This window comes from Pseudophryne corroboree, chromosome 8 (assembly GCF_028390025.1).
Source record: "Pseudophryne corroboree isolate aPseCor3 chromosome 8, aPseCor3.hap2, whole genome shotgun sequence".
NCBI classification, from domain to species: Eukaryota; Metazoa; Chordata; class Amphibia; order Anura; family Myobatrachidae; genus Pseudophryne; species Pseudophryne corroboree.
Window position 1 is genome coordinate 294,503,945 of NC_086451.1, and position 72,089 is coordinate 294,576,033.

Consider the following 72,089-nt stretch of genomic DNA (forward strand, 5'->3'; position numbering starts at 1 on the left):
AGAGCATGCGCCTTCCACCATTTGCACGCCCCCTGCAAGTGCTGGAAGGAGCACCCGCAGTCCAGTTCCTGATAGTCAGATTGAAGATGTCAGTGTTGAAGTACACCAGGATGAGGAGGATATGGGTGTTGCTGGCGCTGGGGAGGAAATTGACCAGGAGGATTCTGATGGTGAGGTGGTTTGTTTAAGTCAGGCACCCGGGGAGACACCTGTTGTCCGTGGGAGGAATATGGCCATTGACATGCCTGGTGAAAATACAAAAAAAATCAGCTCTTCAGTGTGGAAGTATTTCAACAGAAATGCGGACAACATTTGTCAAGCCGTGTGTTGCCTTTGTCAAGCTGTAATAAGTAGGGGTAAGGACGTTAACCACCTCGGAACATCCTCCCTTATACGTCACCTGCAGCGCATTCATCATAAGTCAGTGACAAGTTCAAAATCTTTGGGCGACAGCGGAAGCAGTCCACTGACCAGTAAATCCCTTCCTCTTGTAACCAAGCTCACGCAAACCACCCCACCAACTCCCTCAGTGTCAATTTCCTCCTTCCCCAGGAATGCCAATAGTCCTGCAGGCCATGTCACTGGCAATTCTGACGAGTCCTCTCCTGCCTGGGATTCCTCCGATGCATCCTTGCGTGTAACGCCTACTGCTGCTGGCGCTGCTGTTGTTGCTGCTGGGAGTCGATGGTCATCCCAGAGGGGAAGTCGTAAGACCACTTTTACTACTTCCACCAAGCAATTGACTGTCCAACAGTCCTTTGCGAGGAAGATGAAATATCACAGCAGTCATCCTGCTGCAAAGCGGATAACTGAGGCCTTGGCATCCTGGGCGGTGAGAAACGTGGTTCCGGTATCCATCATTACTGCAGAGGCAACTAGAGACTTGTTGGAGGTACTGTGTCCCCGGTACCAAATACCATCTAGGTTCCATTTCTCTAGGCAGGCGATACCGAAAATGTACACAGACCTCAGAAAAAGACTCACCAGTGTCCTAAAAAATGCAGTTGTACCCAATGTCCACTTAACCACGGACATGTGGACAAGTGGAGCAGGGCAGACTCAGGACTATATGACTGTGACAGCCCACTGGGTAGATGTATGGACTCCCGCCGCAAGAACAGCAGCGGCGGCACCAGTAGCAGCATCTCACAAACGCCAACTCTTTCCTAGGCAGGCTACGCTTTGTATCACCGCTTTCCAGAATACGCACACAGCTAAAAACCTCTTACGGCAACTGAGGAAGATCATCGCAGAATGGCTTACCCCAATTGGACTCTCCTGTGGATTTGTGGCATCGGACAACGCCAGCAATATTGTGTGTGCATTAAATATGGGCAAATTCCAGCACGTCCCATGTTTTGCACATACCTTGAATTTGGTGGTGCAGAATTATTTAAAAAACGAGAGGGGCGTGCAAGAGATGCTGTCGGTGGCCAGAAGAATTGCGGGACACTTTCGGCGTACAGGCACCACGTACAGAAGACTGGAGCAACACCAAAAACGCCTGAACCTGCCCTGCCATCATCTGAAGCAAGAAGTGGTAACGAGGTGGAATTCAACCCTCTATATGCTTCAGAGGTTGGAGGAGCAGCAAAAGGCCATTCAAGCCTATACAACTGAGCACGATATAGGAGGTGAAATGCACCTGTCTCAAGCGCAGTGGAAAATGATTTCAACGTTGTGCAAGGTTCTGCAACCTTTTGAACTTGCCACACGTGAAGTCAGTTCAGACACTGCCAGCCTGAGTCAGGTCATTCCCCTCATCAGGCTTTTGCAGAAGAAGCTGGAGACATTGAAGGAGGAGCTAACACAGAGCGATTCCGCTAGGCATGTGGGACTTGTGGATGGAGCCCTTAATTCGCTTAACAAGGATTCACGGGTGGTCAATCTGTTGAAATCAGAGCACTACATTTTGGCCACCGTGCTCGATCCTAGATTTAAAACCTACCTTGGATCTCTCTTTCTGGCAGACACAAGTCTGCAGGGGTTCAAAGAACTGCTGGTGAGAAAATTGTCAAGTCAAGCGGAACGCGACCTGTCAACATCTCCTCCTTCACATTCTCCCGCAACTGGGGGTGCGAGGAAAAGGCTCAGAATTCCGAGCCCACCCGCGGGCGGTGATGCAGGGCAGTCTGGAGCGACTGCTGATGCTGACATCTGGTCCGGACTGAAGGACCTGCCAACGATTACGGACATGTCGTCTACTGTCACTGCATATGATTCTCTACCCATTGAAAGAATGGTGGAGGATTATATGAGTGACCGCATCCAAGTAGGCACGTCAGACAGTCCGTACGTATACTGGCAGGAAAAAGAGGCAATTTGGAGGCCCTTGCACAAACTGGCTTTATTCTACCTAAGTTGCCCTCCCACAAGTGTGTACTCCGAAAGAGTGTTTAGTGCCGCCGCTCACCTTGTCAGCAATCGGCGTACGAGGTTACTTCCAGAAAATGTGGAGAAGATGATGTTCATTAAAATGAATTATAATCAATTCCTCCATGGAGACATTCACCAGCAGCAATTGCCTCCACAAAGTACTCAGGGAGCTGTGATGGTGGATTCCAGTGGGGACGAATTGATAATCTGTGAGGAGGGGGATGTACACGGTGATGAATCGGAGGATGATGATGAGGTGGACATCTTGCCTCTGTAGAGCCAGTTTGTGCAAGGAGAGATTAATTGCTTCTTTTTTGGTGGGGGTCCAAACCAACCCGTCATTTCAGTCACAGTCGTGTGGCAGACCCTGTCACTGAAATGATGGGTTGGTTAAAGTGTGCATGTCCTGTTTATACAACATAAGGGTGGGTGGGAGGGCCCAAGGACAATTCCATCTTGCACCTCTTTTTTCTTTCATTTTTCTTTGCGTCATGTGCTGTTTGGGGAGTGTTTTTTTGGAAGGGCCATCCTGCCTGACACTGCAGTGCCACTCCTAGATGGGCCAGGTGTTTGTGTCGGCCACTTGGGTCGCTGAGCTTAGTCACACAGCTACCTCATTGCGCCTCTTTTTTTCTTTGCGTCATGTGCTGTTTGGGGAGTGTTTTTTTGAAGGGCCATCCTGCGTGACACTGCAGTGCCACTCCTAGATGGGCCAGGTGTTTGTGTCGGCCACTAGGGTCGCTTAGCTTACTCACACAGCTACCTCATTGCGCCTCTTTTTTTTCTTCTTTGCGTCATGTGCTGTTTGGGGAGTATTTTTTGGAAGGGCCATCCTGCCTGACACTGCAGTGCCACTCCTAGATGGGCCAGGTGTTTGTGTCGGCCACTTGGGTCGCTGAGCTTAGTCACACAGCTACCTCATTGCGCCTCTTTTTTTCTTTGCGTCATGTGCTGTTTGGGGAGTGTTTTTTGGAAGGGCCATCCTGCGTGACACTGCAGTGCCACTCCTAGATGGGCCAGGTGTTTGTGTCGGCCACTAGGGTCGCTTAGCTTACTCACACAGCTACCTCATTGCGCCTCTTTTTTTTCTTCTTTGCGTCATGTGCTGTTTGAGGAGTATTTTTTGGAAGGGCCATCCTGCCTGACACTGCAGTGCCACTCCTAGATGGGCCAGGTGTTTGTGTCGGCCACTTGGGTCGCAGAGCTTAGTCACACAGCTACCTCATTGCGCCTCTTTTTTTTTCTTCTTTGCGTCATGTGCTGTTTGGGGAGTATTTTTTGGAAGGGCCATCCTGCCTGACACTGCAGTGCCACTCCTAGATGGGCCAGGTGTTTGTGTCGGCCACTTGGGTCGCTGAGCTTAGTCACACAGCTACCTCATTGCGCCTCTTTTTTTTTCTTCTTTGCGTCATGTGCTGTTTGGGGAGTGTTTTTTGGAAGGGCCATCCTGCGTGACACTGCAGTGCCACTCCTAGATGGGCCAGGTGTTTGTGTCGGCCACTAGGGTCACTTATCTTAGTCACACAGCTACCTCATTGCGCCTCTTTTTTTTTTTCTTTGCGTCATGTGCTGTTTGGGGAGTATTTTTTGGAAGGGCCATCCGGCCTGACACTGCAGTGCCACTCCTAGATGGGCCAGGTGTTTGTGTCGGCCACTAGGGTCGCTTAGCTTACTCACACAGCTACCTCATTGCGCCTCTTTTTTTCTTTGCGTCATGTGCTGTTTGGGGAGTGTTTTTTGGAAGGGCCATCCTGCGTGACACTGCAGTGACACTCCTAGATGGGCCAGGTGTTTGTATCGGCCACTTGGGTCGCTGAGCTTAGTCACACAGCTACCTCATTGCGCCTCTTTTTTTCTTTGCGTCATGTGCTGTTTGGGGAGTGTTTTTTGGAAGGGCCATCCTGCGTGACACTGCAGTGCCACTCCTAGATGGGCCAGGTGTTTGTGTCGGCCACTTGGGTCGCTGAGCTTAGTCATCCAGCGACCTCGGTGCAAATTTTAGGACTAAAAATAATATTGTGAGGTGTGATGTGTTCAGAATAGACTGAAAATGAGTGTAAATTATGGTTATTGAGGTTAATAATACTTTGGGATCAAAATGACCCCCAAATTCTATGATTTAAGCTGTTGTTTAGGGTTTTTTGAAAAAAACACCCGAATCCAAAACACACCCGAATCCGACAAAAAAAATTCGGTGAGGTTTTGCCAAAACACGTTCGAACCCAAAACACGGCCACGGAACCGAACCCAAAACCAAAACACAAAACCCGAAAAATTTCCGGTGCACATCTCTAGTATTTATACATTTAATTGTCTTTTATTTTAAATCACACATTTCTTAGCAGTCATACCCAGGATTAGAACCTATGATCTGTTACACTAACAGCAGACACTTTACTGATGGAGTTATTTGCTCCTGTGGAGGAAGCATGAGAATTCTAACTATATGAAGTTATGTGTAATTGTCAGAGAAGTAGCTTCATATAGTTAGAATTCTCATATTTCCTATTCAGGAGCAAACAGTTTCATCAGTAAGGTGTCTGCTTCCAGTGTAATAAGTTGTGGTTTCTAATCCTGGGTGTGACCCTTGTAAAATGTGTATATTCAGTATAATAAAGAGGGTGTGATTTGTAAGGTGCAGGGACCAGTGAGGAAGTCGGACACTGAAAAGACAGCGACAGATATCAATTAACTTAATTTAATGGTGTCACAGAATGGGAGGAGAGGTTCCCCCCTTCAGAGCAGGAGCCCAGCGGCAGATGACTCCGTTGCCTCCCAGAGTTCTGCCTCTGGTCCCACCGTCTTCTCCTAGTCTGTACTGTATGTGGATTATTGTAGCCCCCTCATCTTAGTCTTTATGTATATTATTGTGTCTTGGCTTTCTCTATAATTTGTAGTCTGGTCCCTAGGTGTTCACTGCTCTCATTGTTTGTTCCTTAAAGCAGTTTAGCTCAGGCGTGGATTGGGATGGAAAAGCAGCCTGGGAAATGTATGGAAGCAGCCCTAAAAGGGGTGGGGTCTTTTGAGGGGGTGGGGTCTGTCGAAGGGGGCAGGATACTCACTCCTCACGGGCCTGATTCTGAGTTGGACACAGTTGCGGCCTTCCTTGACACTTTTTTTTATCTGTGACTTTATGGTAATGCTGTTACACAGCCCATCCCCGGTGTACATCTGTGCATGTGAATATGAAAGGGATGAGACGCACACTGTCAGTGTCTACAGACGCTACAATCATGCTTTGTATGTCATCTGTTGCACCAATGCCACTCTCACCAGCCCTATGCTATGTGCAGGTCATCCGTCTCAGTATGGCCTTCAATGTGACAATTTGGCATCTCTGTACGCAGCCACTTTCAGCAACACATCCATGTTACAGCAATAACACGCCCATACTGCATTTTGGAATGACACAGGAAAGGATGAGGCTGGAGTGATATAGGTGAGTGAAGGTGGACAGAGACGCGGTGAGCCAATAGCCGACCGACCTCTAACTACTGGGGAGGGATGGCGGCCCCACAAACACAAGTGTACTGAGCCCTAAGATTTCTGTTGCCGGCTCTTGGGGATATTACTAAAAATAATAATTTACCATCAATGTCTAACCATGACTTAATTTGTTGACGGCTTCCATAATGGAGCTGCACTGTTCATGCAGAAAGATGCGGGGGTGATTCAGACCTGATCATAGATAGCACATCTCTCTGGGGAATGTGCGGGGGGATGTCCGCATGTCGGGCCCTACCCCACCTTCCCCAGCACAGGTGCAAAAGCATCGCACGGCCACGTTCTGAGTCGCAAACGCTGCATGTGACATAATGCAGCCGCCGCGCCCGCCCCAGCAATGGTCTGGACACGCCTGCGTTGTCTGGGCCGCGCCCCCAATGGCGTTATAACGCCATTGGCACGCGCCTTCCCACCCCGCCTCTGCCTGTCAATCAGGCAGAGGCGATCGCACCAGTGAGATGCTTTTGCATCTCACTGGGTGCGCGTGCGCACTATACATAGGGCATCAGGCTATGATCGCTGACGCAATCGGGCCTGAATTAGGCCCACAGTCATCTAGTTGCAAGTTTATCAGGAACTGCACTTATCTCTTATTCTGAAAAACAAGGCCATATCTGCACTGCCACTGTACAGACAGTGCGGATGTCACTCACCCCGCACTTATGGTAAAGGGTAGCCGGCTTCAGGATGGTCTCAGCTGAAACAGGCTGTAGAGCACTCTGTAATAGGTCTCAGCTCTGTAATTGGTCTCAGCTGAAACAGGCTGTAGAGCACTCTGTAATAGGCAAGCCTGCCTGCGTTGAAGTGGTCCGCTTTGTTGCTGTGCTGCGCTGTGCTGTCCTGTCCAGGGCGATACGGCTGGTTCGCCTCCCCTTCCCCTGCCGGAACCACACGGTGAACTGCTGCTCCCAGCTAGCGATGCCAGGAAAAGGGAGGCTGAGAGTAGAGGGGAGAATGGCTCCTCTCCCCCCACACATCATTCAGCACATAACTAATAGGCTAGGGGGAGGAGACGCCAGAGAGGAGAGTGGAGAGCGGCCCCTCCTCCCACTCCAGCCGGGACTTGAATAATGTACAGACTGTGCTGGCCCTGGAGGACTATGCGGCGGCGGGCGTAGGGCTGGTGGCGGCATACGATGAGTCAGTGTGACTCATTGTAATGCTGACGTTTATGGGCCCCTTCAGTGCGGTGGGCTGTGGGCCCATTTTCAATAGGGAGCCTGGAACTGCAGCTCAATGTGCCCCATTGTTAATCTGGCCCTGTGAATAGGCCCAATAGGCCCCTTACTTTGTCATTCAATGTGTTCTCAATCTAGTAGCTGGCGTACTTCTCCAAGCAAGGCCGGTGCTACCCGATCAGCAAAGGGATGCAAAGTAGGGAGGCACCAGGCTCTAGAAGCCCTCTACCTGCTCTGCAACCCTGCTGATCCCTTGCTGCTGTCGTCTGCTGCGCCTGTAACACTGTATGACAGGCAATGGTGCTGGCAGATTGAAGCATCCCACCCCCTGTGACAGCATCAGTGTTCAGGACCTGAATAGGGGGTGGGGTTACACGTGAATGAGGGACGGAGGTAGACAGGACTGAGGGGGTGGAGCTACACGGGACCAGAGCTGTGTGTCCGAGGGAGAGGATGAGCTGCTACAAATCTGGCCAGACAGACTTTGGGTCGTTATCGCGTGGCCAAACTGAAAAATTCCAGCGACTTATGTGATCGCTAGCTGTACGCAATTTGATTGACAGGAACCCGGCATTTGGGGGTGGTAAATGCCCGTTTTCTGGGAGTGTCAGGAAAAACGCAGGCATGGCCAAGCATTTCCAGGGATGGTGTGTGACATCAGCTCCGGCCCCAATCAGCCTGATTCTATCGCACTGTAGGATTAGGTCCTGGGCTACGCAAAGACTGCACAGATTGGAAAAATCATTAGATGGTGAGTGAGTTGCAAATGTATTTGCAGCTGACTAGCGATCGCCAAGATTTTTGCAAGCCGATCGCAGACTTGAACGGGACGGGTTTTCACTCTGTCTGGGCAGCAGCTATCTCATTGCAGACCTCTAAAAATTCACAGAGGAGCAATCGGGTCTGAATAACCCCCTTTGTTAGGTAAGTGAAGGGAAAGTGGACTAAAGAGAAATGGAATTTACTAAAAACATTCCTAACTAGTTATACCCGTAAGTTCATTCCCATGGGCAGGCAGCAAACAAAGGAGTAATAATTGCAAACCAATGTGGCTTAACAAAAATATAAAGGAACTAATGGCCAGAAAGAGCCGAGCATTCAAAAAGTATAAATCGGATGGGAAGGCAGAGGCAGTCCAGTACTATAAAGACTGTAACAAAATATGCAAAATAGGAATCAGAGCGTCTAAAATAGAAACGGAAAAACTAATAACAAAGGAAAGTAAATGAAACTCCCAAAAGTTTTTTTTAAATACATCAACAGCATAAGATTAAAGAAAGAGCGTATAGGCCCTTTAAAAGGCAATATGGGTGTCATAATCAAAGACGATAAGTACACAGCGGAAAAATTAAACAGGTTTTTCTCATCTGACGCATAACCTCAGCAATAATAATTTCATACTGCTTAATGCTTATTTAAGTGAGGAAGTAGTCTATGACCGATTAAAAAAAAAAATTAATTCCCAACGGAATTCACCCAGGTGTTCTCATGGAGCTACATTCGGAATTAACAAGACCCCTATATTTGATTTTCAATTACTCACTTACATCAGGCATGGTCCCCAAAGACTCGCATATAGCGGAAGTAGTGCCAATATATAAAAAGGGAAGTAAATCTGAACCGGGTAATTATAGACCAGTAAGTTTTCCATCTATAGTGGGGATGGTACTGGAAGGTATTTTAAGGGATAGAATATACAGTAGGAGAGTTCCTTGAAGCCAATAAGGTTATTAATAGGAACCAACATGGATTTGTGAAGGATAGATCATGTCAAACTAACGTAATAGGCTTCTATGAAACAGTTAGTGCAGACCTAGATCAGGGTAAAGAGGTGGATGTAATCTTTTTAATAATAATAATAATAATTTTATTTATATAGCGCTCTTTCTCCAACAGGACTCAAGGCGCTTTACAGACATCAAAAACAATACACATAATACAGAAGATTTAAGTAATACAGCAATAGATAAGCCACACAGACATAAAAGAAAACCTTAAGCACACAGAAAGCATAATGCAGGATTGGTGTAGGCATTTTGGGTAATAACTTCCAAGGGTTGTGTATTCCACCCTCACAAGGTACCAAGTGCGGCAGCCATCTTGGGCGCTCAGCGTAGGATTACCGAAGGTGGAATAGTCCACCCCTAGAAGAGATGACACAAAATGGGGGTGATTTCAGAGTCCTACAGTTTAGAGTAGGGTTCCAACAAAACCACAAGGTCCATGTATTTTGCATCCCATCCACAAGTGTACCATATGGGGCAGCCATGTTGGGTGCACTTTGAAGGTTACACTGTGGTAGGTGAGCCATACAAGGGCCAAGTTCATATATGGGAAAACTGATGCTTATGTAGTAGTATGATGTACCCTGCATGTAGGGCACAATGGCAAGGTGTGCAATCAGTGGAAGTAAACATTACAGGAAAAACACATGGTGGGGTGAAGCGAGCAATGAAAAAAAAAACACAATAGCAGGTAATTAGTGGCAGAAGTAAAATTGGGATAACATTATTTTGATCAGATCTTAGTACGGGTGGGTAGGAGAATGTGGGTGGCATACTCAGAAGCAATGGGGATGTCCCTGCTGAGCCTGGTCCTGGTGCTCCTCCCCCACAGTTCCCTGTTCATCTTGATGGTTAGGCCCAGGGGCAGACTTGAAGTTCTCAGCCAGAGAGGTGGTAAGCCTGGTCTTGGTGTTCTCATGTTAGAGGCGAGGAGAGGCCACATAAAGTTCCAGAGTTTTGTGGTTGTAATGCAGTCCTTCTGTTATTTTGTTTGTTTGCCTTCTGTTTTCCTTCGGTTTAAAACAGGTATAACACTGCTATTGATTTTAGCTGCCACTTGATAACTAGCCACTTCATATACTAGGCACTGCAGCGTCCTAATAGGCCTGGCGTCCTATGCTATACTGACTAAATAACTCTACAAACACATGTCCTTTCTGATTACAACCCCCTCCCCCACACAGCAACCCTCCACCAAAAGGTGTTAATCAACTACCAAATGTGAGGTCAGTAAACCCCAGTCAATCACTATAAGTTTTTGCAGACTACAGATATTAATCCACTTAAAACAATTTTCAAAACATGCAATGTAATGTGCAATGGTCTGCAGTAATTACCAAATATATCTTTAGAAAGAAAGAAACAATGGGCTGCACTCTGCAGTAATTACCAAATATATCTTTAGCAAGAAAGAAACAATGGGCTGCACTCTGCAGTAATTACCTGTTGACGAAAAGGAGAGACAGGAGTCAATTTTGAATATCAGTTGAAGATGTAACTAATAACATACAGGTATAACACTGCTATTGATTTTAGCTGCCACTTGATAACTAGCCACTTCATGTACTAGGCACTGCAGCGTTCTAATAGGCCAGGCGTCCTATGCTATACTGACTAAATAACTCTACAAACACATGTCCTTTCTGATTACAACCCCCTCCCCCACACAGCAACCCTCCACCAAAAGGTGTTAATCAACTACCAAATGTGAAGTCAGTAAACCCCAGTCAATCACTATAAGTTTTTGCAGACTACAGATATTAATCCACTTAAAACAATTTTCAAAACATGCAATGTAATGTGCAATGGTCTGCAGTAATTACCAAATATATCTTTAGCAAGAAAGAAACAATGGGCTGCACTCTGCAGTAATTACCAAATATATCTTTAGCAAGAAAGAAATAATGGGCTGCACTCTGCAGTAATTACCAAATATATCTTTAGCAAGAAAGAAACAATGGGCTGCACTCTGCAGTAATTACCTGTTGACGAAAAGGAGAGACAGGAGTCAATTTTGAATATCAGTTGAAGATGTAACTAATAACATACAGGTATAACACTGCTATTGATTTTAGCTGCCACTCGATAACTAGCCACTTCATATACTAGGCACTGCAGCGTCCTAATAGGCCAGGCGTCCTATGCTATATTTTAGACTTTGCTAAAACTTTTGATACTGTACCTCACATGAGACTTATCTATAAATTAAGAGAACTTGGGCTAGGTAACAAAATATGCACTTGGGTTAGCAATTGGTTGGACAAAAGGAAGCAGTGTGTGGTGGTAAATGGAACGTTTTCGAATTGGACTGAAGTACTAAGTGGGGTGTCACAAGGGTCTGTACTTGGACCCCTATTGTTCATAAATGATCTAACAGTAGGTCTAGAGAGCACAGTGTCAATTTTTGCAGACAACACCAAAATGTGTAAGGTTATAAATTCGGAAGGGGGATGCTGAGTCACTTATTTAAACTGGAAACATGAGCAGCAAAATGGAGAATGAGATTCAACATAGACAAATGTAAGGTAATGCACTTTTGTAGCAAGAACAGAAACGACCTACATACTAAATGGGGAAAAACTTGGGGATTCTGTAGTGGAAAAAGATTTAGGTGTTCACATAGATATCATACTTAGCAGTAGTACCCAAAGTAGGTATGCAGCAAAAAAGGCAAACAAGGTATTAGCATGCATAAAGTGGGGAATTGATGCAAGGGATGAGAGTGTTATACTCCCATTATATAAATCACTAGTGAGACCATATCTCGAATACTGTGCACAACTATGGGCACCATACTACAAAAAGGATATCCTGGAACTAGAAAAGGTTCAGAGTCGGGTGACCAAACTGATTAAGGGTATAGAGACGCTAGAATACGAGGAAAGGCTTGCTAGGCTAGACATGTTTACATTGGAAAAGAGGAGAAAAGTGGGGACATGATTAACATTTACAAATATATAAGGGGTCAATACACAGAGCTAGCGGGGTATTTGTTTTTGGTAAGATAATCACAACAGAACGTGGACACCTGCTGAGGAGATGAGATTTCGCACACTGAAACGGAAAGGTGTATTCACAGTAAGGACAATACAGTACATACCGGTATCTGGAATTCCCTGCCTCAGAGAGTAGTAATGGCAGACTTGGTCACTACTTTTCAGAATGGGCTACATAAATTCCTAATGGATAAGGACATACAGGGTTATGGAGGGTAAATCATGCACTATAGTAATAAAATTAAACAAAACAAAAAACAAATACATTTTTTTTTTAAAATAGGAGGAAGTGACATATAGGCTAAACATTCACCAAAATTATTCTTAAAAATATCACAGTGTAGGAGATCACTAACAAATTGTCTTTTTTCAACCTCAGCAACTATGTATGTTACTTTTCATGCAAACTTTTCATGCTTATTTGAATTTTGGAGGTCATTCCGAGTTGTTCGCTCGCAAGGCGATTTTAGCAGAGTTGCTCACGCTAAGCCACCGCCTACTGGGAGTGAATCTTAGCATCTTAAAATTGCGAACGATGTATTCGCAATATTGCGATTACACACCTCGTAGCAGTTTCTGAGTAGCTTCAGACTTACTCGGCATCTGCGATCAGTTCAGTGCTTGTCGTTCCTGGTTTGACGTCACAAACACTCCCAGCGTTCGCCCAGACACTCCTCCGTTTCTCCGGCCACTCCTGCGTTTTTTCCGGAAACGGTAGCGTTTTTTCCCACAAGCCCATAAAACGACCTGTTTCCGCCCAGTAACACCCATTTCCTGTCAATCACATTACGATCGCCAGACCGATGAAAAAGCCGTGAGTAAAATTACTAAGTGCATAGCAAATTTACTTGGCGCAGTCGCAGTGCGGACATTGCGCATGCGCATTAAGCGGAAAATCGCTGCGATGCGAAGATTTTTACCGAGCGAACAACTCGGAATGAGGGCCTTTGCTAGGTAACCTGCAACTTTACTTATAATTAGTTGTTCCTAGCCACTACTAAAGTAGGAAATCACTGTGTACTACTGGGGGATATACTGGTTTGTTGATGTTCACACCTAGGGGGTCATTCCGAGTTGATCGCTCGCTAGCAGTTTTTAGCAGCCGTGCAAATGCATTGTCGCCGCCCACTGGGGAGTGTATTTTCGCTTTGCAGAAGTGCGAACGCTTGTTTAGCAGAGCACCTGCAAAACCTTTTTGTGCAAAACAAGAGTAGCCCTGTAGTTACTCTTCGTGTGCGTTGATTCTAACGACAGAGGGATGGCTTTTGACGTCACACACCCGCCCAGCGAACGCCCAGCCACGCCTACGTTTTTTCTGCCACGCCTGCGTTTCTCTAAGCACTCCCTGAAAACGGTCAGTTGACACCCAGAAACGCCCACTTTCTGTCAATCTCCTTGCGGCCGGCTGTGCGATTGGAATCGTCGCTAGAACCAGTGCAGAACCACAATGGACTTTGTACCCGTACGATGCGCATGCGCATTGCGGAGCATACGCATGCGCAGATTAGCCATTTTTTTCACTGATCACTACGCAGCGAACAACGGCAGCTAGCGATCAAATCGGAATGACCCCCCCTAGTGCAATCCTTTTATTGTGGGTGGGGTTTCAGAGGGTGGGTGCTGTTGGCAATCAAGCCTGTATCCATGTGTGCATTTATATTTAATCAGTACATATTTGGCTGCAAGTCTCTGGCTGCAAAACATCTTAGCTGCTAAGTATGTTAGTGCAAACAATGAGGATATGAAATTTTGGAGATATAGTGAGATAAACAGGAGAGAAACAGAAGGACAGCAGACTATCTTTCTCACCTCCACAAAAAAACTTACAAACAAAAATAAACATACTACAGTGAGTTACCTAATCCACTACCACCTACCCCTGCAGCCTGGACACTGAACTACCTGTCTGATTAAGTAACAGCCCTACTGCTCTCACATTCCTCATTTATACAATCTACAACCACTGTGTAACCATCTCAGCCTTTCCATTCCTTCCATTATTTCTTGTTCATTCGATATTACACCCACACCATTCTATTCCTCAGAACAACACTACTGGACTGGAATTATGGCTCCTCGATACTGTCCCATACCCATCCTCGCTGCCAGATCTCACCCCCAATTTCCAAATCACCCACATGCACTCAGAACCCAGCCAACCTCCCCTGTCCCATCCCTTCCTTTCTCCTGTGCTCTCTGGAATGCTAGATCAATCTGTAACAAGCTGCCAACTATCCACGACCTCTTCATCTCCCACACTTTTAAACTTCTCGCCATCACTGAAACCTGGCTCTCCTCCTCTGACATCACCTCCCCTACTGCCCTCTCCTACGGAGGACTCTCCTTCACGTACACGGTCAGACCTGATGATCGACATGGTGGAGGCGTGGGTTTCCTTTTCTCCCCTTACCTCACCTTTCGTGTCATCCAAATTGAGCCCTTCCTCACCTTCTCCACCTTTGAGGTCCACACTATCCACCTCTTCTACCCCATTCACCTCCTTGTGACAGTGATATACCGCCCACCTGGTCACTGTTCACCTTTCCTTGACAACTTTGCTGCCTGGCTTTAACATCCCTATTGACATCACTAATGCTGCTTCCACTAATCTTCTTGCCCTTTCCACCTCCTTTGGACTTCTCAATGGACCTCCACCCCTACTCACAATCTCGGCCACTCCCTCGACCTTGTCTTCACCCACCAAAGTGATCTTTCTGAGTTCTCAAACTCTTCTTTCCCTCTCTCTGACCACCATCTGCTTTCTTTCACCCTCTCATCCTCCTCTCTCCTCTCCACGCCCAAACCCAAAATCATCAGACGCTATCTCGGGTCTCTCGACCCCACTTTCATGTCCTCCCTCGAGACTTTCCTCATTCCTCTTTCCGCCATGACCTGTCCCAACCAGGCAGCCTCCTTCTGTAACTCTTCCCTAACCGCTCCTCTCGACTCTGTGACCCCCTCTCCTCTGTCCCCCTCCACCACTCCAGACCCCAACCCTGGCACACCAAACTTACACGCTTCTTCCAAAAATGCTCACGCTCCACTGAATGCTCCTGCAGGAAATCTCACTCTCTGCCGGACTTCCTCCATTTCAAGTTTATTCTCTCCTCCTACAGCTCTGCTCTTTCCCTCTCCAAGCAATCCTTTTTCCAAGTACTCATCTCTTCTCAGTCATCCTGTCCACGCCGTCTCTTTGAAACTTTCAACACTCTCCTTCGCCACCCTCCACCTCCCCTCCTCCCTCACTGCCACTGACTTTGCCTCCTTCTTCATCTCCAAAATTGAGGATATCTGACATGACATCTCTCCCCTCACCCCTCTGCTGCCCCCCTGCCTCCTCTCCATCTATCCCACCCTGTCCTCCTTCCATCCCACTTCAGACAAGGAAGTCCACCCCCTCATCTTATCCTTCCCCCTCCACCTGCCCCCTGGACCCCCTTCCCTCCCGTCTTTTCCGCTTCTTCTCCCCCACTGCCTACTCCCACCTTGCTCACCTCTTTAACCTATCGCTCTCTACCAGCATCTTCCCCTCACCATTCAAACATGCTCTGGTTTCACCTATTCTCAAAAAACCCAACCTCGACCTTTCATCACCCACTAACTACTGCCCCATCTCTCTTCTCCCTTTCGCCTCCAAACTACTTGAACGACTGGTCTACAGCCATCTCACAAGCTACCTCTCTGACAACTCCATCCTCAATCCACTACAATCTGGCTTTCACCCACTCCACTCCACTGAGACTGCCCTGGTGAAAGTCACCAATGACCTGCTTTCGGCCAAATCCAGGGGCCACTTCTCTCTGCTCATCCTTCTGGACCTCTCCGCTGCCTTTGACACTGTGGCTCATCCTCTCCTCCACACACGCCAAAACGATGGCCTCTCTAGCACTGTCCTTGATTGGTTTTCTTCTTACCTGACTAACCGCTCCTTCTCTGTGTCTGCCTCCGGCACAACCTCACACCCTTCCATCCTTCCTGTTGGTGTCCCTCAGGGTTCTGTCCTTGGCCCATTCTGTTCTCCCTGTATAATTCTTCCCTGGGTGCGCTCATTAACTCCTTTGGCCTTCAATACCACCTCTATGCTGATGACACACAACTCTACCTCTCCTCTCCTGATCTGTCCCCATCTGTCCTCTCTCAGATTTCCATCTGCCTCTCCGCAATCTCCTCCTGGATGTCTGGGCGCTCTCTGAAGCTCAATATAGACAAAACTGAACTCATCATCTTTCCCCAATCCAGAGCAACACCCCCTACCAATATCTCTATCACTGTTGACAACACCACCATCTCCCCCGTTCCCCAACTCCGCTGCTTGGGCGTCACTCTTGACTCCCTCTTCTTTGCACCCCACATCCAAGCTCTGGCACAATTCTGTCAGTTCCAGCTACGCAACATTGCTCGCATCAGGCCATTCCTCTCCCAGAGTGCAACTTAACTTATCATCCACTCATTGCTCATCTCACGACTCGACTACTGCAATGTGCTCCTCACTGGCCTCGCTTGTTATCCTCCAATCTGTCCTGAACTCCGCAGTTAGGCTTTTCTTCCTCTCCTACCACTCCACATCTGCCACTCCCCTTCGACAAAATCTACACTGGCTCCCATTCCCCTACAGAATCCTCTTCAAACTCCTCCCCCTCACATACAAGGCCATCTCTGATTCCACTGGTCCCTACATCTCCAACCTCCTCTCCCTTTATACTTCCTCCCGCCCCCTACCAATGACCATCGCCACTCCACCGCCCTGGTCACTGCTTCCCATGCTCGAGTTCAAGACTACAGTATGCTTGTGCTGCACCCCTTCAGTGGAACGCACTCCCCCGCTCCATTAGCCTCTCCCCAACCTTGCAAAGCTTCAAACGGGCACTAAAAACCCACCCATTCATCAAAGCATACCCTCCAGATGCATAACCTAGTCCTAAGGCCGCTCCTCCATCCCCATGCCTCATGCCTTGAACATCTCAGCTTTGCTTAAATACTGCCATCAGGCTACCTTCCGCTTGCTTGCACCTCATGTCATCTGTCTGTTAACCCTTCCCACTAGATTGTTAGCTCTTCAGAGCAGGGACCTCTTTCCTCTTGTTATCTAAGCCCTCTTCTCGACACATTTTACTCGCAGCTCCCCCCTACTTAGCAACCATCTTTTCCCGGTTTTTCTCCTGCTGGTAAAGGCTCATCTCCATCTATGGCCACCAGCCCCTAGTAGTACGATGATTACTCACTCACTACTTACATCTTAGCTGTATTATGTCTTGAGAATTGTGGTGCTCCTTGTTACCTGTACTCTATTTCTGTTATATATTTACTTTAAGTTTTGTCTCCCTGTACTGTCCTTTGTACGGTGCTGCGAAACACTTGTGGCGCCTTGCACATTTATTGGCAAGCTGCTCAATCAGATTGTGATGTCACTCAGGTGCTAAAAGGGAGGGGTAATTCTGTGTAAGAAAAAAACATTTTGTTATCCCTAATGCACACTGAGTGAAAAATAATACTACATAATAATCAGATAATACGGAGATCTTAGTTGTGTATATCTGCAGATATAGGGTTAAGCCCCCAGGCTGATCAGCAAGGCATCTCCGTCACTGGGAGTCCCTAATACTAGGTATGAGTCCGGGGTGCAGGATCCCATCACGTCGGCACAGGTCGGCTACCCCAGGTCAGCACACAGGTGAAAATGAATAAGGGTTAATAAGAAGCACATAAGTGCTATGTAGGTGAAGTGTGATTAAAATAATACAAACATATATACATAGTGATAGGGAAAATCATAAGTGTTAATAAAGTGTTAGGGTGTGCTGACCTGAAGCCGCCCAGCCATACCGACATATGGGCCACTGCACCCCACACCCACCCCATAAATAATTACACATGTCTGGGTAAGGCCACATGATAATGGCTCCTAAGCCCTCTTCTCGACACATTTCACTAGCAGCTCTCCCCTACTCAGCGACCATCTTTACCACTTTTTCTCCTGCTGGTAAAGGACATCTCCATCTATGGCCACCAGCCCCTAGTAGTACGATGATCACTCCCTCCCTACTTACATCTTAGCTGGATTATGTCTTGAGAATTGTGGTGCTCCTGTTACCTGTACTGTATTTCTGTTATTTATTTACTTTAATGCTAAGTTTTGTCTCCCTGTACTGTCCTTTGTATGGTGCTGCGAAACACTTGTGGCGCCTTATAAATAAAATGTAATAATAATAATAATAATAATTATACCCCTTTCAGACTAGCCAAAATTTCCCGGGTTATTGCACAGGAACGCACATCAACCCGGGATTTTGCATAGTCTGAAAGGGTCCTGAAGGAATTTCCCGGGTTGAGCGTTCCGGCATTTCATCACAAGTCGTGACCTGGGTTGAAGCCGGAATCGACCCGGGAGGTGTGCAGTATGAACGGGTAAGCCGGGTCAAGGCGACCCAGCACCCATTCTCTACATAGGAGGACATGTTCATCTCCAAGCGCTGCATCCTGTGGCAACAGCGGTGACGTCACTAACCTGGTAATGTGCTGGCTCAGGCCGCACATCTGAAAGGGGTCTCAAGCCGGTTGATCCCGGGAAGCACCCGTGTACAAATTCCTGGGTGCAACCTGGCTGTGTCAGTCTGAAAGGGGTGTGTGAGAGAGAAAGTTTGTGTGTGGGCATTATGTATAAGGGGCACTACTACTGTGGGCAATATGTGTATAATCACACTACTACTGTGGGATTATATGTATACGCAGCACAACTACTATGTGTATTATATGTACAAGTGGCACTACTGTGGGCATTGTGTATAAGAAGTGCTACTACTGTGGGCATTATGTATATAAGCGGCATTACTACTGTGAGCATTACTATGGCATTACTACTGTGAGCATTATGTGTATAAGTGGCAATTCTGTGGGAATTATGTATAAGGGGTGCTACTACTGTGAGCATTATGTCTATAAGTGGCACTACTACTGTGAGCATTATGTCTATAAGTGGCACTACTACTCGGACATTATGTGTATAAGCGGCATGACTATTATGGGTATTATATGTATAAGTGGCACTACTGTGGGCATTGTGTATAAGGGATGCTACTACTGTGTGCATTATGTGTATAAGCGGCATATTACTGTGAGCATTATGTGTATAAGTGGCACTACTACTGGGTTTGTAATGTTGCAATGTAATGTGAATAAGATTGAGCTACTGTGTGGCGTAATTATAAATGGGCAGACAATTATGGACACACCCCTTCCATGTGAGACCACACTCCTTTTTTGCATACGCCAAAGGTGCAAGCTGTCCCTTTGTAAAATATGGGAGGTCGCACATTTATAGTTTGCAGGTGGCTCCAAACTTCCTAGCACAGGCCCTGACTCCCAGAGACAGAAAATCTTAACAAACTAAATAGATTATCATTTAAGTACTGATATACTTGTAGTACTGTTATATATTAATTCAAGTGTTAAGTTCTTCACTCCCAAAAATAAACAATGTAAAATGAATAATAAACCGATGTCTAGAAATAATTTGTGAACCAATAAAAGATGCAATACACTAAAATGTAAACATAGAATCTCATAGGCAGTATAATTTTAAAAGAAAAATTATATATTTAAAATGTATTTAAAAAAGTAAAATATATTAAATAACAGCAAAAGATGAGCAAAATAAACTAGGACACTATTATTGGGCATTCAATTAACAACTGCTGCCGGGAGGTGTCTCTCTAGAAGCATCAGGACAGGGCCCCTTCAATATGTTGCTATGGGGCCCACAAAGTTCTTGCTATGCCCCTGTTCATATGACTGATCTGTGCACTAGAAGTACAGAGTGTCAATTATAATTAGAATACTGGATTAGGAATCGCTATCTTTGGTATAATGTCTGGTATAGGTAGCATTGGATGTGACAGCAGCGGTATTTAAATCACACTGACATCACAGTCCCCATACTAGCTCCTAGAATACTTTATATACTGATGCTGGGATCCTGACAGCTGACAATGCCGAAAGTCGGAATCCCGGCTAACCGGGGCTATTCCCACTTGTGGGTGTCCACGACATCCGTAGAGTGGGAATAGAACTTGTGGCGAGCGCAGCGAGCTACATAGCCCACAGCGTAGCGATCGCAGTGAGCTACCGAGCCCACAGCGTGGCGAGCGCATTGAGACTGCAAGGGAACTCTCTCGCCCCGCTGCCGGCATATTGACGATCAGGATGCCGTTGTCGGTATACTGACGGACAGCATCCTGATCGTTGGTGAATCCTACTGATCCCAAAAATTTATTTATCCATCTACAGAACAATGTAAGCTAGACAACAAGAGACTTACTGTACGTGCCTTATTCTTGTGCTGTGTAACCCTGTTGGAGAATGTTTTCTAGCTACAAGTTTACTGTACTGTACTGTACAGAACACTGTGTGTGTTCTTTCTACTCAGCATGCTATAGGGATACAGTATGTAAACGGCATGGCAAGTGAAGGAATATTATTTATCATTCTTGTACACCCCAGGCAGTAGTGTCTGAAAGAGAACTGTTCAGTACTGTTGTTGGGAATACTGCATTTTTATATACTGTTGTTTTTACTATTATTTAAGGCACATATAAAAATAATGTATATTAATATATTTTAAATTCACTGTATCTAATATATAGTAAGGAAATAAATAATGATTCTCTAACACCTTGGGCCTGGGTCATATGCAGGTTCAAATATGGCCACATCCAGGGCCGAAACTAGGATTTCTGTCACCCGGGGCAAGGTAGTCATTTGACACCCCCCCCCACCCCCCCGCAAAAAATAAATAAAATTATTTTACAATAAATAAATAAAAATAATAAAATAAAAAATAAATAAATAAATAAATGAATAAAAATATTATATATATATATATATATATATATATATCTCTTTCAGAACTTTTTAACCTGAAAAACTGCCTTTTCTAACATAAATTTCATATCCAGGAAAAAGTGTCCCCATTTTACACATTGCGGCAGGAAAAAGTGTCCCCATTTTACACATTGCGGCAGGAAAAAGTGTCCCCATTTTACACATTGCGGCAGGCACGTGTCCCCATTTTACACAGTAAGCTGGCAAGTGTCCCCATTTTACACAGTACGCTGGCAAGTGTCCCCATTTTACACATTGCGGCAGGCACAGGTCCCCATTTTACACAGTACGCAGGCACAGGTCCCCATTTTACACAGTACGCTGGCAAGTGTCCCCATTTTACACAGTACGCTGGCACAGGTCCCCATTTTACACAGTACGCTGGCACAGGTCCCCATTTTACACAGTATGCTGGCACAGGTCCCCATTTTACACAGTACGCTGGCACAGGTCCCCATTTTACACATTACGCTGGCACAGGTCCCCATTTTACACAGTACGCAGGCACAGGTCCCCATTTTACACAGTACGCTGGCACAGGTCCCCATTTTACACAGTACGCTGGCACAGGTCCCCATTTTACACAGTACGCAGGCACAGGTCCCCATTTTACACAGTACGCAGGCACAGGTCCCCATTTTACACAGTACGCTGGCACAGGTCCCCATTTTACACAGTACGCTGGCACAGGTCCCCATTTTACACAGTACGCTGGCACAGGTCCCCATTTTACACAGTACGCTGGCACAGGTCCCCATTTTACACAGTACGCAGGCACAGGTCCCCATTTTACACAGTACGCTGGCAAGTGTCCCCATTTTACACAGTACGCTGGCACAGGTCCCCATTTTACACAGTACGCTGGCACAGGTCCCCATTTTACACAGTACGCTGGCACAGGTCCCCATTTTACACAGTACGCTGGCACAGGTCCCCATTTTACACATTACGCTGGCACAGGTCCCCATTTTACACAGTACGCAGGCACAGGACCCCATTTTACACAGTACGCTGGCACAGGTCCCCATTTTACACAGTACGCTGGCACAGGTCCCCATTTTACACAGTACGCTGGCACAGGTCCCCATTTTACACAGTACGCTGGCACAGGTCCCCATTTTACACAGTACGCTGGCACAGGTCCCCATTTTACACATTACGCTGGCACAGGTCCCCATTTTACACAGTACGCAGGCACAGGTCCCCATTTTACACAGTACGCTGGCACAGGTCCCCATTTTACACAGTACGCTGGCACAGGTCCCCATTTTACACAGTACGCTGGCACAGGTCCCCATTTTACACAGTATGCTGGCACAGGTCCCCATTTTACACAGTACGCTGGCACAGGTCCCCATTTTACACAGTACGCTGGCACAGGTCCCCATTTTACACAGTACGCTGGCACAGGTCCCCATTTTACACAGTACGCAGGCACAGGTCCCCATTTTAAACATTACGGCAGGTGGTGGGGAGAGGGAGGGAGAGAGAGAGAGAGAGAGAGAGGAAGCTCTTCAGCCGCCTCTCCCTCCTCGTCTGCGCGGCTCCGGGCTCCCCCTTCAGTTCTCCCTCCTCCGGCGGGGTTTCGTTGAATGACGCGTTTGCGCTGTGACGTCACGACGCAATCGCGTCATTCCGCGAAACCCCGCCCCCCGAGCTGGGCACTCGGGAGAAGGGGGTTTAAAAGTGCCGCGGCGGTGTTTGGGGGTCTCGGCGCCCCCTCCAATCCGGCGCCCAGGTCGCCTGCCCCCCTGCCCCCCCCTAGTTTCGGCCCTGCCACATCTATCAATGGTTGATTGTGAACTTCTGAACAATTCTGATCCATACGTATCTAAGTACTTTCTCTGCTATGGCTGAATGGGCATAACTGTGTGATAATGCTGTGTTTGCACATAAGAGAAACATTCCATGGGCGTGTTATGGGCATGTAGTCAGAGTTACTACCAGTGGTGGCTCCTATCCTTTTTCATGAGGGGGGCTGCCCAAGATGATTGTCAGTGCAGCCTGTGCTGCAGTCCATTAGGGGGCTGTCTGTACTGCAGTGTTGCAGCGCCTGTCAGATCCATTACATGCGCACCGGCAGACCGGTGCCTGTGCACAAGCTTGAGCTTCTAGGGACTGCATCATCTGCAGTTGGGTAAAGTAGACGGAAATGCAGGGGAGTGCCTTCTCATTGGAAGGTCCAGGCTATCAGTCACAGGGGAAGAAAACACTTCCATGTTATCTGTATCCTTAGTTATAAATAATTATTGCCCTCATTTCAGATGTATTGTGATTCCTCACTTTCTGTTTGGACAGATATTTGTGGCAGTTTTACAGTGATATTACAGTGCTTTGAGGCAGTTATATCATACTCTTGTAGTTTGGTCACAACCCCCACAAAAACACAGTAAAACAGATGGACATCGATGGTGGTTTACAAAACCCGATCAATACCGCTGAATAGTAAATTCATTAGTTTGCGGTTTCAATTTGACAGCAATTGGCATCAGCAATCAGTTTAGAACATTTACCCCTATGAAGCTCAACTTGTGAGATATAACCCTACCTGGTGGTGGCTAAACCTAAATCCCAGCCCCCTCCGCCTAAACCTAACCCTCCCTCAACCGCAGCCTAAACCTAACCCCCCCCCCTCTCCGCAGCCTAACCCTAAACCTCCTCCCTCAGCAAAACTGCAACTGAAGCTGAGACTATAAATTGCTAACCTTTAGGAAATTGCAGCATTACACCTACTGTAGATGGTATGGTGCCTATGTAATAATAATTGTGGCACTTCCACAATTATTAGCAATCTGTATCATAATGGATATTTTAATTGTGAATGAAAATATCCCCCCACTATGTACAGGGACAGCAGTAATAATAACCGCAGTCCCTGTAAGTTACTACCCGGGAATGTTGGAGTTGTGAAAGACTCCTCCAGGGAATCTGACACTGTCCGTATGCACAGTGTCAGATTACAGTGCCGGCTGCAGGCTGCGGGAGAGGGATTGCATAGATCCGTCTTCTGCAAGAATGCCTCCTTAGGCATAAAGTAGAGATGAGCGGGTTCAGTTCCCTGAGTACCGAACCCCCACAAACACCCCATCCCGAGCCCGGATCCAAGCCCGGCTCGGGACTTCCCGCCACACTCGGAAACCAGAACGAGGCAAAACGTCATCATCCCGCTGTTGGAATCTCACGGGTTTTGGATCCCATATAAACAGCCGCACGTCGCTGCCATTTTCACTCCGGACTTGGAGAGTGAGGGGTGTGGGTGGTGGCGTCGGGTGGGGTTAGTGTGTGCTCTGTAGGGGTGCTGCTGCAGTCACTGTGGTGTACCTGTGCTGTGTTAGGGGTGCTGTCCTGGCTGTCACTGGTGTTTCATGTGCTGCAGCTGTACATGGGTGTTGCGATTCTGGCTGTCACTGTGTTGTACAGGGTGTAAGGGCACTGTCTTCCTGTATGCTGGAAAATATAGGGGTGTTGATGGCCCTGTATGATGTAAAAATTCAGGGGTGCAGTTGTCAAAAATTAAAACCACACTGCTTCTGTATGCTTTAAAATATAGGGGTGCTGCTGGCCCTGTATGTTGTAAAAATTCAGAGGTGCAGTTGTTAAAAATTAAAAGCACACTGCGCCTGTATGCTGTAAAATATTGGGGTGCTGCTGGCACTGCATGTTGTAAAATGTCAGGGGTGTATTTAAAAATTAAAAGCACACTGCTGTATGCTGTCAAATATAGGGGTGCTGCTGGCCCTGTATGTTGTAAAAATTTAGAGGTGCAGTTGTTAAAAATTAAAAGCACACTGCTCCTGTATGCTTTAAAATATAGGGGTGCTGCTGGCCCTGTATGTTGTAAAAATTCAGGGGTGCAGTTGTTAAAAATTAAAAGCACACTGTTCCTGTATGCTTTAAAATATAGGGGTGCTGCTGTTCAAATAACATTACACTGGTCCAGTGCTGCACTGAGTACTGGTAAGAAATTCCCAGCCGGTACGCAGTACCACCGGGCCGCCACCTTGCAGACACCGGAGAGAGGAGATTGCAGCATTCGCCTCTCCTCTCCTGCCTAGCCAGTGAGTTCGGACTCCTCCTGCATCGGTGTCCTGTATCTTAGATCTGGCGCCGGTTTGTGAGCCAATCAGGAGTCGTCGCCGCAAACTCTGATTGGCTCACGGACCGGCACCAGATCTAAGATACAGGATGCCGATGCTGACGCAGGAGGAGAGGAGGCCAGACTGAGCGGGCAGGAGGGGAGCAGGAGAGGAGCAGGAGAGGTGCGTGCTGCACTCTCCTCTCCCCGACAGTTACACTGCACAGCCGGCCCCAGACAGCAGCAGCAACAATGGTGATTTGCACTGCTAGGGGCATATCTGGCACTGTAGTGGCATGTGTATTTGGAAACATGGGGGCATATCTGGCACTGTGGTGGCATGTGTATTTGGCACTGTGGGGGCATGTGTATTTGGCAATGTGGGGGCATATCTGGCACTGTGGGGGCATGTGTATTTGGCACTGTGGGGGCATATCTGGCAATGTGAAGGCATGTGTATTTGGCAATGTGGAGGCATATCCGACACTGTGGGGGCATATCTGGCACTGTGGTGGCATGTGTATTTGTCACTGTGGGGGCATATTTGTCACTGTGGGGGCATATGTATTTGGCCCTGTGGGGGCATATCTGGCACCGTGGGGGCATATCTGGCACTGTGGGGGCATATCTGGTATGATGGGGGCTTATCTGGCACCGTGGGGGCTTATCTGGTACCATGGCAGCATATCTGGCACCGTGTGGGCATAGGTGTATCTGGCACCAGGAGAGCATATGTGTATCTAGCACTGTGGGGGTATATGTGTATCTGGCACCGTGAGGGCATATGTGTACCTGGCACCGTGGGGGCATATGTGTATCTGGCTCTATTGGGGCATATGTGTATCTGGCACTGCACTATTGGGGTCATGTGTATCATGCCCCCATTTTCATTGGCCACGCCCCATGTGGCATGTGGCCACACACATTTTTTGGCACGCGCACATAGTACCACTAAGAATTTTTTCTCTACTTGCACCACTGCACTGGCCCTGTATTTTGTAAAAATTCAGGGGTGCAGTTGTTAAAAATTAAAAGCACACTGTTCATGTATGCTTTAAAATATAGGGGTGCTGCTGTTTAAATAACATTACGCCGGGGCGGCACTGAGTACTGGTAAGAAATTCCCAGCCGGTATGCAGTACCGCCGGGCCGCCACCTTGCAGACACTGGGTGTCGGAGAGAGGAGAGCGCAGCATTCACCTCTCCTGCCTGGCCAGTGAGTTCGGACTCCGGTGACCGGTGGTCTCTCCTTCTCCTGCGTCAGTGTCCTGTATCTTAGATCTGGCGCCGGTTCGTGAGCCAATCAGGAGCCGTCGCCACAAACTCTGATTGGCTCACGGACCGGCGCCAGATCTAAGATACAGGACACCAATGCTGACGTAGGAGCAGAGGAGACCAGACTGAGTGGGCAGGAGGGGAGCAGGAGAGGCACGTGCTGCGCTCCACTCTCCCCAACAGTTACACTGCACAGCCGGCCCCATACAGCAGCAGCAACAATGGTGAGTTGCACTGCTGGGGGCATATCTGGCACTGTGGGGGCATGTGTATTTGGCAATGTGGGGGCATGTGTATTTGGCACTGTGGGGGCATGTGTATTTGGCAATGTGGGGGCATATCTGGCACTTTTGGGGCATATATGGCACTGTGGGGCATGTGTATTTGGCACTGTGGGGGCATATCTGGCACTGTGAAGGCTTGTGTATTTGGCAATGTGGAGTCCTATCTGGAACTGTGGGGGCATATCTGGCACTATAGGGGCATGTGTATTTGGCAATGTGGTGGCATATCTGGCACTGTCGGGGCATGTGTATTTGGCACTGTGGGGTCATATCTGGCACCGTGTAGGCATATCTGGCACCGTGGGGGCATATCTAGTATCATGGGGGCTTATTTGGCACCATGGGGGCTTATCTGGCACTGTGGTGGCATATCTGGCACCATAGATGCATAGGTGTTTCTGGCACCAGGAGGGCATATGTGTATCTGGTGCCATGAGGGCATATGCGTATCTGGCACCATGGGGGCATATGTGTATCTGGCACTGCACTATTGGGTTCATGTGTATCACACCCCCATTTTCATTGGCCACATCCCATGTGGCCACACCCATTTTTGGTGCGCGCACATAGTACCACTAAGAATTTTTTCTCTACTTGCACCACTGCACTGGTCCTGTATGTTGTAAAAATTCAGGGGTGCAGTTGTCAAAAATTAAAAGCACACTGCTCCTGTATGCTTTAAAATATAGGGGTGCTGCTGGCCCTGTATGTTGTAAAAATTCAGAGGTGCAGTTGATAAAAATTAAAAGCACACTGCTCCTGTATGCTGTAAAATATTGGGGTGCTGCTGTCCCTGCATGTTGTAAAAATTCAGGGGTGCAGTTAAAAATTAAAAGCACACTGCTGTATGCTTTAAAATATAGGGGAGTTGCTGTTCAAATAACATTACACTGGACCTGTATGTTGTAAAAATTCAGAGGTGCAGTTGTTAAAAATTAAAAGCACACTGCTGTATGCTGTAAAAGATAGGGGTGCTGCTGGCCCTGTATGTTGTAAAAATTCAGAGGTGCAGTTGTTAAACATTAAAAGAACACTGCTCTGTATGCTGTAAAATATAGGGGTGTTGCTGTTCAAATAATATTACATTGGCCCTGTATGTTGTAAAAATTCAGAGGTGCAGTTGTTAAAAATGAAAAGCACACTGCTCCTTTATGCTATAAAATATTGGGGTACTGCTGGCCCTGCATGTTGTAAAAATTCAGGGGTGCAGTTAACAATTAAAAGCACACTGCTGTATGCTGTAAAATATGGGGGTGTTGCTGTTCAAATAACATTACACTGGATCTGTATGTTGTAAAAATTCAGAGGTGCAGTTGTTAAAAATTAAAAGCACACTGCTGTATGCTGTAAAAGATAGGGGTGCTGTTGGCCCTGAATGTTGTAAAAATTCAGAGGTGCAGTTGTTAAACATTAAAAGAACACTACTCTGTATGCTGTAAAATATAGAGGTGTTGCTGTTCAAATAATATTACATTGGCCCTGTATGTTGTAAAAATTCAGAGGTGCAGTTATTAAAAATTAAAAGCACACTGCTCCTGTATGCTATAAAATATTGGGGTGCTGCTGGCCCTGCATGTAGTAAAAATTCATATGGGGTGCAGTTAAAAATTAAAAGCACACTGCTGTATGCTGTAAAATATAGGGGTGTTGCTGTTCAAATAACATTACACTGGCCCTGTATGTTGTAAAAATTCAGGGTTGCAGTTAAAAATTAAAAGCACACTGCTGTATGCTGTAAAGTATACAGGGGTGCTGTGAAAATAAAGGGGCAATGTTCTGTTTGCTGTAATAAGAAAGGGGCGCTGTCCTGTGAAATGGAAAACAACAATTTGGAGGAAAAAATAGTGGAAGATCAGGAACCACTTCCATTTCCTAGTACTAGTGCTGAAGCTGCTGCTGGCACCAGTTATGACATTGATGATGCAATTCCATCAACGTCGTCTGCTAAGGCCGATGCCCAATGTCATAGAGGGCATGTAAAATCCAGAAAAACAAAGAAATTATCTGATGAGAAACGTAAACTTGGCAATACAGTATGCCATTCATGACACAAAGTGGCAAGGAAAAGCTAAGGCCTTGGCCTATGTTCATGACTGGTGGCTTAGCTTCTCATGAGGATGGAATCCCTCCTCCCTCTTGAAAAACTAAAAAAATTGAACTTGTTAAAGCACAGAAAAATACAACTGTGCGTTCAGAGATATCACAAATCCCCAAGGAGAGTCCAAGTGTGTCCGCGGTTGCGATGTCTAGGCCTGACCTTCCCAAGACTGTATGAAAAGAGGCGGCTCCTACCACCATTTGCAAGTGCTGGGAAGAGCACTGCCAGTCCAGTTGCTGATATTGAGATTGAGGATGTCACTGTAGATGTACACCAGGATGAGGAGGATATAGGTGTAGTTGGTGCTGAGGAGGAAGTTAACAATGAGAATTCTGAGGGTGATGTGGTTTGTTTGAATAACCCACCAGTGGAGACCGTTTTTGTCCGTGGGATGAGAAAGCCCATTGTCATGCCTGGGCAAAATACCAAACAAGCCACCTCTTCGCTGTGGAATTATTTCTCCACATATCCGGACAACAGGTGTCAAGCCGTGTGTTGCCTTTGTCAATCCGTAATAAGTAGGGGTAAGGACGTTAACCACCTAGGAACATCCTCCCTTATATGTCACCTGCAGTGCATTCATCAGAAGTCATTGTCAAGTTCAGAAACTTTGGGTAAGGGCGTAAGCAGTCCACTGACACCTAAATCCCTTCTTCCTCTTGTACCCAAGCTCCTGCAAGCCCCACCACCAAATCCCTCAACGTCAATTTCCTCATCAGTCAGGAACGCCAGTAGTCCCCTGCAGGTCATGTCACTGGCATGACTGACGAGTTCTCTCCTAACCGGGATTCCTCCGGAGGACCCTTGAGACTGTCCTGCTGCTGCCGCTGCTGTTGTTGCTGCTGGGAGTCGATCGTCATCCCAGAGGGGAAGTCGGAAGACCACTTGTACTACTTCAATTAAGCGATTGACTGTCTAACCGTCCTTTGCGAGGAAGATGAAATATGACAGCAGTCACCCTGTTGCAAAGCGGATTACTGAGGCCATAACAATTATGCTGGTGTTAGACGTGCGTCCGGTATCCGCCATTACTGCAGTGGGATTTAGACAGTTGATGGACGTACAGTGTCCCCGGTACCAAATCCCGTCTAGATTCCACTTCAATAGAAAAGCGATTCCCGGACTGTACAGGGACATTAAGAAAAGTGTCCTCAGTGTCCTAAAAAATGCGTTTGTACCCAGTGTCAACTAAACCATCGACATCTGGACAAGTGGAGGAGGGTAAACTAAGGACTACATGACTGTGACAGCCCACTGGGTAGATGTATTGCCTCCCGCAGCAACAACAGCAGCGGCACCAGTAGCAGCATCTCACAAACACCAACTCGTTCCTAAGCAGGCTATGCTGTGTATCACGGATTTCCGTAAGAGGCACACTGCTGAAAACCTCTTACGGAAATGGCTTACGCCACTCAGACTCTCCTGGGGATTTGTGATATCGGACAATGCCACCAATATTGTGCACGCATTACATCTGGACAAATTTCAGCACGTCCCATGTATTGCACATACAACTAATTTGGTGGTGCAGAATTTTTTTTAAAATGACAGGAGCGTGCAAGAGATGCTGTCTGTGGCCCGAAAAATTGCGGCCCACTTTCGACGTCCATCTACTGCGTGCCAAAGACTGAAGTGCCAGCAAACACTTCTGAACCTGCCCTGCCATCACCTGAAGCAAGAGGTGGTAACGAGGTGGAATTCAACACTCTATATGCTTCATAGGATAGAGGAACAGCAAAAGACCATTCAAGCCTATACATCCACCTATGATATAGGCAAAGGAGGGGGATGCACTTGACTCAAGCTCAGTGAAGAATGATTTCTGTGTTGTACAAGGTTCTCCAACCCTTGCCACACGTGAAGTCAGTTCAGACACTGCCAGCTTGAGTCAGGTCATTCCCCTCATCAGGCTTTTGCAGAAGCAGCTGGAGAAATTGAAAGAGGAGCTAAGACAGAGCGATTCCGCTAAGTATGTGGGACTTGTGGATGGAGCCCTTCATTCGCTTTGCCGGGATTCAAGGGTGGTCAATCAGAGCACTACATTTTGACCACCGTGCTCGATCCTAGGTTTAAAGCCTCTCTTTCCAGCAGACACAAGTCTGCAGAGGTGCAGAGACCTGCTGGTGAGAAAATTGTCAACTCAAGCGGAACGTGACCTGTCAACAGCTCCTCCTTCATATTCTCCCACAACTGGGGCTGCAAGGAAAAGGATAACATTTCCTAGCCCTCCCGCTGGCAGTGATGCAGGGCAGTCAGGAGCAAGTGTTGACATCTGGTCCGGACTGAAGGACCTGTCAATGATTACTGACATGTCTACTGTCACTGCATATGATGCTGTCACCATTGAAAGAATGGTGGAGGATTATATCGGTGACAGCATCCAAGTAGGCATGTCAGACAGTCCGTATGTATACTGGCAGGATAAAGAGGCAATTTGGAGGCCCTTGCACAAACTAGCTTTTTTACCTAAGTTGCACCCCCTCCAGTGTGTACTCCGAAAGAGTGGTTAGTGCAGCCGGTAACCTTGTCAGTGATCGGCGTAGAAGGTTACTTCCACAACATGTGGAGAATGAGATTGTTCATCAAAATAAATTATAAATTCGTCCAGGAAGACCTTTACCAGCAATTGCCTCCAGAAAGTACACAGAGACCTGTGAGGGTAGATTCCAGTGAAGACGAATTAATACTCTGTGAGGAGGAGGATGTACACACTGAAAGGGGTGAGGAATCGGAGGATGAGGATGAGATCTTGCCTTTGTGAGCCAGTTTGTGCAAGGAGAGATTGATTGCTTCTTTTTTGGTGAGGGGATTAATTGCTTCTTTTTTTGTGGGGGCCCAAACAAAATAATCATTTCAGCCACAGTGGTGTGGCAGACCCTGTCGCTGAAATGATTGGTTTGTTAAAGTGTGCATGTCCTGTTTATGCAACATAAGGGTGGGTAGGAGGGCCCAAGGACAAGTCCATCTTGCACCTCTCTTTTTTTCTCTTTGCATTATGTGCTCTTTGGGGCCTAGATTTTAAAACTGCCATCCTGTCTGCCACTGCAGTGCCACTCCAAATGGGCCAGGTGTTTGTGCCGCTCACTTGTGTCGCTTAGCTTGGTAATCCAGCGACCTCGGTGCACCTCTTTTTTTCTTTGTATTATGTGCTCTTTGGGGCCTTGTTTTCAGAGGGGCCAGATGTTTGTGCCGCCCACTTGTGTCGCTTAGCTTAGTCATCCAGCTACCTCGGTGCAATCTTTTGGCCTAAAAACAATATTGTGAGGTATAAGGTGTTCAGAATAGACTAGAAATGAGTGAACGTTAATGTTATTGAGGTTGATAATACCGTAGGATCAAAATTACCCCTAAATTATGTGATTTTAGCTGTTTTTATGTTTTTTGTTTTTGTTTTCAAATATCATCCAGATCCAAAACCAAAACCAAAACACGAATGGGTGGTTTTGGGAAAACCAATCCAGATCCAAAACACGAGCAGGGATCCAGATCCAAAACCAAAACCCAAAAAAAGTGTCCGCCGCACATCTCTAGCATAAAGTGGTTTATGCCACCTGAAGATTGCATAAAGTAAAGGCGCTAAACGTTGAAAAGCTTCGCTGTAGTCCGACTGCTGTCTGCATCACTAATTAGCCTTTTGCAGGAGATTTCACCGAAATCATTAAATCATTACACTATTAGTACATAGCAAGAATTCAAAAATGTATGCAAAAACTGCAGTTTCTACACAATTTTAGATATATATATAAAAAAAAAACCTTGATAAATAGGCCCCTATATTTGCAGATGTATTGTAGTATCCAGTGGAGAGATAATGCCTGAGAGTATGTTTGCTTGAGAAACGGTCCTAAGTGGTTTAAAACATTTTTGTGGCACTACTATTGTGTGGTCTAATGTGTAAGGGGCTCTACTGTGTGGCATATTGTGTATAAGAGGTACTACTGTGTAGCATAACATTATTAAGTGGTACTACTGTGTGGTGTAATTTGATTTGATGGTACTATTGTTTGACTACACCCCTTCTTCACAAGGCCATGCCCCTTTTTTCGGCACACACGCCTTAGTTTGCCAGGGGCACTCAGACCCCTAGATACACCCCTGTGACAAGGCCTCTGTTTTCTACAGTAAATGAAAAGCTAGAATTTGAGAACTGTTTAGAAACCTGATTTACAGCAAAGTTCTCTAAACTATGACCCATGCCCAATTAAAGTTCCCTGAGCATTAGTTCACATATGGAAAGGGCCTCGTCCAAAGTGTAAATGTTCACATTCAATCCACCCCAATCCAAAGTGTTCAGGCTGACATCCAGTCTGGGCTATAGTTTAGAGATTCACATGCAACCTTCTCCAAAGTATAGGCATTTACATCCAGTCTGATCCAAGTATAGCAGACTACATATGTGCTAATGGGAGCTCTGGCTTCTTCACTTTTATAGATATTTGAAATCTTAAAATATTAATGTTGCTAATGAAAGGGACCTCTTTATTTAAATTGCTTGTATAAATAATTGATGTGTGTATTGCATTTCTAACTGAATACAAATGCATTCATCCAACTTGTTTTCTCTTTTGCAATATCATGTGCTTGAGAATGACTGCTGTTATTGAGATGTTGAATCAATTAACTTCCTAGCTAAGAAGAAATTCCTGGGGCCTTTATTCATCTATCTACCTCTCCAGCCCCAATGCTAAATTATCCAAATTCCGCCTTTTATCATAGAATAGCATTAAACTTTCACCATGGGAAAGTCAGTTATTGAAATAAATGCTCATAATAAGGAGCCAGATGGTCTGTTATTGCATAAGACAAGACCTCCCATTGTCTTCCTTTCAAGACATGACAAAATCCTCCATAACAAGCTCTATTCTGTTCTGTTTAAAATCAGCTAAAAATAGGCTTTTATGGCACTTTTTACAACTCTAAAAATAAATGCGGATTTTAGAATAATGGGAGATTTTACCCTGTGCTGCACAGCTCGGCAAATTAAAGTGATTATACTCAAGTTGTTTTCTTGCCCGCTGAGCCACAAAACTGCGCCAATGAAAATGCATGTGGTGAGTAGTTATTTTTGACACTTATTTTAATATCATTTTCTGTATCATCTGTATATTGTTATTTTGTTAATGAAGTACTGTAGGCTAAAAGTAGAGGTGTGCGGGTTCTGATTTACTCGGTTCTTAACGGCAAAATGAACACGAGTTCGGATTTATCCGGATTTTCCTTATTGGCTATCCAAAACACGTCACATTCGAGAGCCAATAAGATGCCATTTTGAGATCCAGGTAAATCCGGGTAAATCCCAACCCGTACATCTTAAATGTAATTAAGTAATGGACACATGAAAATCATTATTTTTTGTTCCTTCTGCTGTATTGCTACAGTATGTTGGAATGTTTCTTTTAAACACACCTAGAGGACCATTTTTAAGTGAATTTGCAAAGAAATAAGATGTCGTTTGGACAGTCCGCCTATCTCTTGGGCAACTCCCGTAATTCCCTGATCCACGATCTCTATTTCTCCAATGTTTGGCAAAATCCAATAAATTAGAAATCCCAAACTCACCGATTTTTTGGGTCGAAATTGGTCAATCGAGGATTTCCAATATGTTGGGTTTTGCTGATTGTCAGACACAATCATAGCTTGTTGTTGTATGGGCACATTCCTCAGCTCTGGCTTTTGCAACAATCATTGCAACCAAGCAGGTCGTTCGCTATGAAGCTGTCCCAATGAGAATTTAACACCTAATGCCACAGAGAAGCTATATTAAATTATGTATTTTGGTCACAAAGCTACAGAAGAATTACTGTAACAATGCATTGGAAGATATGAATAGCAAATGGTTGTGGAATTGAACACTAGTTAGATCTGTGGCTGGATAGCGTGTGTTTGCAGATGCTGCAGAGCCAAGTGTATGCAATGCAAAGTACTATTTAATTCGGTCGCATCTACATTTTTCATCTGAAGGAGGTAACTGGCTGGTAACAGGGCATTCACACATAGGCTTGGGGTAGTAAGGGCATGTTCAGGGGGTGTTGAGGAGGTTCAATGGAACTGTGGGCTATGCAGGGTTGTGCATAAGCATACATTTTTCTGTTGACTCTTTCACCAGGGATGGGGCCAGTGCAAGGGCGCACTGAGAATGATAATGGATATAAAACCAAGCATACGGAAAATGGTAGACCGGCCATGAGATGCAAACAGCTCAGCATACAAGCATATAGGGTATATGACTGTATTCTGAACCACATTATTCAGATCTTCCCACAAAGGACTTATCTTGGTGTTTATGTGCAAGTCATATGGCAGTTATGGACCTCACGGAATGATCCAACAAAAGAAAACTCCTTGTTTGTTGCACGCTTTTATTGTTATTCAATAAAAAAATATTCAAAACGTTTATATTTTTGTGTCATTATAAAATATGTTATAAAAGACGCAAACAACAGAGAGTGATACACAACATATATAAAAAAGAGTAAAGAATTATCAGGGTATCTCCTTTCTTTGTCACGGTTCTATAAAAAGACATCGACCTCAGTACAGCAAATTTGAAAGGGTATCTAATAGCTATGACACGTACATCATCAACGGGCCGGACTTCTGGGTTTGGTGTACTGCTCACATGTCCCGGCACCCCAATATACAGAACAGCATGGACTAGTATAATATATGCACCTCCAACCCTCCACACTACCCGCAACCACTGTGTGGATATTAGGTACTCTAGTAGGCTCTCTCACACAGCGGAAAGCGGCCTCCTTTCCCTGCAATGTGATTGCACACCAGGGTCAGAACTGGTAGCCACAGTGTACAGCAGAAGCAAGCGCTCTTTTCTATCATTTGTCTCTTTTGCGGGGGGATCCATCTCTCATTAACCCATTCACTGCCTTAATGGCAAACAGGCTGAAAGCAGAATTATTTCTCACTATAAGCACAAGAAACTTCTCTCCTCAATCATTATAATGTGTCCTTGTATGTACAATATTGATGTCAGGTTGCACCTTATATTTTAAACTACAGTATATATATATATATTTACACTGTAATTTATATGCAAATTGGGATATTGCACGTAGTGCTTTTTTCAACTGACAGATATTACATTGGGTTTTGTGGGAATTATCTCATAACTTTTTAAGTACATATAAACCACAACGGTTAAGAATTGATATTTCTGATGATGATGATGGGAACTATCCTATCTGAAATATGCTATGGTATTTGTGGAGTGGCATTTTATGGGATTTGGTCAAGATCCCAGCGTTCAAAATACCGGTAGTCACAATACTGACACTGGAATCCCAATACTGCTTGGAATACCGATGCTGGAATGCTGACATGGATCGCAAAGCTGGTGCTGGAGTCCCGAACTCCGGAATCCCAAACATAAGTATGCACGGCTGCTTAGGGTCAAGCCGCAGGTCTGAAAGGTTAGGTTTAGGCTGTGGGGAGAGGATTAGGGTTAGGCTGCAGGAGTGGGAGCGTTAGGTTTATGCTGCTGGGAGGAGGGGTTAGGTTTAGGTACCACTGGGGAGGGGGGAGGGTTACGGTATGGCTGTGGGGGGAGGGAGGGTAAGGTATAGGCTGCAGGGAGGGGGGGGTTTGGTTTAGGCACCACTGGGAGTGTTATGGCTAGGCTGTGGGAGGGGAGTGGTTTAGGGATAGGCTATGGGTGGGGAAGGTTAGGGTTAGTGGGTTTGGGGATGAGGAATAGCATACTTACCTAGTCGGTGTCGGGATTCTGACCGCCGGCATCCCTATACCATCCCCTTTTTAACAGAGCCATGCCAAAGAAAAGGGATACCATCATTCTTTACTCTTTTTTTATTTACGTTGTGTGAAACTCTCTGTTGTTTACGTTTTTTTCTATCATATTTTATAATGACACAAAAATAAAAGTTATGTTTCAAATATTGTTTATTGAATAACAATATAAAAGTGCACCAAAAAGGAGATTTCTTTTGGTGGATCATTCCTTGAGGTCTATCAATCCCATTTGAAGTATATTGTACTTACTCCATGCTGCACCTCCAACCAGATAAATTATTGGGATTGTTTCCAATCCAAATCTTAATATTGGGTTGGTTCTTTATACTAATGATCCTGATTGTTATTCTAGTGCTGATTAACGACACTCCCATTTATGTGCAAAATACTATCTCCCAGGGTATTTTTTATTCAACTTTACAAAAGGCACTGACTGGAAATAAAATATCAGACTAACTAGTAATATTTATTTGTCACAAAGCTGCTCCATATTTTATTCAAGCTTCATGACCTTTGTGCAACACTGCGTATGCAATTATCTGTTTATGTCGTACCACATAGGATACCAGACTTCTTAAGGTACGTCTAACTCCAATAGCATGGTTACCCAGCAACCTGGGTCTAGCATAGATGTGTTAAGTGTTTCTCTCAGCATGTACGCAGCAGGGGAAAACTATACTGTTCAGGATATTGCATATTTTCAAAGGAGAGAATGCATGAGGGCCTGTTGGGCTTACGCATGCTCATATCTACCTGGAACCAAAGAGATTTGTTAAACATAACTGCTCCGGGCCTGAATCACTCAGCTGCTTAAATTGTGCAGATTAGGGATGTTTTTTATAAACACCTTTATCACCAGAGAAGGGGCATATTGATAAAAAAGCCCCAGAGTGCGGAACTTCAGGAGATGGTCCAGGAATTAAATGACCGTCAAATGCAAAAGCATACTGTACATGCATACCTGTTAGCTAGAGAATCAAAGGTCTTTAGTGCAGAATACTTTAATGCAAATGAGAATGAACAGCACAGTGGTGACTTTTTCTTTTTTTAAAAAGCCATGGTGATCCATGTACCCACTATGGAGATGTTTCCACATTTCTCTAATGTTTTATGTTTGCCTGTGGGGATCAGTATGGGCTGAGGCAGTAAGGGAGGCAATGCAAGCCCTCCGCACAAGATGTGTTAACATCTCTGCTTGCAATGCACTTTTAAGATTCTTCTATGTCAGTGACCCATGGGATTATTCAGGTTCGTTAGCAAACTAAAAAAAAGCACACTAATGGGCAAAACCATGTTGCATTACAGGCGGGGCAGATGTAACATGTGCAGAGAGAGTTAGATTTGGGCGGGTTATATAGTTTCTGTGCAGGGTAAATACTGGCTGCTTTATTTTTACATTGCAATTTAGATTTCAGTTTGAAGTTGAACACACCCCACCCAAATCTAACTCTCTCTGCACATGTTACATCTGCCCCCCCCCCCCCCCCCCCCCCCCCAGCAATGCAACATGGTATTGCCCACTGGTGTGCTTTTTTTTTGTTTGCTAACAAACCTGAATAAAGCCCCTAATCCCTAAATACATATATGCAAGCCCTCTGCTCTTCAACATTGATTTTCTGCTCTCCTCCTTGTAAGACAATATTCAATATAAATAAATCTCTGACTATTAAATCTGGTCAGAGGCTGAGGCAATCGTAAAAGTTAAATTCTAGGACTTCAGCCGCAGGTAAAGTAATGTAACTCAAATGGAAGCCTATTGCAAGGACCTATATGAGGTCACTTACAGAAAAGGTCAATGGTGAGTTGGCACAATAAATATGAGAGATAACTCTAAAGATCAACTCTAAAGTTGATCTTACCAAAGCGTTATTAGTTCCTTTCTGAGGCCTTCGGATCATTTAAAGGTTACTGAAATGATACAGTTGTTGGTTTGTTCATGTTTGAAGAACATGCTTTGGTCATACATGAAAAATTTCATTGTCAGAACCAAGGTGACGCAGATCACAACATATTACCTTACAATTAAGATGTTATCACCCACCAATTACACGATACACCCTATTAGTTATGCATTTATATCACCAAGTAGTATGCCATCAACTGTGGAATCACAGGTTGCAAAATCCTTTAGTTACAATTGTACATTTTCTACAACATAAAGTATATCACTCAGGAAATAATCTGACAATAACGTTCTCTCCATAACAATAATAGTTTTAGGGCAACCTAAGCAATCAAACGCTTATTCTAAACTTTCCAGAGCATATACAGTATGAACACACTTAAAAAGAAAACTCTTTAATTACATATAGATTACAATACTTTGTTACAAAAAATATAATAATAAAAGGTTATAATGAAAATAGACAACATAAGTATAGCAATAAAGAAATTAAAAAAAAAAAACCTTCCAGGAAAAACAATTGGACTGTATCTACTGCTAGCTTGGGGAATAGGTATTATAGCACTGTAGTTTCTCAATTGGCAAGTGAGCCCAAAAAACTGGCACACAATTTCAATACATTTTAAAACCTACACTACACTGTATGGATGTACATTATTCGCCAACTCTCCTTTGAAAAGCGGATTGATTTCTGGCCCTGTTTTATAATGACTGGGATGGCCTAGCTCGTTTCGGCCTTAAAAGAAAATGATATAACATCTATTTTGCAGAAGGCACTTGTAAAATTGTATGCTAATTTCTCATAAATAAATCTCTGGAATACAGTAATACAAAAATTGCTGTACAGAGATAGGCACATGCCTAGATACATGTTTTCTTTCTTCCTGTTGTTGCTCTGGGACTGGGTGCCTAATATGCATCATGTGGGTGCACAAGCTTGCCACACATTTCTATGGATCTAACTATTTTTAGCTGCATTAGAAATAGTGAGGGACATTTACTAAGTAGTGATAAGAGCGGAAAAGTGAGCCAGTGGAGAAGTTGCCCCATCAACCAATCAGCAGCTCTGTATAATTTTATAGTATTCAAATTATAGATGTTACTTCAGTGCTGATTGGTTGCTATGGGCAACTTCTCCACTGGCTCACTAGTCCGCTCTTATCACTGCTTAGTCAATGTCTCCCAGTATTTCTTATCTAAAACCTAGACGGAAAATCTGCCACCTTTTGTTCTCTCCAGGTAGTTTAACATATAAGTTTTGCAAATTTAAGGCTGTTTTGTCCAGCTGTATCTGGAGATAAGAGAACCGTTGAAGTCTATGCTAAGTGTGTGAAAATACTTATATGCAGAGCTTGGACAAATTGATGCAGGAAGATGATATGTTGGTATAATTTATTTACATTTACCTGTTGTAAATTAGTCTGCATATAAGCTGCTGCATACAAGATACCATAAATAATTTACATTCTAATATGAGGGTGGTTCAATAAGTAAGGTAACAAATAGTAACAAGACCTCTCACTTGTGTAATATTCTCTATTTCATTCTAATTTCCCACCAAACCAAGGGGCTGATTCAGACCTGGATGCTGCTACGGCAGCGGTCGCAGGCTGAAGCCCAGTGAAGTGTGCGCACGTGCAGCAGCCGCACTGCGTGTGCGCCCACGGTGAGATGCGATGGTATCTCACTTGTGCGATCGCCTCTGCCTGATTCGGCTCTACTGGATCCAGCATGCTGGGCAGACTTGCCCTGTGCTGGGCGTTCCCCGGCATGTCAGAGTAATTGATCGTAGATGTGCTTTTTTTTGGACATCTACGATCAACTTTATATCGGCCCCCAAATCAACCCTGCTCCAGTGACATGATGTTATCACTGTACACCTCGACAAGTTGGCGATGGATTTCAGCTGCTTATGTGCCCATTAGATGCTGACATCTGATCACACTATGCACAATGATGTTTCTGTCAGCCCAGCCATCATACAACTGATGTTGGGACAGTATAACTTATATGAGGGGAAGTGTAATGGCCGTGAGGGGAAACAGTGGTCTACTTGCTCTGCCCTGGCAGGAAATTCGAATGAAAAAGTAACATTACACATGAGAGGTATTGTTACCTTATTTATTGTACCACCCTGGTATAATACCTTTCAAGAGCTCTTCCACTTCCCTGCTTTTACTGTGGGCCCTTTGAATTTAATTGACATATGTTTAGATTTCCATATGAGCAGAGCTAAAATACTTAAAGACACATACAGTATCTGGTGATGCTTCTCCTAACCAGGCTCATATTCCTGCAGTTATTAACACAGTTTTCACGTTAGATAGAAGGTTAACTTATAGCTCTTTCACTTTGCTAATAGTGGGTGCACGGGTCCTTCCCGGGTGCGACCCACTTGAGTCCCCTTTCAGACTGGCAGCCCCGACACAGCACATTGGTGCATCCATTACCTCACGTTGTCACGTGTGGAGGCAGCACTTGGACATCAGATGATCTCCAAGTGCCGCCTGCTCCCATACAGTGAACGGGTTGTGGATCGACCCTTTCACATTGTACTTTACCCGGTCGTACCAGTATAAAACCCTGCTTTAATCACAGGTTCAAATACTGGGTTGCTGAACCTGGGTTATTTCCCCTGGCCCTTTATACACACAAAACTCAGGTTGCTGCGCGTTCAAATGCAATAACCAGGGTTATTTTTGGCAGTATGGAAGGGGTATCCGTAATGTGATAGGACCATTAAATGATACAGTATGCTAATGATATGTGGCTATATAACTTCCTGCAGTGGAACTGAGAGGGGGAGACGGGTACTATTTATCCAGGCCCGGACCTGTTGGAGGAGCCCGGCGGGGACTCGTGTCCCACTACCCCCCTTCCCTGTTGTAGACAATTTAGCAGGGAGAGATAGGACTCTTTCTCCCCAGCCCATCACATGCTGCTGTGTGATGTGCTGGGGATAGAGGAAGCTGCAGAAGCAGTCAGTCATCTCCCCCCATTGGCCACTCCCTCTCCCATTGCCGGGAGCTGCAGAATGTTGGCGGCCCTTCTTTCATGTACCTATAATCCAAATATGTAACACGAAAGGATGTGATCACAGCAGGTGTGCTTTCAATCGGTGTGCAGCGAGTTATACCAAATAGTAGGTGTCTTAACAAAAAGATTAAGGAACTTTTGGGCAAGAAAAGGCGAGCATTTAAAAAATACAAATCTGACGGGGAAGCAGAGTCATTTCAGCACTATAAGGAATGTAACAAAATATGCAAAAAGGAAATAAGAGCGGCTAAAGTAGAAACTGAAAAACTAATAGCAAAGGAAAGCAAAGCGAATCCCAAAAAATTCTTTAAATACATTAATAGCAAGAGATTAAAGAAGGAGAGTATAGGCCCTTTAAAAGACAAGTTGGGAGTCTTAAGCAAAAATGATAATGACATAGCGGACACACTAAATGAGTTTTTTTTCAACAGTATTTACTAGAGAGGACCCAATTCAGGGACTAACATATAATCTCAATAATGAGAATATCCCACTGATAGGTACTTATTTAAGCGAGGAAGTAGTCTGTGTCCGATTAAAACATTTAAAGATTAATAAGTCACCAGGTCCCGATGGTATTCACTAGTGATGAGTGGGTTCGGATCCGAACCCGCCCGAACTTCACCTTTTTTTGCACGGGTCCGAGCAACTCGGATCCTCCTACCTTGCTCGGTTAACCCGAGTGCGCCCAAACGTCATCATCCCGCGGTCGGATTCTCGCGAGATTCGTATTCTATATAAGGAGCCGCGCGTCGCCACCATTTTTCACTCGTGCATTGGAGATGATCGTGAGAGGACGTGGCTGGCGTCCTCTCAGTTTCTATCTTCAGTGGGCTGCAAATATCTGTGCTAAGTGTGCTGCAAGTGCAAATATCTACGTTCTCTGCCTGAAAAACGCTCCATATCTGTGCTCAGTGTGCTGCAAATATCTGTGCTCAGTGTGCTAATTGCTTTATTGTGGGGACTGGGGACCAGCAGTATTATATAGTAGGAGTACAGTGCAGAGTTTTGCTGACCAGTGACCACCAGTATTATACGTTCTCTGCCTGAAAAACGCTCCATATCTGTGCTGCATTGTAGTATATAGTAGGAGGACAGTGCAGAATTTTGCTGACCACCAGTATAACTATATATATATAGCAGTTCGGTACAGTAGTCCACTGCTCTACCTCTGTATCATCAAGTATACTATCCCATCCATACCTATGGTGCATTTCAGTTTTGCACAGTTTGCTGACCACCAGTATATAATATATAGCAGTACGGTACAGTAGGCCACTGCTCTACCTACCTCTGTGTCGTCAAGTATACTATCCATCCATACCTGTGGTGCATTTCAGTTTTGCACAGTTTGCTGACCACCAGTATATAATATATAGCAGTACGGTACAGAAGGCCACTGCTCTACCTACCTCTGTGTCGTCAAGTATACTATCCATCCATACCTGTGGTGCATTTCAGTTTTGCACAGTTTGCTGACCACCAGTATATAATATATAGCAGTACGGTACAGAAGGCCACTGCTCTACCTACCTCTGTGTCGTCAAGTATACTATCTGTCACACACCAGAAGCAGCGGCCGCCGCGCTTACCCCTGCGTGTCTGCTGGTCCGTCTGGCGGCCCCCGCCCACGGCGGTCGTCGGGTCCCGGCGTCTGGCTGGCGCTGCTCCCGGTGGTTCCCCGGAGTGTGGGCGCCGCCATTGCACCCGGCGTCACGTGGGCGGGAGTGGGTGGCGTCACAGAACCGCTCCACCAATCCTGTTAGGGCGGGAGATTCAAAACCAGACGCCGGGCAGAGCTCCGGCGCCTGAGTATCGTCGGTTTTCCAGAGGTGATCTCCAGTGCTCCTGTGACCGCTGTGCTACCTCCTAGAGTTCCCAGCATCCAGTCAGCTTTCCCAGCATATCGTGCTGCTCGCTCACCTAGTCTTCAGTGGTTTTAAACATCGCTCACGAGTTCTTCAATCATCAGCGTCTGTGAACACTTCTTCATTCACCAGTGTCTTTATCATCGCTCACAAGTTCTTCATTCACCAGTGTCTTCATCATCGCTCAAAAGTTCTTCATTCATCAGTGTCTTTATCACCGCTCACAAGTTCTTCATTCATCAGTGTCTTTATCATCGCTCACAAGTTCTTCATTCATCAGTGTCTTTATCACCGCTCACAAGTTCTTCATTCATCAGTGTCTTTATCACCGCTCACAAGTTCTTCATTCACCAGTGTCTTTTATCATCGCTCACAAGTTCTTCATTCACCAGTGTCTTTATCATCGCTCACAAATTCTTCATTCATCAGTGTCTTTAAACATCGCTCACAAGTTCTTCAATCATCAGTGACTTTAAACATCGCTCACGAATTCTTTAGTGTCTTTCACCATCGCTCACTAGTTCTTTATTCATGTATCTTTAAACATCGCTCACAAATTCTTCCGTAGCCTTTGACATTGCCCACCAGTCCTCTTTCTTCCATGTGTTGCTGTATTGCTCCCTTCCCTAAATAAAGTTCTTCAGCATTTCTTCATCAAACACAATTGTCAGAGTCCTGCATGAGGAAAACCTATATCCGGCCTTCTCTGCTCCGACCCAGCTGTGGTGTCTCTTCCCGACCATCGGAGGAGCCCCCGAGTTCACAACACTCCCAATCCAGGTCAGTGACAGTATACTCAGGCCCCATGGACCCGGGGGATCGGAACCCAGAGGCAAGTGCCATCCAGGACTTGGTTTCCCGAGTTCAGAGTCAGGAGGCTGCACAGAGCCAGGTGATGCAGTATCTCCAGGAATTATCCGGTCGGCTGGGTCAAATTCAGGCTTCTCTGGCTTCAGTGGTTCCGGCTCCAGCTCCAGTGCCCGCTCCAGTGGTTGTCCCCAGTAATGTTCAATCCTTGTCTGGAACTAGGTCACGCCTTCAGCTTCCCACTCCCTCTCGCTATAATGGGAATCCGAAGAATTGCCGTGGTTTTCTCAACCAATGCGAGGTGCATTTTGAACTTCTTTCGAAGAACTTCCCCACGGATCGGTCCAAGGTGGCGTACATTATTTCCTTACTGGAAGGTTCAGCGTTGGATTGGGTGTCACCATTGTGGGAGCAATCTGATCCTTTGGTTTCTAGTTACACCAATTTCATTGCGTCATTTCGAAGGATCTTTGATGAGCCCGGCAGAACGACCGCTGCTTCTTCAGACTTGCTCCGAGTCCGACAAGGCTCCCGTTCAGTGGGGCAGTATGTGATTCACTTCCAGACCATAGCTTCAGAACTACGCTGGAATAATGATGCTCTCCGGGCTGCCTTTTGGAACGGGCTCTCCGACCGCCTAAAGGACAAACTGATCACTAGGGATCTGCCAGATTCCTTAGAACAGTTGATCTCACTCTGTGTAAAGGTGGATCTTCGCATGCAGGAACAGAGAGGCGAACGTAGTCGGTCAGATCGATCCAGATTCCGGTCTCTCCCATCTAAGCAAACGGTTACTCCAGGTCCAGACGAACCCATGCAAATCAATCGATCTCGGCTGTCCCCGGAAGAACGGCAGCGACGTCGTGAGGGTAGACTCTGTCTCTACTGTGGAGCCGCGGATCATTTTCTCAAGTTCTGCAAGTCCCGTCCGGGAAACTGGCAGTCCTAGCTTGTTCCGGAGGAGTCGAGTTAGGAATTACATCTAAACCTTCTCCGACAGTGGACTGTTTACTCTCCGTGTCTGTTTCCTGAGTCAATAGCCAAACCTGTTAAAGCTTTGCTGGACTCTGGGGCTGCAGGGAATTTTGTTTCCCTTTCTTGTGTCCAGAACTTAGGTTTACAGTTACAGTCTGTCAAACGGCCTATTACGTTGACCGCCATCAATGGTACCCAAATTTCTAATGGTCTTATTACCAGTCGCACAGTGCCAATCAGGCTGCAGGTGGGAGCTCTGCATCAAGAACATCTGGAGTTCCTAATGATTCGGGAGATGCCCCACGATCTGGTTCTAGGTCTTCCTTGGCTTAAAATTCACAACCCTCACGTTGACTGGAAGTCGTTACAAATACTGTCCTGGAGTTCTTTTTGTCATTCTAATTGTCGCACTCCTGTCTACCCGCTTCGGGTATCTTCCAAGTCGGATGAAGAGCTCATTCCGGAGGTCTATCGGGAGTTCACAGATGTCTTTTCGGAGCAGGCGGCCGATCAGTTACCACCCCATAGACCCTGGGACTGTCCCATTGAGCTAATCCCAGGGAAAATGCCATCCCGGGGACGTACTTACCCCTTGTCTTTACCCGAGACCCAAGCTATGTCGGACTACATCAAGTCTAATTTGTTGAAAGGATTCATTCGCTCCTCTACCTCACCGGCGGGAGCAGGTTTCTTTTTTGTGAAGGACGGAGGGTTAAGACCATGTATTGACTATCGGGGCTTAAACGATATCACCGTTAAGAACAAATACCGTTAAGAACAAATACCCTTTGCCGCTCATCACGGAGCTATTTGATAGGGTTCGCGGAGCCCACGTCTTCACTAAGCTCGATTTAAGGGGAGCCTATAATTTGATACGCATCCGACAGGGGGACGAATGGAAGACGGCCTTCAATACCAGGGACGGGCATTATGAATATTTGGTAATGCCGTTTGGCCTCAGCAATGCCCCTGCTGTTTTCTAGGGATTTGTGAATGAGATATTCCGGGACATGTTATACCTAAGCGTAGTGGTATATTTGGTTGACATTCTGATTTTTTCTAAGAATCCCACAGAGCACAGAGTACAAGTCAAGGAAGTACTTCTTCGCCTACGAAGGAATCATCTCTACGGCAAGATTTCCAAATGTACCTTTGAGGTCCCTTCAATTCCATTTCTTGGCTATGTCATCTCAGGTATGGAGCTCCGCATGGATCCGGAAAAACTCACTGCCATTCGGGACTGGACTCAGCCTCTCTCCTTGAAAGCGGTACAAAGATTTCTGGGTTTTGCGAATTACTACCGGAAATTCATAAAGGGATTCTCTACCATTGTGGCACCTATTACTGCCCTAACCAAAAAGGGGTCTGACCCAAGTCACTGGTCTTCTGAAGCAGTAGCAGTGTTCGCCCGGTTGAAAGCAGCCTTTATGTCCGCTCCGGTACTCCAGCAACCAAATTTTTCAAAACCATTCTTCTTGGAGGTCGATGCTTCCTCAGTAGGCATCGGTGCCGTACTTTCCCAGTACTCCCCTGATGGGAAGTTACATCCATGTGGTTTCCATTCTCACAAGTTCTCTCCCGCTGAACGAAACTACACCATTGGAGACCAGGAACTTCTGGCGATAAAATCTGCCCTAGAAGAATGGAGGTACTTATTGGAAGGTGCTAAACATCTAATTACGATTTACACCGATCACAAGAACTTGCTGTATCTCAAGACGGCCCAGTGCTTGAATCCCCGTCAAGCTAGATGGGCGCTCTTCTTCACTCGTTTCTCGTTCATCATTAAGTACCGGGCCGGGACTTTTAACACTAAGGCTGATGCTCTATCTCGTTCCTTAACTGCCTCGGATGAAGAAAATTCAGTTCTCTATTTCGGCAGCTCCTACCACTCTGGGTCCTCCTCCTGGGAGAATGTCTGTACCAGCTAAATTTCGACCGAAATTGTTGCAGTGGGCTCATATCTCCAAGTTTTCCGGTCATCCTGGAGTTCAAAAAATGTGGGAATTTCTACGAAGGTCATACTGGTGGGATACTATGAAGAAGGATATACAGGATTATGTCAACTCATGTCCTCAATGTGCTCAGCACAAAACTCTTCGTCTGCCTCCTGCGGGGTTGCTTCATCCACTGTCCATTCCTAAGAGACCTTGGACCCATATTTCGATGGACTTTGTTACTGATTTACCCTTCTCCAAGGGTCATAATACCATCTGGGTGATTATTGACAGCTTTTTTAAAATGGCACATTTTATTCCATTGACCGTCAGCTCCCAAGTTGGCTTCTTTATTCATTCGTGAACACTTCTGCCTGCACGGGTTACCTCAGAAGATAGTCTCTGATCGGGGGGTGCAGTTCACGGCAAGATTCTGGAGGGCCCTCTGCTCTGCCTTACAAATAAAGCTCAAGTTCTCATCTGCTTACCATCCTCAAACCAATGGGCAAACTGAACGCGTCAATCAAGATTTAGAGACTTTTCTCCGCGTTTATCTCTCTCCTTCGCAAGAGAATTGGGTGGAACTGTTACACTGGGCTGAGTTTGCCCATAATCATCTGTACCACTCCTCCACTGGTGAGTCTCCATTCTTCATTAATTATGAATTCCATCCTCAAGTTCCAGAATTACCCATCTGTCCTCCGGAAGATGTTCCTGTTGCAGCCTCTACTCTCCGGCACTTCAGTCAAATCTGGAGTAGGGTTCATGCTAACCTCAAGAAAATCTCCGGCCGCTACAAATTCTTTGCGGATAGGAAGCGACAGACAGCTCCCCAATACAAAGTGGGTGACAGGGTATGGCTCTCTACCCGCAATCTCCGTTTAAGAGTGCCTGCTATGAAGTTTGCTCCAAGGTTCATTGGTCCTTACCCCGTGTTGCAAGTCCTGAACCCGGTTGTCTGCAAATTGGGACTGCCTTCCCACTTTCGGGTACCAAATTCTTTCCATGTCTCTCTCCTTCGTCCTCTTGTTTTGAATCGGTTCCATTCAGAATCTCCTAGGCCAACCTCTGTAGAGACTGAAGCTGGAACGGAATTTGAAATTAAAGCTATTCTTGACTCTCGTTATCTTCACAAGAATCTACAGTATCTGGTAGAATGGAAAGGTTATAGTCCTGAGGAGAGGAGCTGGGTCAAAGCTGCTGAAGTCACGGCTCCCCGACTAGTGCGGATCTTCCATTCCAGACATCCAACAAAGCCTGGGAAGTGTCCGGGGGCCACTCCTGGAGGAGGGGGTACTGTCACACACCAGAGGCTGCGGCCGCCGCACTTACCCCTGCGTGTCTGCTGGTCCGTCTGGCGGCCCCCGCCTCCGGCGGTCGTCGGGTCCCGGCGTCTGGCTGGCGCTGCTCCCGGCGGTTCCCCGGAGTGTGGGCGCCACCATTGCACCCGGCGTCACGTGGGCGGGAGTGGGTGGCATCACAGAACCGCTCCACCAATCCTGTTAGGGCGGGAGATTCAAAACCAGACGCCGGGCAGAGCTCCGGCGCCTGAGTATCGTCGCTTTTCCAGAGGTGATCTCCAGTGCTCCTGTGACCGCTGTGCTACCTCCTAGAGTTTCCAGCATCCAGTCAGCTTTCCCAGCATATCGTGCTGCTCGCTCACCTAGTCTTCAGTGGTTTTAAACATCGCTCACAAGTTCTTCAATCATCAGCGTCTTTGAACACTGCTCACAAAATATTCAGTGCCTTATATCATCTCTCACAAGTTCTTCATTCATCAGTGTCTTTATCATCGCTCACAAGTTCTCCATTCACCAGTGTCTTTATCACCGCTCACAAGTTCTTCATTTATCAGTGTCTTTATCATCGCTCACAAGTTCTTCATTCACCAGTGTCTTCATCATCGCTCACAAGTTCTTCATTCATCAGTGTCTTTATCACCGCTCACAAGTTCTTCATTCATCAGTGTCTTTATCATCGCTCACAAGTTCTTCATTCACCAGTGTCTTCATCATGGCTCACAAGTTCTTCATTCATCAGTGTCTTTATCACCGCTCACAAGTTCTTCATTCATCAGTGTCTTTATCATCGCTCACAAGTTCTTTATTCACCAGTGTCTTTTATCATCGCTCACAAGTTCTTCATTCATCAGTGTCTTTATCACCGCTCACAAGTTCTTCATTCATCAGTGTCTTTATCATCGCTCACAAGTTCTTTATTCACCAGTGTCTTTTATCATCGCTCACAAGTTCTTCATTCATCAGTGTCTTTAAACATCGCTCACAAGTTCTTCAATCATCAGTGACTTTAAACATCGCTCACGAATTCTTTAGTGTCTTTCACCATCGCTCACAAGTTCTTTATTCATGTATCTTTAAACATCGCTCACAAATTCTTCAGTAGCCTTTGACATTGCCCACCAGTCCTCTTTCTTCCATGTGTTGCTGTATTGCTCCCTTCCCTAAATAAAGTTCTTCAGCATTTCTTCATCAAACACAATTGTCAGAGTCCTGTATGAGGAAAACCTATATCCGGCCTTCTCTGCTCCAACCCAGCTGTGGTGTCTCTTCCCGACCATCGGAGGAGCCCCCGAGTTCACAACACTCAGAATCCAGGTCAGTGACACTATCCATCCATACCTGTGGTGCATTTCAGTTTTGCACAGTTTGCTGACCACCAGTATATAATATATAGCAGTACGGTACAGTAGGCTACTGCTCTACCTACCTCTGTGTCGTCAAGTATACTATCCATCCATACCTGTGGTGCATTTCAGTTTTGCACAGTTTGCTGACCACCAGTATATAATATATAGCAGTACGGTACAGAAGGCCACTGCTATACCTACCTCTGTGTCGTCAAGTATACTATCCATCCATACCTGTGGTGCATTTCAGTTTTGCACAGTTTGCTGACCACCAGTATATAATATATAGCAGTACAGTACAGTAGGCCACTGCTCTGCTTACCTCTGTGTCGTCAAGTATACTATCCATCCATACCTGTGGTGCATTTCAGTTTTGCACAGTTTGCTGACAACCAGTATATAATATATAGCAGTACGGTACAGTAGGCCACTGCTCTACCTACCTCTGTGTCGTCAAGTATACTATCCATCCATACCTGTGGTGCATTTCAGTTGTGCGCATTATATATAGTAGTAGGCCATTGCTATTGATATATTACTGGCATATAATTCCACACATTAAAAAATGGAGAACAAAAATGTGGAGGGTAAAATAGGGAAAGATCAAGATCCACTTCCACCTCGTGCTGAAGCTGCTGCCACTAGTCATGGCCGAGACGATGAAATGCCATCAACGTCGTCTGCCAAGGCTGATGCCTAATGTCATAGTAGAGAGCATGTAAAATCCAAAAAACAAAAGTTCAGTAAAATGACCCAAAAATCAAAATTGAAAGCGTCTGATGAGAAGCGTAAACTTGCCAATATGCCATTTACGACACGGAGTGGCAAGGAACGGCTGAGGCCCTGGCCTATGTTCATGGCTAGTGGTTCAGATTCACATGAGGATGGAAGCACTCATCTTCTCGCTAGAAAAATGAAAAGACTTAAGCTGGCAAAAGCACAGCAAAGAACTGTGCGTTCTTCTAAATCACAAATCCCCAAGGAGAGTCCAATTGTGTCGGTTGCGATGCCTGACCTTCCCAACACTGGACGGGAAGAGCTTGCGCCTTCCACCATTTGCACGCCCCCTGTAAGTGCTGGAAGGAGCACCTGCAGTCCAGTTCCTGATAGTCAAATTGAAGATGTCACTGTTGAAGTACACCAGGATGAGGATATGGGTGTTGCTGGCGCTGGGGAGGAAATTGACAAGGAGGATTCTGATGGTGAGGTGGTTTGTTTAAGTCAGGCACCCGGGGAGACACCTGTTGTCCGTGGGACGAATATGGCCATTGACATGCCTGGTCAAAATACAAAAAAAATCAGCTCTTCGGTGTGGAATTATTTCAACACAAATGCGGACAACAGGTGTCAAGCCGTGTGTTGCCTTTGTCAAGCTGTAATAAGTAGGGGTAAGGACGTTAACCACCTCAGAACCTCCTCCCTTATACGTCACCTGGAGCGCATTCATCAGAAGTCATTGACAAGTTCAAAAACTTTGGGTGACAGCGGAAGCAGTCCACTGACCACTAAATCCCTTCCTCTTGTAACCAAGCTCCTGCAAACCACACCACCAATTCCCTCAGTGTCAATTTCCTCCTTAGACAGGAAAGCCAATAGTCCTGCAGGCCATGTCACTGTCAAGTCTGACGAGTCCTCTCCTGCCTGGGATTCCTCCGATGCATCCTTGAGTGTAACACCTACTGCTGCTGGCGCTGCTGTTGTTGCTGCTGGAAGTCGATCGTCATCCCAGAGGGGAAGTCGGAAGACCACTTGTACTACTTCCAGTAAGCAATTGACTGTCCAACAGTCCTTTGCGAGGAAGATGAAATATCACAGCAGTCATCCTGCTGAAAAGCGGATAACTCAGGCCTTGGCAGCCTGGGTGGTGAGAAACGTGTTTCCGGTATCCACCGTTAATTCACAGGGAACTAGAGACTTGATTGAGGTACTGTGTCCTCGGTACCAAATACCATCTAGGTTCCATTTCTTTAGGCAGGCGATACCGAAAATGTACGCAGACGTCAGAAAAAGAGTCACCAGTGTCCTAAAAAATGCAGTTGTACCCAATGTCCACTTAACCACGGACATGTGGACAAGTGGACCAGGGCAGACTCAGGACTATATGACTGTGACAGCCCACTGGGTAGATGTATTGCCTCCCACAGCAAGAACAGCAGCGGAGTCACCAGTAGCAGCATCTCGCAAACGCCAACTCGTTCCTAGGCAGGCTACGCTTTGTATCACCGCTTTCCATAAAGGCACACATGTGACAACCTCTTACGGAAACTGAGGAACATCATCGCAGAATGGCTTACCCCAATTGGACTCTTCTGGGGATTTGTCACATCGGACAACGCCACCAATATTGTGCGTGCATTACATCTGGGCAAATTCCAGCACGTCCCATGTTTTGCACATAGATTGAATTTGGTGGTGCAGAATAATTTAAAAAACGACAGGGGCGTGCAAGAGATGCTGTCGGTGGCCCGAAGAATTGCGAGCCACTTTCGACATTCAGCCACCGCGTTCCGAAGACTGGAGCACCAGCAAACACTCCTGAACCTGCCCTGCCATCATCTGAAGCAAGAGGTGGTAACGAGGTGGAATTCAACCCTCTATATGCTTCAGAGGATGGAGGAGCAGCAAAAGGCCATTCAAGCCTATACAGCTACCTACGATATAGGCAAAGGAGGGGGAATGCACCTGACTCAAGCGCAGTGGAGAATGATTTCAACGTTGTGCAAGGTTCTGCAACCCCTTGAACTTGCCACACGTGAAGTCAGTTCAGACACTGCCAGCTTGAGTCAGGTCATTCCCCTCATCAGGCTTTTGCAGAAGAAGCTGGAGAGATTGAAGGAGGAGCTAAAACAGAGTGATTCCACTAGGCATGTGGGACTTGTGGATGGAGCCCTTAATTCGCTTAACCAGGATTCACGGGTGGTCAATCTGTTGAAATCAGAGCACTACATTTTGGCCACCGTGCTCTATCCTAGATTTAAAACCTACGTTGTATCTCTCTTTCCGGCAGACACAAGTCTGCAGATGTTCAAAGACCTGCTGGTGAGAAAATTGTCAAGTCAAGCGGAACGTGACCCGTCAACAGCTCCTCCTTCACATTCTCCCGCAACTGGGGCTGCGAGGAAAAGGCTAAGAATTCCGAGCCGACCCACTGGCGGTGATGCAGGACAGTCTGGAGCGAGTGCTGACATCTGGTCCGGACTGAAGGACCTGCCAACGATTACTGACATGTCGTCTACTGTCACTGCATATGATTCTGTCACCATTGAAAGAATGGTGGAGGATTATATGAGTGACCGCATCCAAGTAGGCACGTCAGACAGGCCGTACGTATACTGGCAGGAAAAAGAGGTAATTTGGAGGCCCTTGCACAAACTGGCTTTATTTTACCTAAGTTGCCCCCCCTCCAGTGTGTACTCCGAAAGAGTGTTTAGTGCAGCCGCTCACCTTGTCAGCAATCGGCGTACGAGGTTACTTCCAGAAAATGTGGAGAAGATGATGTTCATCAAAATTAATTATAATCAATTCCTCCGTGGAGACATTCACCAGCAGTTGCCTCCAGAAAGTACACAGGGACCTAAGATGGTGGATTCCAGTGGGGACGAATTAATAATCTGTGAGGAGGGGGATGTACACAGTGAAAGGGGTGAGGAATCGGACGATGAGGAGGAGGTGGACATCTTGCCTCGGTACAGCCAGTTTGTGCAAGGAGAGATTGATTGCTTCTTTTTTAGTGGGGGCCCAAACCAACCAGTCATTTCAGTCACAGTTGTGTGGCAGACCCTGTCGCTGAAATGATGGGTTTGTTAAAGTGCGCATGTCCTGTTTATACAACATAAGGGTGGGTGGGAGGGCCCAAGAACAATCCCATCTTGCACCTCTTTTTTCTTTCATTTTTCTTTGCATCATGTGCTGTTTGGGGACTATTTTTTGAAGTGCCATCCTGTCTGACACTGCAGTGCCATTCCTAGATGGGCCAGGTGTTTGTGTCGGCCACTTGGGTCGCTTAGCTTAGTCACACAGCTACCTCATTGCGCCTCTTTTTTTCTTTGCATCATGTTCTGTTTGGGGACAATTTTTTTGAAGTGCCATCCTCTCTGACATTGCAGTGCCACTCCTAAATGGGCCAGGTGTTTGTGTCGGCCACTTGGGTCGCTTAGCTTAGTCACACAGCTACCTCATTGCGCCTCTTTTTTTCTTTACATCATGTGCTGTTTGGGGACAATTTTTTTAATCTGCCATCCTGTCTGACACTGCAGTGCCACACCTAGATGGGCCAGGTGTTTGTGTCGGCCACTTGGGTCGCTTAGCTTAGTCACACAGCTACCTCATTGCGCCTCTTTTTTTCTTTGCATCATGTGCTGTTTGGGGACAATTTTTTTAATCTGCCATCCTGTCTGACACTGCAGTGCCACTCCTAGATGGGCCAGGTGTTTGTGTCGGCCACTTGGGTCGCTTAGCTTAGTCATCCAGCGACCTCTGTGCAAATTTTAGGACTAAAAATAATATTGTGAGGTGTTCAGAATAGACTGGAAATGAGTGTAAATTATGGTTATTGAGGTTAATAATACTATGGGATCAAAATGACCCCCAAATTCTATGATTTAAGCTGTTTTTGAGGGCTTTTTGTAAAAAAAAACACCCGAATCCAAAACACACCCGAATCCGACAAAAAATTTTCAGGGAGGTTTTGCCAAAATGCGTCCGAATCCAAAACACGGCCGTAGAACCGAATCCAAAACCAAAACACAAAACCCGAAAAATTTCCGGTGCACATCACTAGTATTCACCCAAGGGTTCTAATGGAGCTTCATTCTGAACTTGCAAAAGCGCTATTTTTGATCTTTAAGGATTCAGTAATATCAGGTATGGTTCCCAAAGACTGGCGTATAGCGGAAGTAGTGCCTATATTCAAAAAGGGAAGTAAAGCTGAACCAGGTAATTATAGACCAGTTAGTCTTACATCTATAGTGGGGAAAGTATTGGAAGGTATTCTAAGAGATAGTATTCAGAAGTTCCTTGAAGTCAATAAGGTCATTAAAAGGAATCAACATGGGTTTATGAAGGACAGATCCTGTCAAACCAACTTACTTGGCTTTTATGAAACAGTAAGCGCAAACCTAGATCAGGGTTAAGAGGTGGATGTAATCTTTTTAGATTTTGCCAAAGCGTTCGATACTGTACCACACATGAGACTTATCTACAAGCTACAAGAATCAGGGCTAGGAAGCACAATATGCACTTGGGTCAAAAACTGGTTAGATAATAGGGAGCAGCGCGTTGTGGTTAATGGATCTTTTTCAGCTTGGACTGAAGTGCTAAGTGGTGTGCCGCAAGGCTCAGTATTAGGACCGCTATTGTTCAATATTTTCATTAACGACCTAACAGAAGGTCTAGAGAGCATGGTGTCAATTTTTGCAGATGATACCAAATTGTAAAATTATAAATGCGGAGGGGGATGCTGAGTCGCTTCAGAATGACTTAGTTAAATTAGAAGCTTGGGTAGCGAAATGGAGAATGCGCTTCAATACAGACAAGTGTAAGGTAATGCACTGTGGTAACAAGAACAAAAATAACACCTACCTACTAAATGGGGTAAAATTAGGGGATTCTGTACTGGAAAAGGACTTAGGTGTCCTCATAGATAGCAAACTAAGCAGTAGTACCCAAAGTAGGACTGCAGCAAAGAAGGCTAATAAGATATTAGCATGCATAAAACGGGGAATTGATGCTAGGGATGAGAGTATTATACTCCCGTTATATAAATCACTTCTGAGGCCACACCTTGAATACTGTGTACAATTCTGGGCACCTTACTACAAAAAGGATATCCTGGAGCTAGAAAAGGTTCAAAGGCGGGCGACCAAACTAATTAAGGGTATGGAGACGCTGGAATACGAGGAAAGGCTTGCAAGACTAGGCATGTTTACACTGGAAAAGAGGAGATTAAGAGGGGACATGATCAATATTTACAAATATATAAGGGGACAATATACAGATCTTGCGCAGGACCTGTTTTTTGGTTAGATCAACACAGAGAACTCGTGGACACTAGCTCAGGTTAGAGGAGAGGAGATTCCACACAATACGGCGTAAAGGCTTTTTTACGGTAAGGACGATACGTGTTTGGAATTCCCTGCCTGAGGGAGTTGTAATGGCCAACTCAGTCAACACCTTTAAGAATGGGTTAGATAAATTCCTAATGGATAAGGATATCCAGGGTTACAGGGCATAGTCACGCACTATGGTTATTATAAAAAAGAGGGGTTAATCGGAACGGCAGTCAGCAACTTCAGTCAAAATTTTATACAAAATAATCGTGCATAGGAGACCACAAATAGGTTGACAATTGTCTTTTTTCAACCTTAGATACTATGTTACTATGTTACTATGAGGTTTCCTCTTGCCTCCACCAAAGCATATATACCCAAAAAAGAAAAGTGCTAAAGTTATCCGGCGTTACCGGTCAGATGACACATAATGGCAGGATTTCTTCAAATGATATTTCTCAATGGCCAGAGTTGGAATCCGCCCCATGAAACATTCACATGGAGATATATAGATAGATAGATAGATAGATAGATAGATAGATAGATAGATAGATAGATAGATAGTGAAGTATAGTTTTTAATGACACAAATACACCAATAAAATCACATAAAACTCCACACATTACAAACATAAAACAGTGGTAGCCATGGTAACCATTTCTAAATGGTATTACCAGAGAAGTATGACCTGACAATTTGTAGTTCAGAGACAGTGTTCACCGTGTGAGATCCGGATTCCCACAGTTACATAGTATACATAGTCAGTGGGGTAAATTTACTAAGATTCGTATTTTCCCGTTTCAGGTCAAAGTTCAATCACGAATGACATCGAAAGTGTAAAACTGAAACTTTTTGAATTTGTTACGATGGATTTACTAAGCTGTCGTATTCGGGTTTTTCTTTTCTTCCGATGTCGATGTCATTCGTGTTTTTTTTGTGTTTTTTACGGCAGTGATTAGCAAAACACTGCCGACTTTTTTACAATTAATCTCGGCCGGATCTGTGTGATCCGTGCTGGGGTTCTATTTTTTTTTTTTTTTAATTAAACACTGTAAAATTTAAAAAAAAAAATTGCGTGGGGTCCCCCCTCCTAAGCATAACCAGCCTCGGGCTCTTTGAGCCGATCCTGGTTGCCGAAATATGGGAAAAAAAATGACAGGGGTTCCCCCATATTTAAGCAACCAGCATCGGGCTCTGCGCCTGGTCCTGGTCCCAAAAATACGGGGGACAAAAAGAGTAGGGGTCCCCCGTATTTTTAAAACCAGCACCGGGCTCCACTAGCTGGACAGATAATGCCACAGCCGGGGGTCACTTTTATATAGTGCCCTGCGGCCGTGGCATCAAAAATCCAACTAGTCACTCCTGGCCGGGGTACCCTGGGGGAGTGGGGACCCCTTCAATCAAGGGGTCCCCCCCCCCAGCTACCCAAGGGCCAGGGGTGAAGCCCGAGGCTGTCCCCCCCCATCCAATGGGCTGCGGATGGGGAGGCTGATAGCCTTTGTTGTAAAAGAAAAGATATTGTTTTTAGTAGCAGTACTACAAGGCCCAGCAAGCCTCCCCCGCATGCTGGTACTTGGAGAACCACAAGTACCAGCATGCAACGGAAAAACGGGCCCGCTGGTACCTGTAGTACTACTACTAAAAAAATACCCAAAAAAAGACAAGACACACACACCGTGAAAGTATAATTTTATTACATACATACACACATACATACATACTTACCTTAAGTTCCCACGCAGGTCGGTCCTCTTCTCCAGTAGAATCCAAGGGGTACCTGTTGAAGAAATTATACTCACGAGATCCAGGGGTCCAGGCTCCTCGGGAAATCCAGGGGTAATCCACGTACTTGAAAAAAATAACAAAACGGTGTCCCGACCACGAACTGAAAGGGGACCCATGTTTGCACATGGGTCACCTTTCCACGAATGCCAGAAACCCACTTTGACTTCTGTCTAAGTGGGTTTCTTCAGCCAATCAGGGAGCGCCACGTTGTAGCACTCTCCTGATCAGCTGTGTGCTCCTGTCCTCACTGACAGGCAGCACACGGCAGTGTTACAATGTAGCGCCTATGCGCTACATTGTAACCAATGCTGGGAACTTTCTGCTCAGCGGTGACGTCACTTTAGGTCAACCGCAGGGCAGAAAGTTCCCATCATTGGTTACAATGTAGCGCATAGGCGCTACATTGTAACACTGCCGTGTGCTACCTGTCAGTGAGGACAGGAGCACACAGCTGATCAGGAGAGTGCTACAACGTGGCGCTCCCTGATTGGCTGAAGAAACCCACTTAGACAGAAGTCAAAGTGGGTTTCTGGCATTCGTGGGAAGGTGACCCATGTGCAAACATGGGTCCCCTTTCAGTTCGTGGTCGGGACACCGTTTTGTTATTTTTTTCAAGTACGTGGATTACCCCTGGATTTCCCGAGGAGCCTGGACCCCTGGATCTCGTGAGTATAATTTCTTCAACAGGTACCCCTTGGATTCTACTGGAGAAGAGGACCGACCTGCGTGGGAACTTAAGGTAAGTATGTATGTATGTGTGTATGTATGTATGTAATAAAATTATACTTTCACGGTGTGTGTGTCTTGTCTTTTTTTGGGTATTTTTTTAGTAGTAGTACTACAGGTACCAGCGGGCCCGTTTTTCCGTCGCATGCTGGTACTTGTGGTTCTCCAAGTACCAGCATGCGGGGGAGGCTTGCTGGGCCTTGTAGTACTGCTACTAAAAACAATATCTTTTCTTTTACAACAAAGGCTATCAGCCTCCCCATCCGCAGCCCATTGAATGGGGGGGGGACAGCCTCGGGCTTCACCCCTGGCCCTTGGGTGGCTGGGGGGGGGGGACCCCTTGATTGAAGGGGTCCCCACTCCCCCAGGGTACCCCGGCCAGGAGTGACTAGTTGGATTTTTGATGCCACGGCCGCAGGGCACTATATAAAAGTGACCCCCGGCTGTGGCATTATCAGTCCAGCTAGTGGAGCCCGGTGCTGGTTTTAAAAATACGGGGGACCCCTACTCTTTTTGTCCCCCGTATTTTTGGGACCAGGACCAGGCGCAGAGCCCGATGCTGGTTGCTTAAATATGGGGGAACCCCTGTCATTTTTTTTCCCATATTTCGGCAACCAGGATCGGCTCAAAGAGCCCGAGGCTGGTTATGCTTAGGAGGGGGGACCCCACGCAATTTTTTTTGAAAAAATAAGCACTTTCCCACCCCTTCCCACTGATATACATGCACGGATCTCATGGATCCGTGCATGCCTATCCAATCACGAATAAAAAAAAAAGGTCTGGTTTTTTTTAGCACTTTTTTACGAGTTGTAATTTTTCACGGCAGTGTTTGTTTTTTTTTTGCTTTGCACTTCTTAGTAAATGACCGAGATTCATACTTAAACAGCCGCGTTTTGACCGATGGTGTATTCATTCGTAATTTTTTACTTGGACTTGCAAAAAATTACGAATGCCCTCATCTCTGCCGTGATTAGTGTTTAGTAAATTACCGAGATGACACTTTGATGAAAAAACGGCATCTCGGTCAAAATCGGGAGCTTAGTAAATTTCCCCCAGTGAGGTTAAAAAGAGGCAAACTGCACATTGGGTTCAACCTGTATAATGGCTTAGAAGTTAGTACCAAATGAAAACAATGATTCTTACCACTCCCGGATAATGTAATGTCCATATGTTAAATGCTATAGCCCTGGATACATTTACCAGTTAGGAATTTGTCCAATCCGCTTTTAAATACATTTACAGAGACTGCCATTATTACCGTCTCCGGCAGGGAGTTCCAAATCTTTATTACCCTTACCGTGAAGAACCCTTTCCTATGTTGTGTAAAGAATTTCCTCTCCTCCAACCTATGCGAGTGCCCTCACGTCCTATATAGAGTTCTTTTAATAAACAAATCCGCTGCTAGCTCCTTGTAATTACCTTTTACATATTTGAAGATATTAATAATGTCTCCTCTAAGACGCCTCTTTTCTAGTGTATACATATTTAACCTAGCAAGCCTTTCCTCGTACTCCAGAGACTCTAACCCTTTTATCAGTTTAGTAGCTCTTCTTTAAACTCTTTCTAGTTCCCCAATATCTTTTTTATTATACGGTGCCCAGAACTGAACACGATATTCCAGGTGTGGACGTACCAATGATTTGTACAGTGGCAGGCTTACATCCTCGTCCCTTGTCTCTATGCCCCGTTTAATGCACGCAAGCACTTTACTTGCCTTCTTTACTGCACTTTGACATTGAGTACTGTTATTAAGCCTATTATCTATGAGCACCCCCAAATCTTTTTCCAGAACAGTTACCCCTATATTTTCCCCATTTAGAGTACAGGATGCATGTGTGTTTTTCCCCCCAAAATGCATAACTTTGCATTTGTCTATATTAAACCTCATTCCCCATTTAGACGCCCAGGTTTCCAGTTTAACTAAGTCATTCTGTAAGGACTCCATATCGCCTACTGAATTCATTACCTTACACAGTTTAGTATCATCTGCAAAGATTGATACTGTGCTTTCCAGGCCTATTCCTAGGTCATTGATAACTATAGTGAAGAGCAGTGGGCCAAGAACTGACCCTTGTGGTATTCCGCTGACTACTGATGCCCAACTGGAGAACATCCCATTGACCACTACTTGTTGCACTCTGTTATCCAGCCAATTACTTATCCATGTACAAATAATAGAACCTAGACCTAGTTCCTGTAATTTGTTGGTCAGTCAGTCTCCTATGAGGCACTGTATCGAATGCTTTTGCAAAATCTAAATACACCACGTCCACTGCTTTTCCATGGTCAAGATTCTTGCTCACTTCCTCGTAGAAGCTAATTAAGTTGGTTTGGCATGATCTGTCCCTTACAAACCCATGCTGACTTTTACTAATAAACTTTGTAGCCTGTAGGTGATCTCTCAAAATGCCTTCCAATATTTTACCCACTATAGAGGTTAAACTAACTGGTCTATAGTTTCCAGGATCATTTTTATTTCCCTTTTTAAATAAAGGCACTACCTCCGCTATGCACCAATCCCTTCGTACCATGCCTGATCTAATTGAACTACAGAAAATCAAGTATAGGGGTTTTGCTAGCTGTAACCTAAGCTCCATAATAACCCTTGGATGAATACCGTCTGGCCCTGGGGATTTATTAATATTCACATTACCTAGTCTCTCCAGGACTACTTACTCACTTAAACAAGCATCAAGCCAAGAGTCATTACCCTCACTGTCGTTATGTACTAATGTCACCGGCTCATCCTCCTTGGTAAATACTATTGAAAAAAAAATTGTTCAATATTTCCGCTTTTAATTTGTCATAATTTATCAAAGCTCCCAATTCATCTTTTAAAGGCCCTACGGTCTCCTTCTTTAACCTTTTACTGTTTATATATTCATAAAACTTTTTAGGATTGGTTTTACTCTCTATACCAATTTTTTTTTTGTTAATAATTTTAGCTGCCCTTATCGCTTTTTTACATTTTTTTTATAACATTCCTTGTAATACCAGAATGACTCCTCCCCTCCATTAGATTTAAATGTTTTAAATGCACGCCTCTTTTTAGCCATTGCTTCCTTGACCTCCGTATTAAGCCACATTGGTTTTTGTTTAGTACTCCTGCGTTTACTGCTGATGGGAATGAATTTGTGAATATTATCTTCAAGCAACCCTTTAAAAGCCTCCCACATTTCCTATGTGTCTTTACCTTGAAACAACTCTTCCCAGTCAATGTCGTTTAGTGCCTGTCTCAGCATATTGAAGTTAGCTTTTCTAAAGTTAAATGTTTTGGTCTCTCCCTTATAGCTATGTTTCTTAAAACTGATATCGAATGTGATCATGTAGTGATCACTGTTTTCCAGGGTCTCCCCAACTTTAGTGTTTGATATAATGTCCACATTATTGGTAAGAACTAAGTCCAGAATAGTTTTACCTCTAGTTGGGTCCTCAACTAATTGAGTCAAGAATTGATCCCTCAATATATTTAAAAACCTGCTGCTTCTAGTTTTTACACATGAATCGTTACTCCAATTAATATCAGGATAGTTAAAGCCCCCTAACACTGGGACAGTGATGGCTAACCTTGACTCTCCAGCTGTTGTTGAACTACACATCCCAGCATGCCCTGCATCAGTTTTAACATGGCCAAATAGCAAAACTGTAGCAGGGCATGCTGGGATGTGTAGTTCAACAACAGCTGAAGTGTCAAAGTTAGTCATCACTGCACTAGGTTGTCCCCCATTCCCGCAGATTTTCAATTTGGTGTAAGAGTTGTTCCTCATCGTGTACGCTAATATCCAGTTGTTTGTAGCATGTGCAAATGATTCTTTTTTTTTTTTGCCTCAGTCTCCCCACTTGTGATCTCAAGCCATAGCGTTATCTCCTGCCCCCTCAAAAATACTCTCTATTCAGTTTGGTTTTAGAGATGGTTTAACAAAGAGACATACCCCTCCTCCCCTTTTGGTAGCCCTGTCCCTCCTAAAAAGAGAATATCCCTCCAAATTCGCAACCCAGTCGTGAGAGTCGTCCCATCATGTTTCCGTAATACCTATAATATCATATATAGGCTTTGATGCAAGCCATTCCAATTCCCCCATTTTACCCGATAGGCTTCTTGCGTTCACAAGCATACATCTTAGTTTAGCATCTCCCTTGCCCTTTTGATTTAATGGTATCTTATCTATATTTACAAGTTCATTTCTAGAATTACTCTTACCGACTGTTAATCTCCTCCCTCTCTTTCCACCCCCATCATACTTAATACTGCCTTCCTTACTGCTTTCTAAACCCCTCCTCCTGATGTTAGTATCTTCCCTTATGCTATGGACATCACTTTCTATATACCGTATTGTTGTACAATAATCATCAGTATGTAATAAATTTGGTATATCTCGGGCAATACCTGTGTCAGTAATTCCAGTGTCAATACCCATGCAGAGACCCTTGGCCTTGTCGGCTGATCTTTCACTCTCCCCTCCTCCTCCCCCAATTTGTTCACTACCCCCATCTTTACTGTTCTTACTGTATGATCCGTAGCTTCTAACTAAACCCTCTCCCCAAGCACCTAGTTTAAAAGCTCCTCCAACCTTCTAATCATCCTACCCCCTAGCACCGCAGCCCCCTCCTCATTCAGGTGCAATCCATCGTGACAAAAAGATGACGCCTGACTGAGAAGTCCGCCCAGTGTTCCAAGAACACAAACCCCTCTTTCCTGCACCAATCCCTAAACCACACATTTACCTCCCTAATCTCCCTCTGCCTCCCTGGGCTAGCGCGTGGCACTGGTAATATTTCGGAGAATATTACCCTAGATGTCCTTGCCTTAATTTTCTTGCCTAATTCCCTATAGTCTTTCTTAAGGACATCCCTGAATCTGCTTCCCTGGGTCCACTTGTTACCGTCTCCTGGATAGCCAAATGTCAATGTTCCCACTCTCCAACGCGTTTCTACCCCAGTGCTGGGGTCTTTCAAGAAATCCCGGATGTATAAATGTGGAGCAATCTGTAGAACTTAAAAAGGGTGCTTGAACCAATAATATTCCGCCCGTCACAGCTGATGTCCATATGGCAATTTACTACAACTCTCACAATGCCAAACTGCAAGGGGTGTCCGTTGTCATAGTGACGCAACATCACTTCCGGACCATTATCTCACTTCCGATTCTGTTATTATAGCGTCCGTATGATGATTTACTACAACTCCCATGATTCCCTGTTGCAACAAGTGTTCGTCACCATGGTGACGCTACACCACTTCCGACCCGTATACCTGTTTTTTAATTATATCACCATAGCGACGATCTGGTAGCGTCCCGCCAGCTGCCGCTGATCCCTATACATTTTTGCACTATAAGTCCAGTGATAATTGGGCTAAGCCCGGCATCCGCTCCCCCACACTTGCGATTTAATCCTCTGCGGCGCTACACAACGTCCATCATAAGTTCCTTAGTAGTGAACAGTCCAATTCATGCGTTTGTACACTGCATATAAATAAATAAAATAAAAATATTAAAAGGCTACATAGGGGATGGATACTAAAATAGTCAATAATAAAAGCACTCTCTATAAAAATATCTATAAGAACCATTTAATTTCAAAATCAAGGTTGAGTCCTCCAGGTTTGAGTGTCCCTAACTCAAAAATTGTTCTCATTTCTGTTTTTGCCAATTGACTGGCCAAATCCCTTTGTCTCCAATGGCCCGATACCCATCTGAGACCAAAGAATCTCTTTATTTCTGATGTGCAGCTGTTATGCATTTGTCTAAAGTGCTCTGACAATGCATGGGTTTGTAAACCTTTTTTTAATATTGCGTATATGCTCCTCTATATGTACTTTCAATGCTCTCGATGTGTGGCCAATATAACATAGTCCACACGAGCATTCTATTCCATACAGAACATTTTTTACATTGCAAGTAATAAATTTGTTAATTCTGACAATGTTACTATTTATTTCTACTTAAGTCAGTTTCTTGCTATCACCCTTTATTTCTTTACAACCTATACATGTATACTGTAGGTTGTAAAGAAATAAAGGGTGATAGCAAGAAACTGTAGTCTGGGTCACAGCCGTCACAGTAAATAAGAGGATTACCGCAGTGGTTGAGAATTAACACCTGCAAAGGTTTATCAATTAGGGAGACTGATAAAGCCTAAAGAGCTGAAAGCATGAGTTCTACAGAAACCTCCTGATCACATGACCCACGTTTCTTCTAACTAAAGGGGGGTACACACCTAGAGATGTGTGCTGAGCGATCTATCACAGACCGCTCAGCACACATCTCTCCCCCATTCAGCACCCAGCGTGATGTGTGCTGAGAGAGGAAGGGGGGGGATGACGCTCACTTCACACAGCGCTGAGGTGAGTGACCTGCTAGATTGAGCCTGCATGCAGGCTCAATCTAGCACCTGCGATAGAGCTGGGGGGCATACACAAGATAGATCCGTGCATAGTTTCTAAGCAATCTAGTCAGATTGCTTAGATTTTAAGCATGGATCTCTCCGTGTGTAACCCCCTTAAAAAGCAAAGACATCTGTTCAGACACGCTACCCTGTTACTAACAGACCAGAAAAGATGGTGACTTGTACTGTAGATACAACACTCTGCCTCTTGAAGAAGCCGCCTGGGGTGCGGAGAAACGCGCTGAGGGTACAGAGAGAAGGGGTCGCTAATACCTTTATTGCCCACAAGAATCAGATCGTGTCCTCCTAGCAGCTGATTACAGCATTTGCCGGCAACTGCATATCTTCAACGAGACTGCACCACTCACTTTCCTTTATTACACTGGGAACGCCTTATACCCTGTCCTGCTGAGCACTATTCCGTTTATGCTGGGGGTATAGAACGGCGTATTGGTGCATCCACACTGTGCCGGAGAGTGGAGAGCGGCTCCCTGCTTGCGCCGCAGATGGACTGTGCTACTAACGAATACCGCCACTGACGGATGTTTCACCCATGCACAGGGTGATATAGAGCGGCTTTATACAAATACCTGTGGTGCAGCGAGGACAAGTACACACAGACTGTGAGTAATAGTTATCATACAACTCCATATTCCTGCACCGCTCATACATCTAGTGGATTTTAAAGTTGATGAACTTTTTCCAGCTGGAATTGAACTTGTAGTAATTGAGGACACTCACATGCACGGCCGTGCTAGAATCTTTGTGTTTTTACTGTGGGCGAGTATTCAAACAAAGATAAAATCAAACAGAGAATTATCTCTTATTTAAGGTTCTGCGACTACCTTCCAAGTGCTTACAATTAGTGTATATTATATAGAGATGAGCGGATTCGGTTTTACTCGGTTTTACTCGGTTCTCAAAACGACATCTTATTGGCTCACAGATGTCACGTGTTTTGGATAGCCAATAAGATTCGGTTTTGAGAACCGAGTAAAACCGAGTAAAACCGAATCCGCTCATCTCTAATATTATTACGTATTTCAGAGGTTGTACTAGAAACCTCAGTTTTCTACGACTATTATGCTGTGGTCTTATTTATTTTAAATTGTTATATGTTTTTAGTTTGTCTAATAAATTGTTTTATTAATTTCTGTGTACATCATTGGCATTGAGCACTGACCTGGTAATCCTTTATATTTGCTTTGTTGTTTGAGGAGGCTGGCCACCCCCTCACCAGGTGGCAGCTAATCCCAGGGTGTATACACACACAGTTCTGCACAGCGCCATCAAAACCATTTTTTTCCCTTTACATCAATGGTCCAAGCAGAAAAGCCATGATTTTATATGGCAGTCCTACTGTATATAAGCAGATGCTTGCTCTTATATTATTAGGTTTGGTCAGTACCAGAGTCAGGAGCAGGGACGTGCAGTCAGGGGAGGCAGGGGAGGCAGTGCCTCCCCTGTCATTAATGATTACATTAATACAAAGAAGATACCTATGACACATATTCTGTGTCATAAGTATCTTCTTTATATAATGTCATCATTTTTTTTCAGTTAAAACATTGTTTAAGTTGATTTCAGAGGCACCGAGAATGGTGCCTCCAGCTGCCAATTATAAATCACCGGAAGCAGGGGGCGGACTGGGGGCGGGGCCAAGCCGAGGGCTGTAAAAGCCCATTAAAAAAAACAATGTAAGCGGCACCCATACAAGTGCCTCAGAGCAGGGACGTGCTTTCAGCCCATATGAAAGCACGCCCCTGTCACTGAAGGCAGATGTGATTGGGCACCAGATTCAGCACTGACAGTGACCGTGTCCGGCTGCCACTGTCAGTGCTGTACAGGGAGGAATAGAGTTAGCTGCAGCTGTATCACATACCCGACAGCTAGGGGGAAAGCAAGAAGAATCTCCCACCGGCCTCTCAGAGCAGCAGGGTAGTTAGTGTCTTTCATCTGTTTTCCAACCACCTGACGGAGTTTCAAAGCTTGCAGGTGCAGTGCTGCTGTAGTCACAGTGCGCACTTCCTGTATGCACCGCGGACCGGACCTGCATGTATGTGTAACTCCAGTCCACTCTTATTCCCTCTGTGTGCCTGTGTGGCTTCCGCCTCCTCTGACATGCAACCTCTTAACTGTGTGTGCCTTCCCTGTGTCTAATTAGGGCCATATCCAGCCAAACCCATTCATGATCTCACTATGGGGACATAGTGAGATCATGTCCCCAGTGGACCCTGCAGCTGTTGCCCGAAAGGGACACGGCAGACACTGATTGCTGTGCAGTGTTCAATAACAGAGGTTCCCGGCTTCCCGCCCCTCTAAATGTCGGCAAAGCCGCAGCGTGTGCCGTGTGACAGAGCTGGGACACTGGGAGGAGATGCCAGGAGCAGCGGAGCTGATTAGAGCACAGGAACTTAAGGTTAGTTATTTTCTTCCAGAGTTTTCAAGAGAAAAGAGGAAGGGTAGGAGGGGGTTGTCTGGAGGGGACTGAAAAGATGGGCACTGCCTGCCTGCATTACTAATTATTTTATAATAGTGAGTGGGGGATATATATTAATGGGTTGGGTATGAAATTCCTGCCACACACACACACACACACACACACACACACACACACACACACACTCTCTTTCTCTCTCTCTCTCTCTCTCTCTCTCTCTCTTCCTCTGGTTTGTCGGCTAGGGCTAACCCTCCAGGGTCTTCAGCTATGGCTAACCCCCCCCTCCCCCCCTAATGACTAACCCTCCCCCCGTGCTCTAACCCTCACCTCAATAGTCACCTTTGGGCTGCCGGAGTCCCAGCACCAGTCTCCTGACGGGATTCCGAACGCATCCCACATTAACAACTTATAAGTGCCAAATGCGCTAGATCTGATGCAATTTGACACTTCTGTCACTATGCAAGATTTAGTGTAGAGAAAATAACTATTCTCTTTTGTCTCTGCATACTTGTAATAAAACATTGCCACCGCCATACTGTTCTATGACAATGGTATTCCAGCAGCACTTAAAGAACAAAGAGCCCACCTTTATGCTTATTAATTTTCCACATAGCATGATTACCTGCGAGTATATGAAGTGTGTCGAGCAGTGGCCAACTAGGAAAGCAAAGGACACCTGTGAGCTGCTAATAAAGTTTGTTTATTTTATTTGCCGGGACGTCAAAAGTACAAGGGTCTTTGAATGTAATACGCAAGCACCGCTGCCGGCTCTCATGCACATGCGTCAGCGCTGACTGATTGACGCAAGTACCACTAGGAATGTCAGTCTAGCACATGTAATATTTGCCTGCCATTGCTGGAAATATCCTCCTCCTCTATAGGGATTTAACTGACCCGTAGTGGGCAATTCAATTAGAAGTGACGAGAGTATGTTGATGTGCTATGGTGACCACGTTTGAGTGCTAGCAAAGGCACCCTACAATGGGGCGAATCAATTCAGCTATTCATTTGTCCCTATCACACCCTGCACTTAGTTTGGAGATGCCAATTAAAGCGCCTTAAGTCGCGTATTTAGGGACTAATTCAGACCTGATCTCTGTTTTGCACAATCGCACAGTGGGCGATTATTGAACAACTGTGCATGCGCAGGGATCGCAGTGCACAGGCGCGAGGCCAAACTGCTACTAGGTTTTGTATTTGTTTATAGCTTTTTGACAAGTGATTTTGTTAAATATATATTTAAATTGTCTTTTAAGCCACCATAAACCACTCCTGCAAAAGTTTTGTTACACAAATGTTTCCATTACAGTTTGTTGGTAGAAAAGCAGGGGCCACATGCTTGCGTTTGCCCCCCCAGGCTAAAAGTTGCCAGCCCCTGAGTTTCAGGGCATGTAAGTGTTTAGTTACACACACAACACCATGGGTATTTTGATGTCCAGGTCTTCCATTAATCTAATAGCGCCACACCCGCAGCGACCCCTACACATTTTGTACAAACACCTACACACCAACCAGTGCCTCACCAGTGTCAAAGTCAGAAAAATGTCTCAATGCACGTTGCCATATTTGCACCGCACACTGGTCCGTGCTGCGCATGCGTACGCTCTCCCGTGGAAGCGCATACCCGCAATCGCGTGCACTCGCACGCGCAGTATGCGCATTTACGGTAGAGTTTATGTGATCGTAGCGTGCGACTCATTAGTTACAAATGTTCACAATTAATGTAGTTTATAGATCATGGTCCCTTTGATAGATTCTGAAAGTTTGGTTAAAGTACAATGTCCCAGAGCTGAGGAATCCCTCTTTGCATCGTACGAAGGGTCTAACAGGAATCATATTGCAGTGTTTGGTACCCATCGGAAGAGTATTTAATTAGCAATATTCCGGTGTTGGTTTGGAGCGTATTAATCGCTCGTGCGAATAGTTATGGACATAAGAAGTTTATGTCCATTTCTATGATTTACACATACTCAGGTATGCGGCGGGAAACCCAGTTTCCCACCCACCTGAGCTGTTGGAAATCGTCACAGCCCACCTGTATGAATCACCCTATGACCTTTTGTTATGATGCGGGGCCGAATTCCTTCGGCCAATGGACAATGGGATTGTAGGGACTAGGAGATTGCATTGTGTGTGGGGCATAAATAGGCAGGCCGACCACAGCCAGCTCTCACTCTCTCATCAACGGTTATCTGCTGATAATCGGGAGCTGGATATCGAGGCGCTGGCGATCATACCCTTTGTGCGTAAGTTCTCTCCATAATCATTGTCTTTCTGCGAGCCAATCTCTCTCTCTCTCTCTCTCTCTCTCTCTCTCTATCTCTCTCTCTCCTCTTTTCTCTTAAATACCTTATAGTATTATAGTATGGTATTGTATTTCATTTAGGTCAGCGTAGTATTGTCTTATTGTATTTATTGTTTAGTTCTGTGGTTAGGAGGTCTCTGTTATATTGTAGTGTATCATATGTACTGTTATCCCCTTTTACAAGTATATTAGACATAATACAGTTAATAGGCCTTGGAACCTAAACCAGTATCTGTGTATTTTCTATAGTGATAAGTGTTCACTTGAGCGTCGGTGACGCTCAAGCAGCTTTGTAGTTAGTCAGGTTACACAAGGTTGCACTCACACCCTGTACTCACATTAAGGTATTCAGTGTATTTCATTGGTATAAGGTTTTATCATAAAGGTATAGTGTTGTGAGCGTCTGCATCGCTGGTGACCTCCTCGTGGTCTCGAGCGTAAGCTACGCCATAGCGAATCATTCCCCTAGACATAACCAATAACGTGTCCTGTGATCCCTGGGCCGTGAGCGAACGTGACGCCTGAGCGTCTCGCCTACGGCTGAGCGATCGTTACGCAACTAGCGTACCATTACGGTACTCCTTAAAGTAAACAGCGTACAGTGTTCTTAGCTTCATAAAGGGTTGTTTATACGACAAAGGAATTTAGCATTGTCAATTGCGGGCTCGTCCGGTCCTTTTCACATCTGCACTAGGTAGATCAGCAGACATTATCCCCCAGCAAAAGGGTGGGAGGTTGTCTCGCAGTTGCTGACGGGATAAGCGTCTGCTTCGCTTAGATAAAGAGTGCTGAAGGAACCCGGTAACCGGAAGTAAGAACAAAACGCTTGTGTCTTTTTAAAACTGTTTATTTTTCTTTTGTCTTGCGTACGCATACATACCTGCATTTCTTTTCACTTGTGTATTTCATTTTTTCGTATATCACTATTCCTGTTTGCCAAATTTTATAGTTGATAGAAAGGGCTAAAAAGAGATTTGCTGTTATTTAATAGTAGAGGTGATAGTTAAAGTATAGAACAAACACACGGTTTGTCTGAGATACAAGGCAGTCAGTGTGGATTGCGGTAGATGATCAGGGATCATTTACATTGATAAAAATATATTGTGTTACGGTGGATCCTTTGCATTGCGTACACGTGTCGCTAACAAAGACTAGCGTACGCAATCCAAAGGCAGACGCACGCAGCGTTCATTACGCAACGTAGCGTCCGGTTACGCTCACGTAGCTCAAGTCACGAAAAAGTTGAATTAGCGCAAAGCGATAATTAGCGCAAGGCGATAATTAACGCACAGCGGTAGATAACGCGAAGCGGTAAATAACGCAAATCTGTTTTTAGAAAATCTGAAATTTAGTTTAACAGATCCTGCTCCTAATTGGTAACACTCTTGGCCTGAAGACAATTTCTGCGCAGAAATAGATATAGAAACAAAGTGTACATGTGTTGAGTGAGTGTGTTTTGTATACAAAAGTTTATATAACTTTAAGGTGGAACCAAAAGGAAAGCCGGGTACTCGTCAAGGGACATACGTGTAAGTGACATATACGGTGGCCAGGGAGGCATCCCTGGTTAAATAATATTTGAGCATTAGAGTATAGCGGACCATAAGGTAAAGGTAACAAGACCAGGAGGTCATAAGGTAACAAGACCAGGAGGTCGTAAGGTAAAAGGTCCGCTATAAAAGTCCAGTGGCACAACGCCTGGGGTGTTGGTGCAGAACCCATATAGGCCATAAGCTCTTGCTGAAGGAATCGCGGCCGGAAACATCGATTCCATTGGTCTTTCAGTACATGACAAGTAGTGCTCGTGTACTGAACGATTGGACCGCACGTAATTGTGTGCAGTAGTTAGTAATCTGACCTAATACCATTAGAGTAAAGTGGTCACAAACGCTATTTGTACATTCTGACGTGATTTGTGTAATTTTTTATTTTTGGAAGGGAAGTTCGCTGGTCACTCAGGAACTATCTAACAACCCCACCTTTACTGGAAAGAGTAAGTGTCCTGCGGGTAACCCTCATATGTTCCAGTAAACTGAAGGTTCCATAGGGGCCCTGTATCGAGTACGCCAGCACCACGTCGGTGTGATCAGGTCGTATTGGTCGAGGTGGGCGAGTGAGTGGGGTACTCGGTAAACCGCCACCGCCGGCCTACTGTGGAGTAATTTGGTTGTCTGAAAAGGCTTGCTGAAAACCTTGATACAGAGATCCAAGGAGGACTAAGCAACACCTGCAGACTATGGGGGCCAGTTGCTCAGGTAGGGGGCGATCAACCCTGGTTCAGGTTGATTCTGTGAACCGACCAGTTGGGTCGGCACGATATGTAATGTGTGAAAAATATGGAATTCACACCGAATCTTTATGTGATGAATGGGAGAGAATGACTGTACAAGACAGGGACAAATTCCCAAGAATAGGTAGCTTCAGTCCAGAAGTGTTACAAAATTTAAGGAGGAGGATATGTCTCGTAAAATCAGCAAAGAGACGAATTCAGCATCATGATTATTTACAGTTATGGCACCAGGAAGGTGAGATACAGAGAGGTTTGGCTCTGGCGGCAGGATCTGGGGCAGTCAGGAAGTTGATTGCCACAGCTCCTCCCCCACCATACATTGCAGGAGAAAAGTTGATTGCGGAGAGAAACGCACTGGGTTGTAAAACACAAACTCTTAGTAACACTGTAAATGTTAATGATGTTAACCAAATAACTCATGCAAGTATTAACCCGTGCAAGATGTACCCTGTTTTGAACCTTCCTCAGGAGTGTGATCAAGAAGACGATTCAGCAACAATTTCAGCTCTCTCTCTTGCAGCCACCATAGCAGAGACCACAGTAGGCACAGCGACACCCACGAGATTAGTGAAAGCCCCTAGCGGAGGGATAGGTGAGGTCGTGTCAACGGGTAAGTACGGCACCATGCACTACACTGAAACAATTGTACCACAACAAGCTGTAGAATCTACACAGGAAGAGGCTGTTAGAATTGCTCCTGTAAGGGTAATAGCAGTTCCCAATGGA